This window comes from Equus przewalskii, unplaced genomic scaffold (genome assembly GCF_037783145.1).
Source record: "Equus przewalskii isolate Varuska unplaced genomic scaffold, EquPr2 ChrUn-1, whole genome shotgun sequence".
Classification (NCBI taxonomy): domain Eukaryota; kingdom Metazoa; phylum Chordata; class Mammalia; order Perissodactyla; family Equidae; genus Equus; species Equus przewalskii.
In genome coordinates this window covers 216647-270290 of record NW_027228758.1, presented here as the reverse complement: position 1 = coordinate 270290, position 53644 = coordinate 216647, and the positions used below count along the sequence as shown (strand labels likewise).

The following is a 53644-nucleotide window of genomic DNA, read 5'->3' as shown; positions in this document are numbered from 1 at the left end:
AGTCTGCATTCTTATCCTAGGAGAGTGCCTTCTTTACTTTAATGGATAAGCAGACGGACAGTGTGTGTTTGATGGGCCGTAAGTCAGGCTTGCTGGTTGAAGCCGAATCAGTTTTGAACTCGAATAGTTACCCCGTATTCCTCAATATGTGAAAATCTCTTGTCAAACACTGTTGCCGAATGTGCTGGAAATGTCCTAGAGATCCTGTGGTAGGGCTTGTTCTGGGCACAGAGCTGAGCTCTAGTGCTCGTTGACACTTGGGCCCCTCTACTTTCCAAGCAGACAGGAGGGAGGAAGTAGACATAAGTGCCTCTGGGACGCCCCCCACACCCCGGAATGGGGGTTCCTCCCCTCTTCGAGGTGCGCAGAGAGCTCCCTGGCTCTCCTTCCTGCCCCTGTCTTCTCTGAGTTGCCTCACGGCCTGGTGGAGTGGCAGGCGATGCTGTCATCTCTGAGCTCATGTGGGAGATCTGCTGGCTGGCTCCCATGATTCGGGCAGGATCGCCCACGTCCAGTGCCCCTGCTCCAGCGGGGGGCCCGCCTTCCTGATGCTGGCCCTGATATCAGTTCCCCTACATTAAACCCAGCATGTACGGGGTTAAAACCAAAGCACTCTTTCCCTGCTCACTCCCTGGCTCCCTGGCTCCAGAATCCACTATCCGCCAGGGACAGGAGCAGCCATGTCCTGATTCCTGATCTCCTCCTCCTCCCTGCAAACAGCATCCCAAGGCCAACTGCAGGCTGGTGGGAAAGCTCCGACCAGCAAGGCCACTGGCTCCCCCACCTCTCTACAAGCAGCCACACTCCGCACAAACCTTTAACACCTCCCATCTTTCAGGGAGATGAGATGAAACGAGGCACATTTGAGGGCTCACTCCTGTCTCCTGGGTGATGTCATCTGAAATAAAAACCCTTTCCTGGCCATAAGCCTGGCGTTCTAGCTTTTATTTGGCCCCTCTTGTGTGGTGGGTAAGGAACCTCTGTTTGTAGCCGATAACATACCCAGCCCCAGACCCCAAGGCCTGGTGTTTTTTGGCATTGGAGTCAGCCCTGGTTTTTTTTTTGATGGGTTTGTGCCCCTTTCTCTGCCACTTTCCCTCATCTTTCAGAGAACTGCACAGAGCCCTGGGCCCAGCCCCAGCCAAGGGACCTGTGGTGCTGATCGTCCCCAGCTCCCAGCCCCACCACGGTGCTGCTCAGGGCCTCTGCTGTTCAGGCCCCAGCCCAGCAGCCTGCCCAGCCCACCAAGCTTCCCTCTGCTCCTGCCCACTGACCTTCTCACTTCCGGGCCTGGATCCCCAGATGCAGCCGCCCAGCTGTCCAACGTGCTCCTGGCGAGGATGCAGCCTGGGTGAGTGGAGGGCTAGGACGGAAACCCTGCTGACTAGCTGTGTGCCACACAGCAAAGCCCATCACTCTTCTGAGCCTTAGCTTTTTCTTACCTGTAAAATGGAGACAGCAGCTGGGTGAAGGTGAGCATCAGCGAGACAGTGAGCATGCTCTGCCTAACCTGGCGTCTGGCACACACTGGGTGTCCATCGGTCCTAGTTCCCCATTTCCCTTTCCTCTTTCTGGCTAATCTGTGTCCTTTGAGCATCTGGTTGTGGCAGGGATGTGATAGGCCTGGGAGTCAGTCAGCACCTGGCAGCCCCCCAGCTGACTGGGGCTGCTGTCCCCTTGGCTTCATCTGTGTCACCTGAGGCCTCAGCTCTCACTTCCCATTCCCAAGGAATGATGCATCTGGATCCACACAGGCTCAGTGCTCCTAACGCACCCTGAGGCTTGGTGAGTGAGTCACAGCGAGCTGGTACCACAGAGAGGAAAGGAGCCAGCACCATGATCCTGGATGATGGTGAGCGTCACGTGCTGCTCCAGGAACCTGGGGACCCTGCCCTCGCCAGCTTGGATTCCAATACGAAGGGTCTTTGTTGATCACCCCTGTTGCTCCTGGGCTGTTCCTGTGGCACCAGAGGGAGGGTGGAGGTCTCTTGGGAAGGTCACCTTTCAGGGGAGGAGGGTTGGGACTCATGCTCCAGGAAGTGTCCTGCAGGCTCTCCGAGGTCCCAGAGCACCCCCACGCCTTGGTCACCAGACTGCTGGCTGCTTCCCAAAGGGGCTCAAAGTGGAAGAGTTCAGGGCACATCATGCTTGTCATATAGCACAATGACAACCACTTCTGTTGTCAAGCTTTGTGTGCCAAATAATGGTAAGTACCGTGTGTGCATACGTCATTAATCCTCATAACAACCCTGGGAGTGAGTAGTATCCCCATTTTACAGACAAAAAAAGTAAAGCACAAGAAAAATGACCTACCTCGTGGCAGAACTAAGGGTCAAACCCAGGTTCACCTTCATGCATCACCCACATGGGGCCTCATTCTGGGGCTGCGGTCTGAGGTGTCTTTTCTCGCTGTCTTCTCCTGCTTGGCGAGGAGAGCAGGGGCGAAGTGCGTGTGAGTAGAGAGATCTGGCCGCAGAGAGACGACTACACACCCAGGCAGGGTTAAGGGACATGGGTGAGGCAGAGTGGAATTCCATGCAGGGCTGCGGAGGAGAGCCTGTCCCTGTACCTGGAGAGGCTCTGGCTGCGGTTGGCACCTGACCAGGGCTCTGCCCTCCTAGAGGGGTGCCAAAATCGCGGCCCGCAGGAAGTGGGAACAAATGCAGACTGCACCGTCTCTCTCCTCCCACGTCTGGCCTCCGTCAGCTGACCCTGCTGGAGGTTGGAGGCCCAGGGAGCCTAGTTGGTGCAGCTGAGGAGTCAGTATTCAGGTACAAGGCACAGAGGAGGGCGGCGCAGGGGAGAGTGGGGGGGCGGCTGGAGGGGCCAGGAGGACTTTTCAGTGCAGGGTGCCTCGGGAGCTTTCTGAGAAATGGGCACTGCCTTGGGGCTCCAGGACCCGGAGAAGACGGTGGGCTGGGAAAGCAGACTGTGCCATTTTGCCTGCGTCCAGGGCAGCAGCTTCCCCCTCGTGTCCTGGGTGCATGAGGCCCAGGAGAAGGTCCCTGTTCCTCCCCTCAGGGACCCAGGGTGTCCCAGACTTGAAGAGGGGCCTACCTGGAGGTCAGAAGGCGGGCCAGGTAGAGATGGGGAGGAGTCAGGGAGAAGAGGCGCCCCTGAAGGCAGAGGAGTGGAAGAGAGGGAGCTGACAAGGCAGACCCCTCAGGAGGAGCACCTTCCTGCTCCCGACCTTCAGGAGCACACTCCCTGTCCACAGCCTATTCCTTCTACAGATATGCGTGCGTGCTAATGTCTGCAAGGCTGACTCTGCCACGCAGAAGCTCCTCCTAAGCAGGTGTCTGCGGCACTGCCTCCATGGGCTGCTCTCTGAGAGAGTGAGGCAGGGGCCATGCCGGGTCATGAGCCTCTTCCTCTATGGAGTCCTCCAGGTGCCAACCTCAGCCCAAGGCACCCTCCCGCCTCAGCTTCTGGGCCTCACACTGTGAGCATTGCTGTCTACAGCCATGGCCCCCAGAGGAAACTCCCCAGGACAGGCTACATGTTTGACTCATCGATACGACCCCCAAACTTAGGAGTGAGGGACCTCAGCTCACAGACTCTCTGTAATCCCTCCTGCTCCATGCTCACCTCCAGAAAAGAGAGACCGTTCAATCACCCAACCGATAATGCAGTCAATGTCTGTCGGCTGGGCAGGTGAGACCAGCCACGTAGGCTGCCCCCACCCGGGGATCCCTCCCCCAGTGCCCAGCGTCTTATCACAGCAGCTGCTGGCAAGAGTGGCTCCCACGACTTTCTGTTTCTTTGTTCACCCCTCACCCAGCACCTGACGGGGAGTGGGAGGAGAGTAGTAACTGCCGGCAACCGGTTGTCCTGTGTGTACATGGAAGGGATGTGGTGCAGGCCGGAGGCCTGGACAAAGGGAATGCAAGGACTGGGGAAGGGTGGGCTGAGGCCCCCCCATCACACCTATGCACTGACCCCCTGCCAGGCAGCTCACCTGGCAGGTTCAGGTCCGGGGGAGATGGGCTGCAGCGCTCATCCACCTTGGTCCCTGGGATGGAGTCCTGGTTGGACTGAATCCCAGGAGAGGTGTCTTTCCCTCTGCCAGCTCCTGGCCCCAGCGTTCCCTATGCCTGAATGAGTGAGGTTGAATGGGAGCCTGAATCTACGCCAGGAGAACCCAGGGATGGGCCCGTTTCTGGGGCATGGAGGCACAGGACTTGGCCGCTGGGTGAGCCACTCCTCAGTGCACCCCAAGAGCTTTCCAAGTCCACGGCCCTGAAGAGAGGGAAGAGGTGACTCTCTGGACCCTTGATCTTTCCCCTTCCCCTCTCAGCTGTCCCCAACCTCTCTGTGTCTTTTGTGTCACAGAACTTAGGACGTGGTTGGAGAGGCAGACGGGTGAATGGAGCCGGCTGAGAGAGGGACCCAGCTCCCTGCTGCCCCCATCAAGGCCCTGAGCATCGCTCATGTTTCTGAGTTACTTTGCTGTCATATTTCTTTCTGCTCGGCCGCATGGCCCTCAGCTGCCCTGAGCAGCTCTTGCCTCCTCATCCATCATCCTGGCTGCAGGGCACCAGAGTCCATCTCGCACAGAAACCTTCCTGCCCTAGGCGTCCACCGAGACGGGCTCAGCTGTCAGAGAGGAAGGCGGTTTCCACAGGGGTCAGAGCGCCGGGCGCTCCAGGATTGATGGGCTATGCATTATGGGTGTCACATCCCAGTCAGTGCTGGTGCTCCAGAGCCACAGAGGGCATCCTGCCTTCCTTCCCGTGTCTGCCTCCTCCCTGGCACCCCTTTAGCAAGCATTTATTACACATTAGGTGCATTCCTTATTGATGTTAGTTGCTGGTTGTTGTTTTTTTTTTAAGATTTTATTTTTTCCTTTTTCTCCCCAAAGCCGCCTGGTACATAGTTGTATATATTTTAGTTGTGGGTCCTTCCAGTTGTGGCATGTGGGATGCCGCCTCAGCATGGCCTGACGAGCAGTGCCATGTCCGCTCCCAGGATCTGAACCGGCGAAACCCTGGGCTGCCGCGGCGGAGCGCACGAACTTAACCACTCGGCCATGGGGCCGGCCCCCTTGCTGGTTGCTTTTTAATGGATGAGGATTTTGTGCACACCCCACAGCACTAGATTGGAGCTCTTTGAGCAGGAGGTCTGTGCCTCCTCCACCTGCTGGAGCCCGGCTAGAGGCTGGACTTGCTCAAAATCGAGTGGTCACTGTGGCTGATGATGGGGTGGCAGAGTGAAGAGCCGTTCACCTCCAGAAAGACCCCGAGATGAGGGAGAGGCAGGGGTGTGCCCAGACTGCTCACAATGCTGTCACTGCACGTTGAATGGCTGTTAGCAATACTCTGCTCCGAGTGAGGCGTGGCCCAGCTGCTCTCTGCTTTACTCTCTGGCCCTCCTTCCCTGCTGGGTCGCTGGGCTCTCCTGCTGCTCTCACCTCTCTGGTTTCTCTTCTGCATGCACGCTCACTCCCCGGGAGGCGTGCTTCCCAGCAGTGCTTGCTCTGTCCCCTCTGCCTTTCTCACTGCACACATGCAGATGTGCTCAGTAACCCGTCTCACACCTGCTCTGGGACTCGGCTGGAGAGCCCCACACCATGACACCGTCGCAGGCTCTTCCCTTTGCCAGCCGTGGCCGCCTCCTCTCACTTCCCCAGCCAACCACCATCTTACTCCAAGCTCAGTCTTTGTTCTCCTTCACGCGGCCCCAGCTCCCTGCTCCAGTCTCCAGGCTTGTCCCCTTCAGAAGTGCCTGTCACAGAGCTTCCAGGAGGCCAGCCTGCCACTCCTGATCCCCATGTGAGGAAAGGGCAGGGCTCCTTTCATGGCCTCTCCCAGGCGCTCTGCCCAGCCTCCCGCACACGTTCTCCTTCACGCCAGGCTCACGCGGTTGGGCCGAGCCCTGGGCCCCGCGTGCCTCTCACCGGCCCTTTGTCCCAGGGACTCCCACTGGCCTCCACCTTGCCTTCCGCAGGCCCACCTTGACCTCTGCCCCCACGGCGACTCGGCTGCCCCACCTGGGCTGGTTGTGTGCTCCATTGGTCTCTCACTGTGGGTGCCTCTCCATTTTACGCAGGCATCCGTGCATCCCACGCCCGGGGGGCTCGTAGCCCCAGCACCCGGAGTCCCTGGCACGTCAAAGCAATGAAGGACTCCGAGTTCCCGACTGAGTGAAATGAACTGAGTGAAGGGATGATTAGGAATGGGTGGGTCCGGCAGGCAAAGGCTCACAGGTGAGGGGTAAGAGGATGGGGGGCTGAGAGGCAGGTCAGAGGAGCGGTGTTTGAAGAAAATGAGAAGAGAGTGCCAGATTCAGAGGGGGGTGGGGAGTGGGGGGAGTGGGGAGTGGGGGGAGTGGGGGGTGTGTGGAGGGTGGAGCTTTGAACATACAAACACCCTTTCTGTCGCTGCTCCTGAGAGCACCTTCTCCATGAGATGGAAAGACACAGGTTTTCTTTATGATGAAGGCTGATTTGACCATAAACCCTCTCAGCCTCCCAGGAGGTGGCAGTGGCCCTGATGGGTGGGGAGGAGGCAGGAGAAGAAGATCAGTGGTGGAGGGTTGAGGTGGAGGGGAGGGGAGGGAGAGAGAGAAGGGAGGAAAGAGACAGGAGGAGACAGGAGGGGAGGAGAGGCTCTTGGAATGCGTGCTGATTACTAATGTGCTGGAAAGCTCAGCAGAATCCATGGGGAAGCATTTACTGTGCATGAGAAAGCAGGCAGCCTGTTGAAGAAGGTATCCCCAGGGTCCTGCAGCAGAGTTAGAGGGAAGGAGAGGAGGGAGAGGAAGAGAGGAAGAGAGGAGGGAGAGGAAGAGAGGAGGGAGAGGAGGGAGAGGAGGGAGAGGAAGAGAGGAGGGAGAGGAGGGAGAGGAAGAGAGGAGGGGGAGGAGGGGGAGGAGGGAGAGGAGGGAGAGGAGGGGGAGGAGGGGGAGGAGGGAGAGGAGGGAGAGGAGGGAGAGGAAGAGAGGAGGGGGAGGAGGGAGAGGAAGAGAGGAAGAGAGGAGGGAGAGGAAGAGAGGAGGGAGAGGAGGGAGAGGAAGAGAGGAGGGGGAGGAGGGAGAGGAGAGAGAGGAGAGAGAGGAGGGAGAGGAAGAGAGGAGGGAGAGGAGGGAGAGGAAGAGGGGAGGAGGGAGAGGAAGAGAGGAGAGGGGAGGAGGGGGAGGAGGGGGAGGAGGGAGAGGAAGAGAGGAGGGGGAGGAGGGAGAGGAGGGAGAGGAGGGAGAGGAGGGGAGGGAGAGGAGGGGGAGGAGGGGGAGGAGGGAGAGGAGGGAGAGGAAGAGAGGAGGGGGAGGAGGGGGAGGAGGGGGAGGAGGGGGAGGAGGGAGAGGAATGGCCAGGGTTTGGGGTAAGAAGGAGAGAGGGACTGAGATCTTAGCTCTGCCCAGGTCATCTCAGAAGGGGAGAGGGCTCCTCTGCTCTCCAGGGGCATATTTCACCCATCGAGGTCACAGACTTCTTCCTTGGGAGGGGTTTACATGGTCACTGAGTCCCTTTCTCTACCTTGCTGCATCAGCACCAAGTCCACCCCTGGCATCGAAAGATGGCAGCTTATGGAAGCTTCTGGGAGTCCCCGTCCCTGAGGGAGGGGCATTTCCTTGGAGGCGGCTGGGCCTGAGCAGTGTTGGATGTCGGGGACTGAGTGGGATGCCCCTATATCTGGCCTCCCTTGGCGATAAGCAGAGCAGAGCAGAGCAGCCTGCACGGTGGTCAGGCAACCCCTCCCTGTGATGCGGGCTTTGCAAGGTGGGGAGTCAAAAGAAAAATTTCTTGGACTCTCAAGGTCTGGTAGTAGTGCTCCTTTATTCAGAGAATAGCATGGGGACAGGAGTGGTGGGCAGTGAGAGCTGCAGGTGTGGGGACAGGACCCGTGGGCAGTGAGACCTGCAGGCATGGGGACAGGACCCGTGGGCAGTGAGACCTGCAGGCATGGGGACAGGACCTGTGGGCCTGAAGAGCTGCAATGGGTTGAGAGTAGAGCTTATTTATAAGGCATAGGCATGTGAGTTATTTCTTTACAAGACAAAGGAAAGGTCAAGTGAGAAAAGTTGTTGAAATGGTATCTGTGCAGCTGGGGTTGGTTATCGGATGGTCCTATAACTTTGGATACAAATCAGGTCGGATTAGGTCAGGACATCCTAGACTGCCTGGAGGATGACATAGATGCCATGTAGGCAGGACGCCTTGGGCTTCTCTCCCTGGGGAGTCTTGATCCTCATCACCTGGATGTCGTCTGGGGGACGCCAGTGCGCTGGCGTGCTCTGAGGATCAGCAGCTGGTTTCCAAGCCCCATCTTCTCACATCTCTGAATATCCTCCCTGTTAAGAAAACAAAAGAACATGTGGCATCTTGGAGTCCCCACCTGCACCTTGGAGATGTGGAATCCAATCCTCTCCTGGCCAGAGGCAAGGAGCAGAGAAGAGAAGGAGCTTGCTCGAGGCCGAACCAGGTGAGTGTGAGCAGCGGCCCAGCTCACCTGCTTTCCACTCTCAACGCTGCATTAAGAACAGGGGCCTCTGCTCTCCTGTAACTCAAATAAAACACAGCCCATCTGCTTCCACTGCAAGGCACACCTCAAGCTGGAGCCATATTCCTGAGAACTGCCATCAGACTCGAAAACTTTGAGACACACTGAAGCTCTTAATGCAAACTCTTCTTAAGGGGTAACCAGGGGAAATTCCACTGCATGAAGCCCAACCAAACTTAAAATACTCTGTCCTCCTCTCCTCAAAGTCCCATAGCTCCTGGGAGCTGCTCGTGTCCCTCCAGGCCTGTAGGCTGTCTTGCTTTCAACCCTCAGCCCCTGCCTGGCTCCTGCTGTCTCTCCTTCCTCCAGTCCCCGCCTCCCCCTCACTGGCCCCAGGCCTGGTGGCTGAGCACTGGCTCTGGCTACTGTCACTCTCCTGTTTGTGAATCATACCTCCTTCCCTCCTTCCTCGTGTTTTTAGCATGACTAACAAGGAGACAAGCGGGTTAGGGTATGTGAGTTCTTGGAGAAGGATCCATTGCACTTACAATAGAATCCTACCAGACCCTCACGTTCAGGCCCACTGTCTCCCGGGCCCCACCCCCCCCATCCCTGCCCTGACTGCCCATGCCGCCTCCTCACTGCTCGAACTCGCCATGCTGGTTTGGGCTCAGGGGCTTTGCTCCTGTTCCCTCTGCCTGGAAAGGGTTCCCCTCACGTTTGCACAGCCTTCTCATTATGCAGGTCGCAGCACAGCCATCACCGCCTCCGAGGGGCCTTCCTTGACTACCTTTTCTTGTGTCGCTGGCCTCCACTGGTCTGCCACATCACTTTCGTTTTGTTGTCTTCTAGCATCTGTCTAATCACATTATTTATCTGTTATTGTTTATTCCATGAGTGCCTGTCTCTCCCACTGAGAACAGGGACTTTGTCTGTCTGTCTTTATTATGACGTCCCTGGTGTGCGGCAGTTAAAGATTTGCTGTTTAAAGAAGCAGTGAAGGATTCAGGAGATGGGGAGGCTGAGGCAGGGCCTGGGGCCGTCTCTGTGCATCTCTTTGTAGATGGGGTCTTCCTCTTCTGCCCTGCTCAGAAAACTGAGGCTCAGGATGCATGCACGACTAGGGCTCTCCCCGGTCAAGACTTAAGGGTGGCCATCAGCCTCTGTGGCGGAGGAGCTGTGGCTGCTGCTCTGCTTGGGTTGGGTGAGTCCTCTTCCTTCTCTGGGGGCGGGTGGGTTGATGTGTTGACGTCTCTGCCTTGTTTGCTACTGTGTCTTGTCTTCGCAGGCTGTCCTAGGGGTCACTTGGAAAGCACCACACAGCCCCCTCCCCACCCCAGACCGCTCCCTGGGAGTGGGGTGGTAGGAACTTGTTTGGTGATGGCAGCAAACAACACATGCACTTCCCACTCATGTGCTTGTGGTCCGGGGGGGAGGGGAGGGAGCCGTCCCGGGCTCCAGAGAAGGAGAGAGGCAGTGCATTTGGTGCGTGTCCCCTGGCTCCCAAGCTGCAGTGTGCAAGAATGGGGGTGACAGGAAAGCAGGAGACCTTTTCTCCAGGAGTTCCCGTGCCCCTTAGGAAGAGACTGTAGCCCGAGAGGGGCTCACGGGGCGCCTGACCCTGGCCTGGAACACTCCCCTCGGGCTTGCTGTGATTCTGTTTACCAACAAGTGGGAAGGAGCCTATTGTAGTCGGGGTGAAGAATCGGAAAGAAATCGGTGAATAGGAGCTCAGGAGCCAAGACACTGGGCTCAGAGACAATAGATAGGAAGCGAGGGGTGTGGGAAGGGAGGTCTAGTCTGGAAAGGCTGAGGAGAAAACCAGGTGGGGGCAGAAAGGGGCCATTTCTGGTCAGATTTCTGCAGCAGGTCTGCCTCCCCCACGCATGGAGCTGCCAGGCCCGGTGTTTATGGAATGTATTCCTTGTGCACGCTCTTGTGGGGAGTGTGAGGGGGTTTAGCAGGGTGTCAGACACCCAGCACCAATCCCACAGGGCTTGTCGGGGAGGGGTGCTTTGCAGTCAGGCTGAGTTTGAATTTCCATTCTGCCTCTTGCTGTGTGGCCTTGGACAAAGAATATAACGTCTCTGAGTTCTTCTTTACAATTGGGGCAGTGCCCCCCTCATCGAGCTACTGTGGGGATTAAAGGTGATAACGTGTGCAGTGCCGAGGGCCAGCCTAAGGTCCTGCACAGTGTCCTGCAAATGGTGGCTCAGTGGTTCTCTGCAGCCTGGACCTCAGGGTCTTACTTAGAAGCAGGGGAGACCACCGTCTGCACTGGGCACAGGCCTGCCTGGACGCAGGGGCTTGGACTGAAGGATGGAGGAATCTTGGGGCCTTTGGAATACTGAATTCTGCCAGTTTCACATCTTTCTCTACCTCCCATAATCTGTGCAGGGATGATGGCCCGATCTGCTGACTTTCAGAAGGGCCCTATTTTCAGACTGACTTGTTCAAAGGGGTAGCATCTACACTGGCAAGGCAATTTTAACCCAAGCATGGAGACCATCTGGAAGACTTGGATCCCTGAAGACAACATTTTTTCCTCCTCTGCAGGGAGCTTTAGCTTGAAACATCTGTGTAACTGCTCAACACCTTCCTCCTTCGCAGAGCATTCCCAGGGTGGGGGCTGTTTGCATCTTTCTGGCCCGGCATTTTTCAGGGCTACCCAGAGCCAAGGCCCTCATGCACTGCCAGTGTCCTACCTCTCCTCTGCCCACCCCCTTCCCCACCGCCCCTCCCCCAGAGGCTCACCTGCCATTGCCTGTCCCCAAGGCTCAAACCTGCCTGTCTCCCAGGACGTGGCTCCTAGGGGATTCCTTAGATCTCTAAGAAAGGCACTGCTTCTGCTCAGGCGCTGGGCTCCAGGAGCTGGTTCCGGGACGCAGGGCCCCTGGGGAGGGGAGCGCCTCTCCTGAGATTGCATGTCACTAATCCTCTGGAGGGGTAAACGTGACTTGAGAGCTGTTGCGTCTTGTGTCAAGATGTCAGGGTAGGTGTCCCTGCCCCAGCTTCCTGGGCTCGAGAGGGAGGAGAGCTTTCTTTGTGCCGTTTCTGCAGGGACCAGAGAGGGGCCCAGGAAGGCCTGCAGCTAGGCCAGCTTTCCGGTCAGGGTGATTTGGGGTCAGAAACCTTGACTTGGGAGACTCAGGGGTTCTGTGCATCTGCACTCTCCGTCCTTGCCTCCCTTTGTCTTCTTCACCACTAGGAATCTCTGTCTCTATGTTGGTCTGTGCGGTGCGGGATAGTTGGGGAGCGTCTGGTCTTTGTTCTTAGACTAGAAATGGGAGGGGATGGGGACAGACACCACGCCTCTTGGGCTTGACATGCTTCGAGCAACAGAATTGGGCTGAGGGAGCTTCAAGGGGACACAGTAGGGTGCTGGTATATGTCACACACCAGGTCAGGACTGGGGCTCTGGACTCTCTTTCCAGTGCTCACTCCCTTGCACTGAGGTCCCTTTGCAGGTGGTCACAGCGTAAAACCCTTGCACTTCCTCCTGTGTAGGAACCGTGTGTTAGACACACACCAGATACAAGAATTCCAGAAGACAGGGCTGGACCAGTGGTGCCAGGAGAAGGCTAAAGCTGTTTGCTCTGGTGCCTGGAGTGCAGAGGGGACCTGGGGAAGGAGATAGAGGGATTGCAAAGGGGGATGGGGAGAGCAGGGGTGCGTGTTCTGTGTGCACGTGCAGGAGGGTGTGCATGTGCCTCTTCAGGGCCATGGGTTGGCCACTCTGGTTTGAAGACAAGGAGGAGGCCCGAGGTTGGGGATTTTATTGCAATGAGGCAGGAAGGAGGTGGTCCCTTGGCTACTGTGTGACTCCTGGAGGGGAAGGGAGACATGAGAGCAGTGGGGAAAGAAGCCAGCACCCGCTCCATATGGAGACCCTCACCAAAGCTGGTGACAACCATGGGAGGGAGGCGTGTGAGAAGGCGAGGTGGTGGCTGCTAGGGATTGTGAAGCTGGCCCAGCCTGAGAGATGACCTTGAGAGAGAGGAGAGGGAAAATTGAGCTGGTGTCTAGTGAGGGGGAGCGGGGAGGGGCTGGCGAGGAGGAAGGAGAAAGCTGAGAGAGATCCAGACAGCGGAGGGGGCGGGGCAGAGTGTGCCCACCTCCTGTCTGTCTGCTTCCCTCCTTCTGGCTGGAAGCAAAGGAAGCAGACACCGGAGGGGCAGGCATGCGGGTGCCTGCAGGGCGGGGGCAGAACTGGGGGGCAGAGTGTCCTTGAGTCCTGGGGCTTTCCTGAGCTGAGATCCACAGAAGCCACGGTTACCTCATTACCTTGCGCTGCCCAGGATACAGGCCCTGACTCAGGACTCAGGCCTGGAGAATTCTCCCTGCTCCCTGCTTTTTAAAGAGCTCTGGGGGCTGGACAAACGGGGAGGGGAGGGACACTAATCCAATGCTCCAGAAGCTGGGGATGGGATTTCCCATTTCTCCTGCAGGAACTCCCCCAAAATGATGGCTTTCCGTTCCTCCCCCAGGCTTGTTTTTCTATATGTTCAGTCATCTTTCTCTTGAACAGAACATTCCACCTCTCATCTCCTGTGTGTAATAGGGCTCATCATTCCTTCCTCACGGCTGTCGGGAGTGTGAATTAGACTCCAGATGTAAAAGGGCTGTGTACAGTGCAAATTCACAGCGTGAGCATCAGAGATTGTTATTCAGGGAGGAGACTAAAGGGAAAAGGAAGCAGGAAGGAAGTCCCGGCAAGGCCAGGGCAAGGAAACACCCCTGGCTGCTGAAGTGGATTCATCTCCAGGCCCTCCCAGCCGCCATTCTGCTGCCTCCTCACCCGGCCTTGCCCCTTGCCGTGGAGTTGAGGATGGGCGGGCGGAGCCAGTCACTGCAAACTCGCTCTGGCCTCTTCCCCTGCCTCCTCTCAGGACACTCACAGAACAGGTCAGGGCAGCCTGCCTGGAGCTAGACCCTCCAGAAGGAGATGGGGCTGCAGAGGGGGAGGTGCTCCTTCCTACAGGGCTGGCAAGACGGCCATCAGAGAGTCGCCCAAGAGCAAGGGCACTTGCCAAGGTCGCCAAGGTGGGGTGGGAGCCCTGCTCCTCGTGTCAAGATGTAACAGCTGGGAGCCATCTGGGACTTCTCCCGCCCGCACCGCCCTCCCCCGCCCCGCCCTCCCCTCCCCCCCCCCCCCCCGCCCCCGGATCACAGGAGGGGCCGAGGGATGACGCACTGTTTAGAATTTCTTCAGGGAGACGGCCCACGAGGGCATTCTTTCTATTTCTCGGGCTTCCCTAGCCAAAGATGGGGGCTTAGTTAGGAGACAGCTGCAGAGGCAGCAGGCCCTGGGGGAATCCTGCCCATGGCAGCAGCCGTGGCCCCAGGGAAGAAACCTTGTGGAACCTGCCTCCTCTGAGGGGGCTCAATGCAGCGCCTACACTGAAGCTGCTGGCAGAGCAGGACTTTGGCCCCATGCTCAAAGCCACCTGGGTTTGAATCCTGGCTCTGCCACTTACTGGCTGTGTGACTCTGGGCCACTTCCCTTTCCGAAGCTTGTGTCCTCACCTGCAGTATGGAGATAAGCCCCCCTGCCACCAACGGCTATGGTTGGGATTAACGAACTCATGTATATAACAGCTTCCATTACAGAGTCTGGAAATTCCAGGACTTGTCGTCTCCTTCTCCCACAACGGGGCAGGGGCCCGATGACTTTCTGTACTCAGCACGTTAACCTTGGGGCATGTGGGTGTGGTGGGGCTTCTAGCACCCAGGAGCTCCCATTCTGGAAAATCTCCCTTCTGTTTTTTTCATTGGATTATTTCCAGCCAGGGTTTCTTCAGCTGGGCATCTTGAGGCTCTCAGATGCTGTGTGCCTAGGCCTGCTGGTCATCCAGTGAAGCAGGACGTGGACAAGGATGGTCTGGGAGGGGACAGGATGGCTGGTGAGGGACAGAGAATGCTCCTGCTGTGATAAGCTCCGTGGAAGATGAGAAGAGGGAGGGAGGGGCCAGGACGTCACTGCCCTGAAATTCTACTGCACTGAGAGGCAAGGGGCTGTCGGCTCAGGGCCTTACCAGCTCTCCCTGGGGCCAGATGTGCCGGAAGTCTCAGATCTCCGGAGAGACGGGGGCACTGCTCTCACCACCTCCAAGACTCCCATCTGTGTGTGTCTAGTCTTAGTCTGAGCTGCAGCCAGCCTTGTGAGCTGGGGTAGTGCTGCGTCTTCTCTAGTTCCCCATTTCTTCATCTGAAGAACGTGACTAACAATCGCTGACCCTCCGCTCACAGGACTGTCCTGAGGATCCACGGAGCAGGGAGAGCGCTGGACAGAGGCTGGCGAGGCGGGGGAGTGGGTTCCCTTCCACGTAGCCACAGAACACACCCTCCATCCAGAATTGGGACCACCTGGAACCGTGGGTGGTTGCCTTGGCAACTGAATGCCTGGCTAACTGCTCCTCCTTCAGGTTTCAGCTTAGACATTTATTCTTCAAGGTCTCCCAGACCCTTAGACTGTGCCCCTCCTGTAAGCTCTCACAGTGTTCTGTGCATTCCTTTTATAGCATTTGTTATGAGCTAGCCTGGTCATTTACGTGACTTTTTTTATTCTTCTCCCCAAAGCCCCCTAGTACACAGTTGTGTATTCTCGTTGTGGGTCCTTCTGGCTGTGCCATGTGGGACACCGCCTCAGTGTGATCTGATGAGCAGTGCCATGTCTGCGCCCAGGATCCGAACCGGCAAAACCCTGGGCTGCTGAAGTGGAGTGCACACACTTAACCACTTGGCCACGGGGCCGGCCCCCCTGTGTGATTTTTTTAACGTGTGTCTTTTGCACCTGACTCTCAGCTCTCTGAGGAAAAGGAGTATGTGTGTTGCATACCATCTTATCGCTGCCCCTGGCAGGCAGTGAAGTCCTTGCTGAATGAGGAAATGAACTGTCTGCCTCTCACCCTTCTATGCCTCAGTCGCCATCTTGTGCCAAACACCCATCTATTACATCCCCCTGCCCAACAGCTCCTTATAAGAAGAGAAAGGGGGCCGGCGCCGTGGCACAGCGGTTAAGTTTGCACATTCTGCTTCGGCGGCCTGGGGTTCACTGGTTCAGATCCCGGGTGTGGACATGGCACCGCTCATCAAGCCATGCTGTGGCAGGCATCCCATGTATAAAATAGAGGAAGATGGGCGCGGATGTTAGCTCAGGGCCAATCTTCCTCAGAAAAAAGAGGAGGATTGGCGGCAGATGTTAGCTCAGGGCTAATCTTCCTCAAAAAAAAAGAAGAGAAGGGTGTGGGGGGGATCAGAATTGGCCACCCCAAAATGTGTCTGTTTGGCATGAGGATTATTTTGGGCTGGTTACTTTTAAAAACTGCAGACATAAGAGAAACCCTTAAAAGTAGAATTTACCCTTTGTGAGAGACATTTACATTGTAAGGGACATCTCCATCTGTAAAGGTGTCTCCCTCTCTGTACCAGGAGGAGGGGATGACCTCATCTCTAGAAACTCTCATCAATGCAGAGGGCAGGGACTTGATCTGCATAATCCGTAAATGACTCTCCCCACCCCCAACATCCTCCTTTGTCTTTAGCTGAAGATGGTATTTAAGACCAGATCCTCCACCATTTGAGTGAGTTGCTCAGTTTGCCTGAGTCTCTCCCACGTATGCATGTATAAAGCTTTGTTTGATTTTCTCTTGATATCCTGTCTCACGACAATTTAATGTGTAGCCTGGCCAGAAAGACCTAGAGGGGAGAGGAAATGCCTTCCTCCCTACGGCTGCCATCTCCCTTCCCTTTATAATTCAAGGAGCAAGTCGGCTGGACCACAGTTGCCCTTTTTCCCACCCTCCCAGCACAGCAGGCCTAGTCAGGACCCAAAAAGGTTGCAGGTGAGGAGCTGCTCTGCTGCCCTCTGGTGGTTGAACATGGAAGGGAGCCTGGGAGGATGGAACCCCTGCAGCCAGGAACGGGCAGGCGGAGCCGTGCTTGGAGGCTGCCCAGTGAGCCCGAGAGGTGAGCGCCACAGGAGGGCATCTAGGCTGGTATTTGCATCAGTTCTCCATCCTTACGAATGGCTCCTTCCACGTCCAACAAGCAGCCCTGGCCTAGGAAGAGGAGAAACCCACCCTACCCCAGTGCGGACGCCTGGGGGAGAGGGAGGGCTAGTTAAATAGATGTTCTTTTTCCTCAGTGGTGCCAGCAAATGCTTGACAACCAGCTTTCCAAAAAAAAAAGCAAAACAAAAAAAACCCCAACGTGTAGCATTTTCCAATTTCCATGGAATAACTACTCCCAACGTGGCTGATTTCAAACGACAATGTTCACTGCGAAGGGAGCTGGGAAGACAGGAGCATGTCACTGTATTTACCACACAGATCCCACGGACGTAAACACGTTCAAGAGCACGGTTAATAGGAAAATAATTGCGAAGTGATGAGTTTGAGTATTTATTTGTTTTGTTTTCAACATATTTAATTGCATGTTTATATAATTTAATTTTTAACAATGGCTGTGTTTAACTGGCTTGCAAAATTCTGGAAAATTTAATAATCGGTTCTTGCAAGTCTCGTAGAAAGAGCTGGCTCCAGCACCCCACTGCTTCTCCCCTTTCCTCCTCCTCCTCTTCCTCCTCCTCTTCCTCTTCCGTGGCTTCCCTGGCATTCTGTGTGGGTAGGAGGGATGGGGAACACGGGGAAGAGCTTTGCTGCAGGCAACACCACCCTCTGAGCCAGGAGCCACAGGTGGGAGGGAAGAGGCATGGGATGCACATTTGGCTACCGGACATTTCAGTGTGCGTTTGAGGGAGTGATTTTTGCAACTAGATCACGAGGCTGATCAGCACCTGGATGAAAGACCCCTGTTTAGAGATGGGAGACTGGACCCTACAGCCCGGAGGCCTGTGTCCTTGTGCTCCCCAAGGGCTCTGACCTGGACGGAGAGGGAGGCTGAGCTAGGCAAAGCGGCCTGTGGGGAGCCGAGGCAGGCAGAAGTAGGCACTGGGGAAGAGGCCCAGGTTGATGGGGTTGCCGTCCAGGCGGATGTCTTCCAGCCGCCTTCGGGTGTATTTATGCTCCTCTGGGTCGCAGAAGGCGTCTCTTTGCATGGTCTCTATCCTATTATTCTGGAAAGAACACTCTGACAGCTGAGCCTCTGCCGGAGAGCCAGCCTCCATCAGCTATCCCCACCAGCTCTGCTCCCCTTTTGCAGCTGGAGAAACCGAGGTACATGAGACGAAGGCCAAACAACAATGGCGAGGAGAGGAGAGGTCACGGAGGGTGGATGCGGGGCGGGCTGGGGGGGATGAACAGGGCTGAAGGGAAGAGGAGAGACAGAGGGCAAGGAGAGAAGGGACAAGCAGTTGGGTGAGCTGGGGCAAGGCCGTGGAGGGAGGGGAGGTGCTTCAAAGAGAAAGAGGGAGGAAGTCACACTGAGGCTGTGGACTACGACCTGGACGAGACCTGTGACCCGCGTCTCCAGTGAGCTCTCTGTGAGGAGACCCCGCCGCTGCCCGAGGTGCTCCTGCTCTCAGCCCTCTGCCCTCTGGGCTCTGGGCTCTGCGCGCCCCCTTGCTCTTGCGGAGGCCGCTCACCTGCAGGTGCAGCGAGCGCAGGCTCAGGGGCAGGGGCCCGGGGATGGACTCCAGCAGGTTGTCGGCCAGGTAGAGGAACCGCAGCCTCTCCAGCGCCTGGGGAGGAGAAAGAAGGCTGTCGGGCCCTGGCAGGGAGGGGTGGCTGACGTGACCCCTGAGACTCAGCTGTGGGCCAGGCTCTGTGCTGGTGCTGTGGGGGACACCCCGTCTCTCAGGAGCGCACAGGCGCTAACTGGATGCAGAAGGGAAGCTGCAGCTGGAGGTGCGGCAGCTGGGGGAGTGCGAAGGAGCCCGTCGGCTGCTGATGAGGAGTGGGCGAGGAGCGGGCTGGGCTGCAAGGGAGGACAAGGGGGCATCTCAGCCCCACCTCAACTTCTCTGCTATCAGAAGGGGTTTCCCCAAATGAGAAGCCTCCAGATGCTAAACCTGGAGCAGCTGTGCAGAGCACGTTCTGGAAACATCCAGACCAGCAGAAGGAGAGCCACAGGCACACATGAGGCTGACTGAGCCTGAGTGCCAATCTGGTCCATGCTCCATTTCTTCACTGCAATTGCCTGGGGCTCCTCCTGGCCCTGTTGAGTGGGCAGCTGCAAGGGGCATATTTGTGTCACATGTTACCCCTTCCCATGAAAACTGCCAGCCAGTGACCAGTCAGATTGTCTCTCTTGAGAATTTGCTCGTAGAAAGACAATGATCAGTTAGTTAGAGGTGGTTTTGAAAGAAAAGGGTCCAGGGAGTTAGGGCAGGAGCCGGCACCACTGCAGTCAGTCACACGTTAGTCAGAGGTTTAGGGCAGCAGATGCTGGTGTGCAGAGAGGTGAACGAGCAGGCGCACGGAAAGGAGCCAAGAGACCGTGTGCCCCAGAGCAAGACGGAGAGCAGTGGCCTGGTCGCTGACAGCCCCAGCCCCACCCCCACCCCCAGTAAGAGGCCCATGAGGCCGAGTTCCCTTCCACGGAGGTGCCTGGGATGGCACGCGGTCAAACACCTTTTCTTCAGTAAGAATCAGTTTATTGCAACAAAAAGAACCTCTAAGAAATAGACGAAGAAACAGGGTTTGATTTTCATACCCCAGACCAGGGTTGGAGCAGGGATATCCTAGGAGGGCAAGGCTTGTGTGTGTGTGTGGCCGTGGGCGTAGGTGGCAGGTGGCAGCGGTGGACTGAAGGCCCTGACTCACCTTGAAGGCTTCAGGCTGTATCCCTGAGCTCCGGAGCCGATTCAGGCGGACGTCCAGGACCTCGATCCCAGTGGGCAGCACAGGCAGAGCTGCCAGCTGGTTCTCTGGGAGGATGAGATCCTTTAGATCAGGCAGCAGGCGGAGGGCATCGTCATCGATGGAGGAGATGAAATTGCTAGATAGGTCGATCCTCTTCAGTTTTGCTAAGGGATGCAGGAGAGAACGCACACACCATCTTCCCCTGCCCCTGCCAGAGCTGCCCGGACCTGCTCTACCCTCTCAGGTAGGGAACGCTAGCCAGCGCTCCACCTGCACCAGGTCCAAACCTGAAGAGAGAACAGATACACCAGGACTCTCTGAAAAAGCCCTTGATTCTGCAGTCTTTCCCCTGGAGTTCTGTCCTGCATGGCGGCTGCCCACCTTGGATCGGTTTGGAAGAAACCTTTCCAGGGCAAGACCCAAGAGGCCCAGGAATCCCTGGTCTACCCCCCGCCCCCTTCCACCATTAGTTTACGCCAAAGGACACGGAGGCCTTGAAGGCTGTGGTTATTAGTGGCAGAACCTGGATTCGAGCCCAGGTCTCCCATGGCAGGCACGGTATAAGTCCCAAAGCAGCAAAGCAAACCAGCAAACACAGGCCATGTCAACAGCGTCAGTGCCATGGAGAGTCGAGTTAGCATGGCCTGTCCAGAGGCCAGGAGGGCACAGAGCTAGACATGCCGGAACATACTGAAAATGGAGGCTTGATCATATCTTCCCCTTCCCAGAGCTTTTAGGAGAACAAATGGGCAGAGGGCACTGCTGCCATCTGAAATCTTCAAAGGAAAGAATTAGAGTCTTGGGGCTGTTTCCCTTTGTTGGCTGGAAAGACTGAAAGCTAAGAGGGAAAGACTAACACAGGTGGGACCCCGTCCCTGGGGACTGTTCATGTGCCGGGTAGGGAAGGAGAGGACCCCGGGGGCTTCCCTCTGCCGGGCCTGCCGTCCTCTTCTGCCAGGGCATTACGTACTCAGCCCTTTGAAGTCTCCGGCCCGGATGTGGCTGATGCGGTTGAAGCGGGCGTACAGGTAGGCGGTTGTCTTGGGAAGAGGGGGGATGTTTTGCAGGTCAGCATCGTCACAGTACACGGAGGAACCAAGGCACACACAAACCAGACAGGTAGGCAGGCCTGGTCCCAGTGGAAGAGAGAACAAAGGGAGACCCCCCAGTCAGACTCCCTTCAGCTTCTGGGACCGATGGACTTTGCCCCAGGAAGTGTCTGAGCCACGGCCGTCTGTGTCCTTTTTGGTTGCCGCCCAGAACTGACTGTCACAGTGCACCAGGCAGTGCTGGTGGCTGCGCCCCGCCTGGCACTCGGCCTCAATTAGGAGAAGCGGATCCACCTCGGTGATTCCTCAGTCCCAGTCCAGGAGCACTGGCATCAGACCCTGGCTCTGTGCGGGGTCTCCTGGACCTATGGGGGTGTTTCCGGCAAGTCCTTCGGTCTCTTTTCCACAGGGCTCCTTTCTGGTCCCCAAAAATACAGTGAAGATGAAACAAAGCCACAATTAAGTTGGAATGGCCAATGGCTGCTGAGCCTGCTGGCTGCCTTGTGGGTGAGGAGTTAACACGTTCTGTGTGGCTCCAAGAAGCATAACAGAGCCAAGGTGGAGTGGCCAACGCCTGTCCAGAATCCATTTCCCCTTCTTACAGTATCAGCACCCCAGCTTTCTATTGGGAAACAGCCCTCGTCTGTTCTCGGTCCATGACTAGCGGTCACGAGACGTGGGCCAGGCCATCGAGCTCAGACTGAGTTTACAAAGCTGAGAAGATGAGAAGACTGTAGCGGCTCACAGAGCCGAACAGTGCAGGAGGTTTCCATCACCTGCCATTCCAAGGGCCAGAGATGATGGGAGACCACGGCCACTCCCACTCAAAGGGGGACTCTGTGAAGCAGTGACATTGCCCGAGGATTAAGAGGCAGCTCCTCTTTGCCAGCAGTGACCAGACAGTGTAGATGGAGCAGAGAGGGCCCCAGCGCCTTTCTTATCCCAAAGCCTTGAGTGGCAGACCAAGATGAGGCCCTTTCTGGTCTCTCTGAGCCTGGGACTCTGCCGCTCTGTGAGGTCACAGATTCCTACTGAAACGTCTTCTCTAGATGCCCCAGAGCCCTAGATGTGCCCAGGGCAAATGTCTCCAGAGGAGAACAGGGACTGAAAGCAGGCGACTCTGGGACGAACGGCACCCCTCCTCGGCCTCCGTTCTGCCGCCTCAGCAGAGGGCCAGTGCTCACGGCAAGGGAGGACGGCGTCCCAGCCTCAGGACGGGGAAGAGCTGCTAAGGAGGGAGCTGAGAGCTGGAGAGCAGTATGACTGCTCCATTTGCCCCTGTGCCATGTGACAGCCACAAAGTTATTTATTCTTCTCTGCAGGCTTTTAATTGTCTCTAATCTAATTACCATCAACCTGCTCCCCCAGTGATGCTATTAATTAAGGTAGGGTGGCTTTGCCAGGCAGAGCAGAATCCCCGCATTTCTGTCTCCTATCCAGTGTGTGCATTCGAGCAAAAGCATCTGGGACAGCCAGCCTCTCTCTTGGATTTTTTTTCTTCTGTTTTTATTGTGGCTGTTTTCCATCCTCTCCCTGCTGGTAAGGGCTAGCCCTGACCCTCTGCCCCCTGGTACCTGTGGTGCAGGGTCATGTCTGCGTAGCCTATCGCCTATGGATGTTGAGACCTGTGACTATAAACTTACCGTGGCTGGTCGGGGACCCCAGCAGGCCCAGTGTAGTGGGCCTGGTCAGTGGAGTAGGTCTGGTCATTGTCAGGTTCGAAGAGGGTGTTCTTGGAGCGAAAAGGCTCTGAGTGGAACTGACGCTGGTTGGAGGAGGCAGGCTGGTCCCTTTAACCTGGAGACATAGCACACAGGAAGCCAATTTTGCCTGAGGGGAAGTTAACTTTGGGCTCTGGGAACCTCAGTGACCAAGTTCAAACTTGCCAAGAGTCACTGTGAAGGAGGGAAGGACAGCAGAAGGAGTGAGCAAGAAAGACACCTTTTCAGAGAGCATCTGGTCTGACGTCTCATTACGTGGATGAGGAAACTGAGGCCTAGAGAGCAGACGGACTGGAGTCACGGAGCCCGCTGGTGGCCAAGCTGGTGGCTGAGCCAGAGCCCCCGGCTCCAGATTTCCTAGGCTGGAGCTCTTGCTCTCGCCCCGCACTGACCAAGCTCACACAGCACACCGGCTTGGCTTCTGATCAGCTCCCGCCAAGGCCAGCAAGGGCTGAGGAAGAACTTCGGACTGAAGACAGTCTAAGAAAAGATAGGAGGTGGTGGCATTTCTTTTTTCTAGGGAGAATATGAGGACACTGCTGATGTCCCAAAGAAATGCGGCTTATGGTCTTACTTGAAGGCGAGGCGGGGAGGGGTGATAGATGATTTCTAAGGGAAGTCCCACCAAGTTTTCTACAAACGGACAAAGAAATTGAAGTTTTGTTGTCCTCTTTCTTACTATCATCTAAGTAACAAGTTGCTATGGAGGGACAGGAATTTCCACCTCCTGGAGAAAGAGTTGCAGGCTTGAGACACCTGCATCATGGAGCAAGGGAGAGGGGCCAGGCCTCGGGCTCCCAGTTTCTTGGAGGGAATGCAGCTGGTCTGCTGTGTGCCCCTCACCTCGGGGAGCTGGTCCCTGTGGTCTGTGGGCTCATGGTGGCTCAGGTCAATGACCTCATCGTAGCTGTCCAGGCTCGGGACGTAGTTCTCCAGACGCAGAGCTGTGCGGGAACTGTGGTCCTTGTGCTTCTGGTCCTCTCTCCTCTTCCTCTCCTTCCCTGGGAGAGAAGTCGTCCCCGCTTCCTGCAGCACCAGGGCCAGCAGGCTCAGGAAAGCTGAGAGCTTCATGGGGGTCCTGGGGAGGGAAGCTTGGGGTGAGAATGGGGTGAGTCACCTGGGCCTCCAGCCCTGGGCGGTAGGCAGGAGAGGGGGCAGCCGTCTGAGGGGCAGGGGTCTCTGGAGCTTTGTGGGAGTGGCTCACACACTTGCCCACTTCCCACCCCACAAGTGCAGACTCTCACGCTCTTCCTCACACACGCAGCATCTTCATACACGTGCAGGCTCTGGAGAGCTGCGCTGTGTCTAGGGGACTCCCACCCCGACTCCGTGGAGTCCCTTTACACTGCAGGGGAGGAAGACACTTCCTCTCCCCTCTGGGTCCTTCTGGCCAGGCTACAAATTAAATTGACATGAGACAGAATAACAAGAGAAAATCAAACAAAGCGTTATAACATGTATGCATGGGAGAGACTCAGGAAAGCTGAGCTGCTCGCCAGAATGGCCACAGCTGCCACCTTAAGTATCACCTTCCGCTAAAGACAAAGGCAGACGTTGGGGTAGTGGTTTGGGGCTTCAAAGGGGAGGAAGGCGGTACATGGACATGGAAAAGCAACTGTTTGGTAGACAGAACTTTGACGAGAGTGGGCTTCGCAAGGGTCCTCCCAGACTACCACATCCAGAGATTTCCACGGTGACGGCCTGTCCTGGGCCAGGGCTTCTACCCTGAATTCTTTCAGGCAGTTGCGGGGGGGGGGGGGGGCGGTCAAAGCTTCTTTCAGAGCCTTTTGTTCTATCAAGGCAAAGAGACACATTTCGGGGTGGCTAATTTTGCTCCCCCATAACATGCTCACCACACTCAGATGTTCACTCACACAGGCAAGTGCAGCCGGCACAGACTCTACTCAGCACAGACACGCTCGTGCACGTCCCCTTGTCTGCACACCTCCCCGCTAACTAGGCACACGCTCATGCATTTATCAGGCTGTTCTCTCTGACACAATCACATACCAGAGTACAACCGTTAGTCACTACACAGGATTTAGAGACACTTCAACATCAAGGAGTCCTATAGTTTTAAAAAGATTATCCATTCATCCACGGATTTGATCAACAAACATTTACAGGGTGTCTATTATGCTCCAGGCATTGGATTTGTCTTTGGGGGTACAGAATTGAATAGGGCACGCCCAGGTCCAGGAATGCCCCAACCACTTAGGGGACATGGGCTTAAAAATGGACACACACTGTAAAAAAGAATGCTAGCTTATAAAATACATTTATAAATGCAGCTTTTTAGAAACAAATGATCACAGAAACAAAAGAGCTCTTTGGGAGTGGTTGGGGGAGTGTATACACACCCAGAAAGTTCCTTAGATATGTATGTACACCTGTGTGTGTGCACAGGAGATTATGTACACGTGTGATGCGCGTGTAAGTTCACCCACATATGCACAGATGGGTCAAGAACATGCGCGGTGTGGGTGTCAGGTATCTAGTGCATTTTTGATAATGCAGCCCTCCCCAAGCCAGCTGCACAAGTTTCTAGTAGATTCTCCCCCTTTCTTTATTTTAGCTGGGCAAGAGGTAAGCTCCTAGCAGTAGCAAGAGGTATCTCTTCATCTTACTTCCCATGCTTCACTCCAAACCAAATTAGATAATGTTAAAAAAGTCTTTGAAAAAAGTCCTAAGACAGGGGCCGGCCAGGTGGCACAGTGGTTGGATTTGCAAGCTCTGCTCCAGTGGCCTGGGGTCTGCGGGTTCGGATCCCGGGCGCAGATCTACACGTCACTTATCAACCTATGCTGTGGAGGAATCCCACATACAAAGCAGAGGAAGATGGGGACAGGTGTTAACTCAGCGACAATCTTCCTCACCAAAAAAAAGGGGGGGGGGTGCTTTGTAGCAGATATTAACTCAGAGCAAATCTTCCTCAAAAAAAAAAAGTCCTAAGACAGAGTTTGCTGCCACCCCCACCCCCCAAGCCTCCCCCAGTTTCTCTGGCCCAGAGGCCTGAAGTGTCCTCTCTCCCACCCAATCGGCACCCAGCCCACACTCTTTTCCGGCACTTGCATACCCACGGGCCTAACGCAGCCACCCTTGAACCTTACCCTGTGTACTCCTCGGGTTCCAGATGAGCCTCACAGCTTCCAGAGAGGTGGGGACTCTGAGGGAGAGGGCACAGGCAGTGGGGCTGGCAGACTGTGCCTGGGGAGGGCGGGAGCTGGCCAAGGCAAGCATGCGGCCAATCCGACTTCTCTCCTCCCTGACGTCCAGCTGTTTCCCCTCCTCTTTCCTCGCAGGGTCCCCCATCCAGTTCCCTTGCTTGATGAGAGGGAATTCTCTCTCTCTCTCTCCCTCCACACCTCCCCCCCAACTTCCTATACAGACCCCTCCCCACCTCCCCCCCATCCCTCCCTCTCTCTCTCTCTCTCTCTCTCTGCTCCCTCTCTCTCCTCCTGGCCACCCTCTTTGAGGGGGCAGGCAGTTCCCATCCCCTCAGGGGCCCCACCCCGCAGATTCTGTACTCTCAAAGAAGGGGGCAGTGGGGTATGTGGAGAGATGGGGCTTGCCTTTCTCCTGACAGAGAATGAGGATGCTCTATATGGAGCCCAAATATTAAAAAAGGCTGAGCTCGGGTACGCTGACCAGCTCCACCACCTAGAGCCCCAACAGGGGACCAGAACTGAACAGGAATCACCAGAGGGAGGGCGACTCCAAGAGAAGGTGAATGGGGGATGGGGTAGCATTTGAAAGCCAACTTCAAGGTCTCTGATGGCGACCTTGAGGAGGGTACAGGAAATTCTCTAAACCTGCTCAGTTGGGCCCTAGAAAGGACTTCCTGATCGCAAACACCAGAAGGCATTGTCTGGGGTCTCAGGGGGCAGAGAAGAATCCTCTCAGTGTACACCCCCCACCCCCTCCCCAATCTGGAGAGATGCTCCTTTCCTTGGTGCCTCAGGCTGCTGCAGGGTAAGTCCTTGCTGAAGGAGGGGGTGCGGACCCAGATGTCTCCCCAAGATCCTGCCAGCCTGCACATGCGCCCAGGCTCTTCAATGATGCTCCTTCCCCTACTGCCTCCCGCTGACCGGATGCTGAACCCTAGCTGCAAGTTCCCTAAACATCGTCTAGTCCAAACCCCTTATTGCACGGATGGGGAAACCGGGGCCCAGTGAGGGGAGGTGACTTACTTGCTCAAGGTCACACAGAGCCAGGGCCAGGTCCTGGATTTCCTGACTCTCAGACCAGGGAGCCCTCCTTTGTTCGTTCTTCACCTCATTTCCGCCCCCCTTCCGAGTTTTGGCCTCAAAACAGCTGGCCTGCGCAGAACTCATCTCTGCCAGGCACAGCAGGTGAAGGGGCACATCTAGCAACTTGGCCCAAGGGGCAATGCTTGGCCTGCAGTGTTTTTGGGCATCAGCTGATGTGAAGGGGGCTTCCCCCAGCCCAAGAACCCGGTCACAGAGCAACCCATGTTCCTGCGCCCGGGCAGCCCCCATCCGGGGAGAGACACCACAGGGCTCTGCTGGGTGGAGGGAGAGAGAGCCAGGAGCTGAGGGTGCGCAGGGAGCAGATGGCGCATTTGGCGGCTGTCCTCCCTCACTCTCTCTATAGCCTGGGCTCCGCAGCCAGAGGCCCTGCGCCCCCGCAGCCAGGGGCGCGTTTCCCCCTTCACCCCACCCCATTCATTCCCTGCCAGGACGCAGGAGAGACTGTTCATTCGTTCCCCTGCCGCCCGCCCGACTCCTTCCCCGCTTCTCGCTTCCTCGGTGACACCCGCGCCAGCCCTCCCGCTCTCCCAGCACTGCCACCGCGCCCCCTACCCTGCGATTGGCTCCCCATTCACTCTTGCAGCTTTGCGGGCCGCACGCGGAGTCAGCGCGCTACCGCGCATGCGCCCCCCGCCCCCCAGCAGCTCCTGACGGGGCTTCACGTCCTCCACCGTCTGGCAGCTGCGACCCTCGCTGCAAGAGCTCGCCGTCACACGCTGTGTCCTGTGGATTTCGGGGAGGGTCCCTGGGACGCGTGCCGGTGGCCTGTGTGGGAACCGTCTGGCCCTCCTGCTGTTGCTGCGGGGCCTCAGCCCCCGGAAAGCCTGGAAGAGGGACGGCGGGGGCGCGTTCTAATCCGAACCTCTCATTAGGAGAAGCACGAGGCGTGCTGATGGAACGGAGGTGGCAGGTGGGGGGACAGAAGTCTGGCCAGCTGACCCTGTTGCTGCCCCTTTCTTGGGCAGGGAGATGGGGGCCGTGGAAATTTCAGGAATCTCCTGCTTTTTGAACAACAGGAATATATTGCCTGCTGAGGGCTTGTAGCCACATAGCTCCATGACAGGAACACGGCCCTCGCCCCTTCTCAGACACACACACGCCCTGCAGGGCAAACTCCACGCCTTGCTGCCTTTGGGCTCATGCTGTTTCCCCTCCGGGTTATGTGCTTCCCCCACTTCTCCCACTTGGCAAAATCTGACTTAACCCTTAAGATCCAGCTCAAATGATAGGAACCTTTCTGGTTTCTCCCACACAGAGGTAGAGGCCTCTGCACCACGCTCTTTTACACAGCGTTGTTATAGATACTCAAGACATGCAATTATTAATTCATGGATTTTCCCCTTTACCAAGCTGTGAATTCCTCAAGGGCGTGGGGTATATTACCTATCCTTGCATTCTTAGCTGGCAGCATTGCACCTAGGGGGTGTCCACCGAAACCCTGCTGAATTGAACTGAAACAGGTGTTTAGGAGGGGGAGGGGGAGGGCATCATCTGGCGGCTTCTATCCTGAAGAAGATGCTGTGCGCCAGGAGGACCACAGCCCACTCTGGAATCTGAAGAGTGCTTCTGGGCACCCGGTGCTCGCTCCTCTGTGAACACCTGCATGGCCAGTAGATCACTCCAGATGACGTAGCCCTTTGTTCTCCACCTTGATACAGCTCTCTACTGTTTGTGATTCTTACACTGTCTCCTCCACTAGTGTGCAAGCTTTCCTGGGTGAGGGTTGGTGACTGTTTTGTGTCTTTCCATGTCTGGCTCGGTGCAGAGCATTTGGGTTCCCTCAGCAATTTGTATCTGTAGGTTGAAAGAATCCAGGGCTTTGGGCTTCAAATGTAGCTGTCAGAATTCTGGTCTGACTTTAGGAATTATTTTTCATGAGGGTTGTTAGTTTGGGGGAAATTCATGGACAAAAGACTTTAGGATTGTTTTCTTAGAGTTTCTTAAGAATAGCATCCTTGGAGTTTCTCAGTTTGCCTGAGCCTCTCCCATGTGTATATGTTATAAAGCTTTGTTTAATTTTCTCCTGTTATTCTGTCTCATGTGAATTTAATTTGTTGTCCAGCCAGGAGGACCCAGAACATGTAGAGGAAATGTCTTCCTCCCCTACAGTTTGGTGACTTGGATGGGATAAAATTTCACTGGTTGGACACTGCTCACTCCTGGACTGCTGCAGCCAAGAGATCCTGGACCCCTGATGAGAGGCAGCAAGAGACTAGCCCTGAGCTAACTACTGCCAATACTCCTCTTTTTGCTGAGGAAGAGTGGCCCTGAGCTAACATGCACGCCCGTCTTCCTCTACTTTATGTGTGGGGCGCCTACTACAGCATGGCTTTTGCCAAGCGGTGCCATGTCTGCACCTGCGATCCGGACCAGCGAACCCCAGGCTGCCAAGAAGCTGAACATGTGAACTTAATTGCTGTGCCACTGGGCTGGCCCTGCCTTTTGGTATTTTTGACAAGCTTCTCCCTCAAAAAATATTCAAGTCCTGAATAACGGCTTTCTTTTGACCTGGATGAAGAAAGAGAATTTCTCTAGGGATTTTCAGAGGGCCCCTGGGACTTCTCAGAGAAATTTGCTCTCTCTTCCTATAAGGAGAAAGATTCTAAACTAATTAGGTTTATTTGGTCTGTTAAATTACATGGGAAGCATTGTCAGATAAGTAATGATAAAGTTTCTTAGGTGGTATTATGTGTGTAAATGTTATTGATATAAATGTTTTGAAATTTATAATATTCCTAAAATTCTGATTAGTCCTCGTTGTCAGCCATAATTCTAGTTATTATTTTAAGGTGTTGTATACCACAGAAATAACCAAATTTCCTTGTGAATTGTCATTAAATCTTTTGTCATTTACAGACAGTTATTGTTTTCCTTTGATGCTTTTGCTTTTGTAAATATGTCTTGTCTTCTGAGAGATTCATGGAAAGAACTCTGACACTCACTCTGGAATGCAGGTTTCTGATATGCTTTCTGATTATAAAACTGAACTGGCTACAAAATTAGAGAAGTCTAATGGAGAAACTGATGACCCCGTAAAACTGCTAAAGAAGATTAAGACCAAAAAGAATCGATTACACAGGACCATACGAACTGATGACAACTTGGTGAAATTATACCTTTGTGAGCAGAACTGAAACATTTATATTTTTCTCCCTACCTGATCCCTCCAGAATTTGGAAACACTTTGCTTTGACTGGACTATCACATTGGAGAGAAACACACAGGCTCAGATATGACAAGACAGCTTTTCAGGAACAAAGATTGGACTTTGTGGAATAAAGCCACTTGGAAATATTGACCTGGTACCTTGTTTACAGAGATTCCAGCAATCTCACCTGAATCATTGAGAACTGAACCTGACCTTTTTCCTGAAGACTTGCAAACTGAAGCTTAACAACTTGATACAAACTTAAGAGAGATTCATGTGTGAGGCTGTGTAAGCTGTAAGCCACTCTGAAAGATACCCGAATGCCTGATGACATCATCAGAGACATCTTAAGCTGCAAAAGATGCTTCAACTCTGACATCTAGAGATCTTCTTGACTGGCTACCCCCTGGGCTCAGTAGCTCGTTTATAATTTGCTCCACCCATTAACCTTGTTTTTATTTTTATTTTCATAGAAATACTTCTTATTAAACACCTGATTGTTTGCTTCCACAATATAGGCCTCACTTTGGGAGCCAACCTGCATCACTGCCTTCTAAAATGAATTTAACTGGACTGATCTATTATCAGGACTAAGAAATGTGTTCAGTGGGATGCAACAATCTGCCACTCAGCTTCTGGACTATGAAATTTCTTAAAGTTTCAAAGAACTGTGAAACTTAAAAGTTTCAAAGGCAGGACTGTGGGGGACTGGAATTGGCCACCCCAAGATAAGATATGTCTCTTTGGCATGAGGATTATTTTGGGCTGGTTACTTAAAAAAAAACTGCAGACAGGAGAGAAACTCTGAGAAGCGGAAGTTACCCTTCGTTAAGAGACATTTACATTTGTAAAGGAAATCTCCTTCTGTAAATGTTTCTCCCTCTGTACTAGGAAAAAGGGGGATGACCTCATCTCTTGAAACTCTTAATGCAGAAGGCAAGGACTTAAATCTGCATGATAGCCTTACTCTTGTTTACTGTGCTTTTCTGGTGATCTTCCACAACTGACTCCCCCACGCTCAACATCCTCCTTTGTCTTTAGCTGAGGGTGGTATTTAAGGGGTGAAATTCTGCCATTTTGGTGAGTTTCTCAGTTTGCCTGGGCCTCTCCCATGTATACATGTTATAAAGCTTTAATTTTCTCCTGTTAAAAAAAAAAAAAAAAAAAGAATAGCATCCTTTCTCCACTCATCTTCTCAGAGCAAGTAAGAGGTGGGAGGCAGGGGAAGAGGAGTGGCGAGATGGCTTTAAGGTATTGTTGACCTGTTCCCATTGTCAAGTTCAAGCAGGATATTTTTCATATTACTTTATTTCCTCTGCTGTGAAGCCTGTTGGAATGTGAAAGATGTTTCACAAAGTTAACATGGTCTTCAAGAAAGAATAGATCTATGTACAGAGTACACAAAACAGCACTGAGAGCATGAAGTTGTGTACGGAGGAGGGGGCTTCCGTAAACCCGAGGGAAATCAGCACATTGTGGGGGATGTTTCTGTAAAGCCAATTTAACTTGACGCCTTTCCAGCTTGTAGCCGCAGGAGCAGTGCAGGGAGCGGACACGTTTTAGACGGGGCCACAAGATGGGGGTGACTGTGTTGCTCCTGAAACAAAGCAGTTCAGGTTTGCAGGGGAATGACCCCCCCGGGAACCACAGGAGCTGTGCTCCACTCAGGGCCTCATCAAGGGGCTGAGGTTGCAAGGTGTGAATAAGGCGCAGTAGGGGGCTTATCCAGGCCAGAGCACCGGGTTGCCTACAGCCACGATAATATATTGACTTTAAGCAGGAGCCTTGGAGAAACCAGCTACGGCTGGGAAGAATGAGGCAGTTGTATGGGAGCATAGGGAGGGGGGCTGTGGTGAAATCGGTCCGTTTTCTATAAATTAGCAAAGGAGAAAGGTGAGAAAGACTATAGTGGGAATTTCTTGAACTTAGAGACCTAGCTTAATCCAATTTCTTAAAAATCTCTGGAGCTTTTCTCAACCTAACTTGAGGGTGGGCACTGCATCCTACTCATTTCTAGAACATCCTCCCTCAGCCTCACCAACGTAGACACTCAGGGGCTGAGGGGGGGCAGCATCCCCTGGAGACAGTTGAGGGGGTGGGGAAGATGAGTCAGCCCTGTGGGGCCCAGGCTCCACCTGGAGGCCTGCCAAATGGCTCACCTGGGCTGGGGCGGGAGTTGGGAGGGTAGTCTGTACAGGGAATAAATTCCTGCAAGGGAAGGGGTAATATTTAGGACTTGTCCTGCATTAGAGCATAGTCTAAAGGGTGGGGCCTTGGACTGGGACGTGAGCGCTGGAGGGGCCTCGGAGGGGCCTTTTACCCCTTCCTCAGTGCACAGATGTGGGAGCGAGAGCAGGAGGGACTGGCAAGGTCACAGCAAATGGGAACAAACTGCACTGTCATCTGGGTTCCCGAAGGTTCCCCCCGGTGCTCACTCAGGGTGGGAGTCAGCCCCCGCCTCAGGGTCTCTGTGCTCTGTGCCCTTTAGACTCCAGAGGAGAGAGACCACGCACGTCACCCACGGCTCTTCAAGTTGGAGCCCAGGCCACACCAGAGAGGTGACGACAGGAGCCAGCTGTGACCTGCACCAGCCACCAGGTGTCGCTGATGTGTCTGTCGGAGAGGGGAGGCCAATTTGCACACATGGAAGAGGCTTCTGGGAGATTTCCAGGGGCTCCGCCCCTTCTCCAGCAGTTTCTCAGGAAGCACTCCTGGGGGGTGGAAAGGATTGGGCCATCCACACTGACAGAGAAGTAGATGGTGGGGCGGGGCTGGTGGCTCTGTACCCTCCACTGCAGACACTGTTCCCCAGGGCATCAGGCCTCTTGTCCTGAGTGGCCAAGGGGGCTGCAGGACCCGTCTGTACCCATGCGGGCCTCCTGGGCTCTGACTCCTGCTCCTCTCCCACAGGTCGACTCCTGGCTCCTCGAGCCTTCCTCTCCTTGACTGCCCTTCCCTGCCCTCTCTCTTGGGATAGGGAGGCCCAGCCCGGAGGGCGGGTGCTGTGTTCGCCCTGGAGAAGGAGGGCCCCAGCTCATCCCTGTGAAGAGGTGGCCAAATGCAGGCCCTTGCAGGAACCCCGACCCTCCACCCTCCCGGGGCCGTTCCCTGGTACTTCCTCTCTGGAGAACACGGGCTGGCAGAGAGCCATCAAGCAGCAGTTTTCAAAGGTGGGATCCTTGGCCAAGGGGCCCTGGGTTTCTCGGCCTTTTAGGGCCAGAGCTGCCCATGATGGCGGACCCTCCAGCAGGCGTTTCCAAACCTCACCTCTGGCTGCCCCTGACCATCTCTGCTTGCTTCAGCCAGGACCAAGATCCAGATGTCAGTCCATGGCCCAGACCTACCCAGGTGTGGTGGGGGAAGGAGGAGAGAAAATGGGATATGACATCTTTAGGCACGCATCTGTGCTTCTGGGGCCAGAAGTTTGGTTGTGCAGTGGGTGTCTTTAAGCTGAGTGGACCAAGTCAAGGCCTTGGAAGTCTGGCTCTAGAAACTGCAGGTGCAGCAGAGTATGTGGCTTGTTTCTGCCTCAGGAAGGTGGGGTAAAGCAAGGGTTAGCTGGGAGCAAGAACGGGAGAGAGAGAAAACGAATGGTGGGCACAGACGCCTGGGCCACCAGCATTCCAGTGCAGTCCGAGGCGCTCCAGGGGCAGACAGGCCTAGATGACCACGGACTGCAGCAGGCGGAAGCACATCATGAGGTCCAGCGGGATGGGCGGCTTCAGGTAGTTCCCGTCCAGCCGCAGGTAGCGGAGGTGTGGCACGTTCTCCAGGTCCGAGGAGAAGTCGTGGAAAGCGACTAGGTTGTTGGGGCAGATCTGGGTCCCGTTGATTTCTATGGGGAAAGAAGGGGAGAAGTCAGCAGGGTAGGTGGGGTGGGGGAGTCAGGACGGACAGGGCTGGAGGCAAAGACAGGAAAGAGAAGGGGTGGACGACTGAGAGTCAGGACTTGCGTTCTCCTCTCTGGAACTGGCTGACTCTGGGAATGTGTGGCCGTGGATGAGTCGACTTTAACTTCCGGGCTCGCTTTACTTGTTTGTAAAATGAATTAAGTCGGAACTGATCAACAATGGTTATTGGAAATTCACTCTGAAGAGTCGTGGAGGAAGTGAACTTTGAGCTGGACCTTCAAAGATAGGTAGGAGTATAACAGGTGGCACCGTGGAGGCTGGTGTTCTGGTAGAGGGACCGTTTGAATGAAGTTATGGAGGCCATAAAGCTCATGGCGGAATCTGGGAGTAGTAAATAGTGAAGTGTGATGTGCTAGGGAGCATAAACTGGAAAGGTAAGTTGTAGCCAAAAATTATGGTAGGCTTTCAAATATTCCACTAGGGACCGGGGCTTTGCTCTCCACTCTGAGGAATGGCATTGAGCAGGACTGCATTATGAGAGGGATGGTAGGATGTATGAACCATGACGTCCTGGGGTGTTAAATCTGGAAGGGTCCTATGATCAGGTTTATGCTGTAGAAAGATGAATCTGGCTATGGAGTGGAGAAACAATGGGGTGAAGCCAGCAGGTGGATGTGAGAATTATTCTGGAGGTTTTCCTGTGACCTGGATGTGAAGCATGAGAGTGGACAGAAGCTGGTTACCTGGGCTGCAATAGGGATGACAGGAAGAAGAAGTGGGGCCTGGGGACAGCTCGGGGGTCTGGTGGCTGACGAGCCTCTTGATTCTGAAGTGATTACTGATTCTAGGGAGAGGAAGCCGGAAAGGTAGGTTGTGGACAAGTTGTGGCAGGTTTCAAATGGGAAATGAGACTCAGGGGCCAGCCCTCTGGCCGAGGGGTTTAGTTCGTGTGCTCCGCTTTGGTGGACCAGGGTTTCACTGGTTTGGATCCTGGGCGCGGACACGGCACTGCTCGTCGGGCCACGCTGAGGCAGCACCCCACATGCCACAACTGGAAGGATCCACAACTGAAAATATACAACTATGTGCTGGGTGGTGGGGGGGCTTGGGGAGAAGAAGAAGAGAAAAAAGAAAAAAAGAAGATTGGCAACAGATGTTAGCTCAGGTGTTAACCTTAAAAAAAAAAAAAGAAAGTGAGATTCCATTTTCTCCCTCACCTCTTGTTGGATGGCGTGGGTATGTCATCTTCTAAGTGGATGTTTTGCTCTCCCTAACCTTTGCTCTCTGGCTGTCCGTGGGCTTGGCCTGGCTGTTGTTCTTATTTGTCTTCTTCTCTCTTCATCACTGGTGCGGCAGAAAGAGCCCTGCCATAGGTGGATTTTCTTCTTATGGCCTCTGTGACTTTCGACTGTCCCCTTACCACCCTGATGCTCAGTTCCCAAATCTGGGAAATGGTGAGCTTGGCACCTCGTCATCAGATGAGAGAATGTTGGTGAGGGCATTTTGCAAATGTAAGGACAGCATGGGTGGCAGCATCACGACCACTGCTAAGAACAGCATCGTGGCACTGACTGTGGACCCACTCAGCCCTGCTGTCTGTCAGGCCCACGGGAGGGCTGGCTGGGGTGGGCCCGTGTGCACAGGCTGTGATGTTCTGTCTTCAACCTCAGAAGGCTGCATGTCCCGCAGCCGATTCTTCCACAAATCCTGAGAGACCTGTCAGCCACTTATTAATCAAGGTACCATTTCTGCCTCTATTTTCGGCCTATCCAGCTTCCTGGGGGTAATGTGTTCCATCAGTTTACTATCTGCAGGGTAAAGTTAGGCAGTTTTCCCTTTTCCTGAATTTGTTTCCTGTAAGATTTAGAAAGACCCTCCCCAGCTTTGTGTAATTATCCCAGATGACTGAACAAGCTTCTGCCATCCATTTGTTTCGAGATTGTAGAAATTCGACAGTCTCCCTCATCCTTTGGCTTGGAAGCTAAGGGTTCCTACTATGACTTTAGGGTTGCTTCTCTTCCCGCTTGGCTGCCTCATCCTACACTGCTGCTTTCCGTGTGTATCAGGATGTAGCCTCATTTTGCTCACAGAGCAGATAATAGTCTCTCGTTTTTCAAACTTTCTGCTGGTGCTCTGCTCAGACCTGACATTTTTGATTGAAGGAAAACTGCAATTTGCAGCTTCTTTTTCTGGATTGCAATTTATACCCCAAGCCTAGGACCTTGTAAACGTGGCTTAGGCAAATTCTGCCTTAAATATACTGTCTTGTGTGGCTAAATATTCCAGCCTTCCAGATAGACTCAGAAAGCACTGGTATACAGACGTGTTTTTCTGGCTGCCCCATTTTTACCAGTTGCTCACCCTGAGCACATGGCTGTCTCTCTGTGCGTACCTTTCCCAGACACTTCAAAACCTAGGCTCAGCCTGGGGAAGAAGCTTCCTCTCACAGCTGCCAGCTTCTGCAGCGGGCAGGCCCAGGACATCTCAGAGCTGTATTTACATGTCACTGTTCTGCTTTGAGGAGAATGTCCAGGACTCTGTCCCGTGTCTACCCTCCCCATAGATCTGGAAGGCAAAGATGCTGGGACTCATGAGAAGGGATGGAAGAAGAAACCCTATTACCCTCCAAGCGTGGGATTCTGGGCATTTTATCCATATCAAACAATTAAATCCTCATATCAACTTTGCCACGGAAGGTATTACTACCATTCTCATTTTACAGATGAGGAAACATCAAATATCTGTTCAAGGTCACACAGGTAGTAAGTGGAAGGCCGAGACTTGAAGTCCACTGCCAAGTTGGGTCTTTGGGGCACCACCCTGCCCTGAGGCCCCTGAGAAAGCACTGAGGCAGCGGCGGTCTCCCGCCTCCCTCCCTGCGGCCCGCCCGCCCCACCCCCACTCACTTTCAATGCTGTTGTTGTTGAGGTAAAGGTGCTCCAGTCTGTTGCTGATGGCCGGCACGTTGCTGATCCTGTTGTGGGACAGGTGGAGCACCAGCAGGTTGGAGATGTTAAAGGAGTTCTTGGGGAGTCCCTTGTCTGACAGCTTGTTGTAGTTAAGGCGAATGAAGGCAAGGTTGGGGAAGCCCTTGAAGTATCCATTAGGGATGGTCTCGATGTTGTTGCTGTCCAGGTAGAGCTGGTGAATGGCTGTGGGGACCTTGGGTGGCATCTTTCTCAGGATGTTGTGGGCCAGGTTGAGCTGCATGAGGTTCTTGAGGCCCTGGAAGGTGTCAGGCTTGAAGACCCCATCACTCAGCTTGTTGTGTTGGAGATCCAAGAGCAGCAAGTTCTCCAGCTTGCTGAAGACGCCCGGTGGGATCCTGGAGATCCTGTTCTGGCTCAGCCTCAGCTGTTCCAGGTTCCGCGGCAGCGCCGAGGGCACCTCTTCGAGCTGGTTCTTCTCCATGTAGAGGAACACCAGGCTGGGTAGTTTCTCCAGCACCTTCTGGTCTATCTTGCGAATTCGGTTGTTGTCCAGATTGACCCACCTGAGGCCTGAGGCGTTCTTGAAGGCCTCTACTGGGAGCTCAGTTATAAAGTTGTTCTGGAGATAGAGGTAATGGATTCGAGACGGGATGACAGGGACCTTTCGAAGGTTGCGGCTATCACAGTAGAGGGCAGATGGGAAATCAGCAGGGCAATAGCACTCCCGGGGACAGTCAGGAAAGACTGATGGAGGGCCCGGTGGGAGGGGAGGAGGCAGGTCTGTAGGCTCCAACGGCTCATGGGGCAGAGGAAAGCTGGGTGTGGGCCGGGGTCTGGGCCTGGGCCTGGGCCTGGGCCTTGGTCGTCTTGTTGGCTGGCCTTGGGCCACAGAGGCCAGGAGGAGGAGAAGTGGGAGGAGCCAGCAGAGGGACGGCCTCATGGTCCAGGTGCCGCACCTGCAAGGAGGAGACCCAGGAGGTGATTAGCCTGCTGGGCCTCAGTGATCGAGGCCCTGTCTCTGCAGCTAGAGTGGGTCCGGATGGGCTCTGGGGAGTGTGGGAGGGCCTGGGGAAGCACCACCTTGTTTGCCTGCATCCAGCAGGTGAGAAAGTAACAAGGGCTTGAGGGTCTGGATCTCCTGCCCAGAGGCCTAACCTCAGTGAGTGGAGCCTGCTCTGGAGAGGGCGAGCCATCCTGGCAGAAAGCATGTTGGGCTGTGGACCAGGAGTCCTAGGGCTTGCTAGAGAAGAGCATTCACGTCTCTGGCCCCCAGTCTGCCCATTTGTAGCATGAGAAAATCATCCACTGCTTATAAGAGGGATGTCAGGACATATGAACCACAGAGTCCTGGGGGGCACGTCTGGGAGAGTCCTTAGAGATCCCATAACCGAATGGTTTCAAACTGTGCCCCCACTTCTCTGGAGCCCCCTTGGGGGACGGAGACCGAAGGGATGACCCTGGGGCACCCCCAACCCACTCCTGTGCCAACCTGAGCAGCTCTGTGTTTTTTTAATCTGTTATACATATTGAGGTTTAGCCAAAGCATTCATTTGAAAAGAAAGTTGCATTGCTAAAAATGGTTTGAAATTCACCAATCAGATCCAGACTCTACTGTTTATAAAAATTGAGGCGTGGAGGGAAGCAGTGGCTGCCAAGGCCAGGAAGTGATTTAGCTGCAGCCGCAAGACAAAAACCCAGGCCTCCTGCCTTCCAGAGTAGGGCTTGTGGAGATCCGTGGAGGGAAGGAGAGAGCTGCAGACCCCTGCACGCACCCCTGCTCACCCCCACCCCTGTGCTCAGCTCAGAGAATGCCGGTCTTTGCCAAAAGGAGACACACCAAGAATTTCTCCCCAGATGTGGAGGCTCAAGGAAAAATAAACAGCGAAGGGGTGGAAAGCTGTGGGGAAACCACACATTCTTCTGACTTGGTATTGTGCTCCCCACGGCCACTGGTGTTGGTGGTGTCGAGGTGGGATGTTGAGAGCTTCCTGCCAGCCTTGGTGACACCGCAGAGCGGGTTGCTGAAGGATGTTTTGGGAGTCCCCTTCCCACTGGCCCTGATGCCCCCTCAGATAGGGCCATGTGGCTTGAGTTGAATTAAGTTGGGGGAACAGCAATAGACCAGGGCTGTAGACAGCAAGTGGCAGCTCTCACAGTCTTCCTTCCCCGGCCTGCCTGGAGAGGGTCCAGGGACGGGGTTTCCTGTGCCTTCCCCTCCCCAGGGCCTGCATCGCTATGACACCCCTCTGGTCTCCTGCCAGTGTGCCTGTTCCCACCTTGCTCCCGCCGGCCTTGCTCGTTGCTGCTTCACATTTATGGTGGCCCACCTCTCCCCCTCCTGGGGTCTGGGACACATCGGGGATGCAGGTTTGTTGGGGTTCTCTGAGGTAGACCGGGCTGGAGTGTGTCCCCAGCTGCATCTGGACCCTGCCATCACCACCTCTGTTCTGGGCCTCCTGCTCTTTTTCCTTTGAGCCTGATTCAGCTTAGACCCCCTCCCTTGTGTGACCCAGTGCTGACTCCTTGCTGGCTTTGATCAAAGGAAGACGAGCGAAGCCCCCCCATCAGTTGCTTTGCCCTGGGTCAGATGCTCGGGAGGAGCCGAGTGTGACAAGAAACAGGACAGAGGGCAGAGCCGAGCCCCAGAGAGGCGGAGGGCGCCTCCCCAAGCCTTTCACGCACACCCTTGACACCCAGCCTGCGTACTCTGGCACATACCCCACTCCTCTCCTGGTGTCATACACGTGAGCAAACTCATGTCCACAGGTCCTGTGTGCACGCGTGTGCCCTTATATAGGACATGAGGGAGGGAGGGGGCCAGGCGGGAGTGCAGTCGAGGAGGAGGCCGGAGGAGAGTGTCCTGCAGCCTTTGCTGTTCTCCACCTCCCTCTGAGGTGGTCTCGCCAGGCAGCCTCTCCAGGGCCCCACCCTGGCCTCCTGTCACGCAGGACCTTGTGGTTAGACTCCGGGCTCTATCTCGGGTTGAGGGTAGAACAGTCTTGGGGAGGCACCTGAAGGGCTGAACAGAGATGACGCTCATTGTGAGACCAAACTGGAGTCCTGTGCGGGCCCACACCACTTGTCACTGGTGAACTAGGAATTAATACAAGTCCTCTAACGTGCTATTGCACAGTCATGTTGCACAGTCATTTTAAGGGGGCATTTAAAGCGTTAGTATGCTAAAAACAAACATTTTTAAAAGCCCCAATTTTTGTGACCCTGAATTTTTTTGTTTTGGCATTTCTTTGCTTTCTGATCACCCATAAGCCTGAAAATCAGCAAGGAATGTCTCCTGCTGTGAGAAGCCCTTCCCCAGGGAGGCACCCCAGCACTGGCTGGGGCTCCCTATTTCCCTTCATTGCTTTCGTCGCCAAAAGCACCTACCAGGTGCTGGGCCTCGAGTTAAGCAAGTAAAGCTTGTCCAGAGCTTCCATCAAAAGCTGGCTCCATAAGGCACAGTGACTCAGGCAGCTGGCCTTCGCTCCAGGGCATTTCTTGGTGGCTCCAGGCCTGGGCAACCCTGGTCCCCGCCGTCAGAAGTGACAGATTTGCAGGTCAGTCGCAGCTCCACCTGCAGGCCAGCCTCCTGCTCCTTCCATCCCCCGTGAACACAGGCCTTCCTCAGCCCATCTCCTGCACCAGACCCTTTGGGAAGGTCTCTTCTCTTCCCACCAGTCCTTCTGACCCTTTCACATTCCACACCCCTGGGGGCTGGCCAAGCTCCTCTCAGAGCCAATAGGAGGTTCCTGGGGAAAAGCTCCCTGGGCCTGTTCCATGGAGAAATTGGATCTGCTCAATGCCCCGCTCCTAGCCCTGCAGCTGAACCATTCTTTGTGTGTGCTTGCTTGTGCCCATGCTTCTTTCTTGAGGAAACGGCGTTCATTTCTAAGTCTTTCTCATCGGGCAACGCCCCTTCCTGCTGGAGCTTGACTGTGTGGAGGGGAAGTCCTGCCTGGGCAGCCATTACTCTGGCAGTGTGCCCTGATGTCCTAAGTGTCTGAAACCAGAGTCTGTGTGACTCCAGGGGGAGTCATAGTACCCCCCATCAAAGATCAAAGTCACATTTTGTTATGCTCTTACCTTCCAGAACCTTCTATCCAGTCATAAGCTCCCTTGGGGTGGATCATAAGTGTGTGTGATTTTTGAATTTCTTATGCCTTTGCAAGCATCTCCCCAACTCCCAGCTGTCTGCTGGGCTGTGCTCACTGCTCAGTCAATGACCACCACCCACCACCAACCTCCTGCAGCCCTGCTCACCAGCACTGCCTCTCGAAAAGCTGCTGCTCGTGGAGGAAAACACAACTGCTTTGCTCAACCCAAATTCTCTCTCTCCGTTTAATAACATTTCCTGAGAGAGTTTGAAGTTCAGATTTCAGTTCCAAGTGTTAGAGATCTAAGCTTGAATCCTGGCTCTGACCCCTCTCCAGGCCTCAGGCTCCTTGTCTGTGTGAGGACCAGGTGAGATCACACACGTGAAGTCATGTTATAAGCATAAAGTCTCCACAAATGACAGGGGTTTCGTTTATTCATTTACTTGCTTATACAAGAGCAGATTTTCCAGAGAGATTGTGCTTTTTAAGGTGAGATAGCCCTTGTCCCCATCTAGCTCAAGAATTCATTTATTTAAGATCTGAACACCCAGGACTGATGCATCGTTTAGGCTCAGGGCAGGGCTGGGTTGAGGTCCACATGGGTTTGTCAAGCCATTAGGGCGAGTTTAGGGGTAACTGGCTTTGTATGCAGAGTCTGCGATTGGGGTGGGGCTGGGAGTGAGTTTGGGTGTGTCTCCCTGAGTTGAAGGGTTACTCCACACTCCCTACTGACATTCTTCTTTCTTATTGGATTTCCTGTCTAGTTGTCACCTCTAAGCCTTCATGGCGCAACCCAGCCTGTGACCCTGCTGTGGAGAATGGGGACATTGGGATGACCTTCTTTCTTTGTTCCCTCCTTTCTGTTCTAAACTCAGACTTGGAGGGGCTGGCTGGTGGTGTAGTGGTTATGTTCATGTGCTCCGTTTTCATGGCCTGGGGTTCGTGGGTTTGGATCCTGGGTGTGGACCTACACAGTGCTCATCAAGCCATGCTGTGGTAGCATCCCACATACAAAATAGAGGCAGATTGGCACAGATAGTAGCTCAGGGCCAATCTTCCTCACCAAAAAAATAAAATAAACGTAGACTTCTGAAAGACATCCTACTCCCTTTCTCTCCTCCTGAAGCCCAGAGGGAGTGGAAGCCAGGAGAGTCAGGTGGTCTCTACTCAGTTGTTAGCAGAGGAGCAGGCCAGCCCACCCAGGCTGCCCGAGACTCTTTCAAAGCCCCCAAGTAGGGCTTGTCTGGTCCTGAGGCAACGGAAGAGCTGAGATAGGGGCGTGGTGCATTCAGCCCCGGTCCTGGGGGTGAAGTCAGTGTGAGGGTGAGCCTGGCTGGGGCGCTGGGGGAGAACATCATGGCGCCTACCAGACGGGGGCCAGAGCTCTGAGCCCAGCCACTACGACCTAGTGACATGACCCTTTTCTCAGCCTTGTTTCCTTACCTGTAAAATGGGGCTAACAAAAGCTTCTCTAGCCCGACATCCTCGCCCTGCTGTTGGCAGAAGAAAGTGTGCTAAGCGGCTTTAGAATGCGATGCAAATCAAAGAGTGCTAAAAATAAATAGAACACCATCACGGAGGGCCATCTGTCTCTCCAGCATCTACCACAAGGCGAAGCGTAAACAGAATGAAGTTTTTTGGCCTCAGGCCGCTAGTCCAGGAGAGCAAGTTTTCCATCCCGAGGGACTGGGGAAGAAACGAGGATGAGATGGCTCTGCTCCTCGGACAGCCTGCTGCCTCGCCGTCGCCTTCCTTCTGCCTCCTCCCCCAGCATCTCCACCTCCTGAAGGAAGCCCAGAAGAGTCTGTCTGATGCTTTGGGTGCTTGTAGACCTGGGTCCCCACCTGCAAATCCTCTGCTGCTTAGCTGGGTGCTTTTTTTTGCAAATCTCTTACCTCCACTGAGCTTTGGTTTCCTCATCTGTAAAATGGGCATGCTAACACCTTCTTATCAGATTGTTTTTCTTTTCCTTTTTTTTTTTTTTGAGGAAGATTAGCCCTGAGCTAACATCTGCCACCAATCCTCCTCTTTTTGCTGAGGAAGACTGGCCCTGAGCTAACATCTATGCCCATCTTCCTCTACTTTCTATGTGGGACGCCTACCACAGCATGGCTTGCCAAACAGTGTGTAGGTCCACATCCGGGATCTGAACCAGCGAACCCCAGGCTGCCGAAGCAGAATATGTCAACTTAACTGCTTCATCACTGGGCTGGCCCCTTATCAGATTGTTTTGAGGATTAAATGAGTAAATGTGTATAAAGTGAGTGCTCAGTGGATGTTAAGGTATTGTTGACATTCTCTCAAAGCAGTGGGGTGCCTTTCCCTTCAGCTTGACCCGAGGGCAGGGTCCTCATTCTGGGTACAAGCTCCAGTCAGTGACCCGCTGTAATTTTCCCCTCCCTGACTGATTAAGGGGACTCCTTGCCAACCTGGGATAATTTCAAAATGGCCTTAGAGAGAAATATTTTCTGACTGCCTGCAGAAAAAATAAGTGAATGGCCCCCATAGCTGTGAATTAGGATCTCCTTGGAAGCTGGGTTGCTTTCTTCTTTCTTTTCAAAGGCCAAGTGGTTTGGATCAATGAGAAATTCAAGCTACTGAGAAGATACTATGCGGATTGGAAAGCCACTTTTTCCTCCCTCCTACCCAATTAAGTTCTAAAGAATTAAGAAATCCTCCAGTCCCTGCCTTCGTCCGTCTCCTCCCTACTTGGCCTGGACCCGGGACACATGGCTTTCTTTTGGCTCTGCCATCGCAGGGGGAAGACGCACTTTCTCTTTGCTCTCACAGCTGCGGAGGCGTGAGAGAAGACGCAGTGTGTGTGTATGTGTGTGTGTGTCTGCTGGTATCCGGTCACTGTGTGCTGTAGCTCTGCATGTCAGATGCAGTCAGAGAGTGGAGGCGAATAGACCGGATGCCTTCATATTGTGTATTTGTGTGTGTGTGTAGTGAAAGTGCAGCCTCTGTGGGACGTGTGTGTGTGCCTGTGACAGTGTGTGACAGTGTGTGAAAGGTGCAGAGAAATGGGTTGTGGAGTCCAGTCTCTATGGGAACAGCTGATCTGGAGAGACACCGTGGTAGTGTAATGTCTGTGCTACAGCAGACTTCTGCACCGAGAAGGTTTCACTCCGCAGCAAGCAGATGCGTGGGGACAGGGTGACGAAGAGAGGGAAGGAAGGGGTTGTGGAAGGAGCGCGGAAGGCTGGTTTGAGCTCCTTGGGAAGCAGAAAAAGGTGGAAGGAAGGAAGGAGAAGATAGAGACCAGATCGGAAACCTAGGGTGAACGGAGCAGGAAACTTGCTGGAGCAAAGAGTCTTCCCGCCCATCTCCCGACGGGGCTTACCTGCACACACCTGCCTCTCCTCTCAGCTCGGGTTAGACGGCAAGGCTCCCTGCTTTTCCTTCCACGCCTTCGTGGAGCTGTGGCAGCAGAGAGCCAGCCAGAAGTTCTGAGCTCCCAGTGGTGCTTGCGTGATTGTGTTTGCCTGACTTTTCTGGGGTGGGGAGGTTAGGTTAGAGGGAGGGACGGGCAGATTGTAGGGAGGGAGGGAAGGGAGGGGGGGGGGAGTTGGGAAAGGAGGCATGACAACAATGAAGTCTTTATTTGGCAGCCAGACCTCTCTAGACTCCATGTGCACACCGTGCCCACTAGTGGACTCACTTTAATAACGTTTCCTTCTGTTGCTGCTGCTGCTGCTTCTGGGGAGGGGGGGATTGTTTGAAAAACAAGCTAAATTAACAGGGAAAAAAGCATGAAAAGCAGCCTCTGTGCAGGCCAGAGCTGGATGGCCATTCTGTTCCTCCCCTTAATGATGACCTTGCTTCTGATGCCCGTCACAGTCGGGTGTCAGATTCCCAAACCTGGGAGGGTGTGGGATGTTCCTCTGAGCAGTGACAACCCTTCCCTAAGCCTAGGAGGTTGCCGAGGGAGTGGAGTCTCACTGTGCAGTGAACTGACACAGGAGATAGCCTTGGTTTGGCTGCTGGACAGATGTTCTGAGGGCCAGAGAGGGAAAAGTCTGGCCTGGGGTCACACAGCAAAAGGAAGGTAGGATTAAGATTTGGTGTAAGACCTGAAGTCACTGTCCCAGCTCCCGTGTACAATGTCAGTGTCTTCTTTCCGCTTCTCCATACTTGTCACACTTAGGAGAGATTTGGGGATCATCACACAGAGTACACGAGGAAATCCACATGTCCCCTGTCCCCTTCATGCAGAAGACCCATGGAAGACTATCACCTCCGACAATTTTCCTCGATTACAAAACCGCAGCACGCTTGCAGTGAGGTGGCCGCCTACAGAAGCTCCTGCCACCCCAGCTGACTGCTTAGGAAACTCGGCAACAGTTACCTTTTCTGTCATCGTGGCCGTGGAGAGCTGAGAGCCCAGTGATGGAAGCTCCCTCCCTTATCCCCAAGTCCGCAGTGGAGGAAAGAACGCCAAAGTGGGTCGGCAGCCGCAGGCTTGGCCCCGTGCGAGCTGTGTGATCTCGGGCAGGTTACCTGACCATGTGCACTTCAGTTTCCTTATCTGTGAACTGGAGGTAATGCCCAGCTCACGGGGCTGGGAAGACTGCACGCATCATTTTATAAACTGGGAAGACGTTAGGGTTTAGAAGAGGGTTATGGTGAGTGGTAGTCAGCCTAAGAGACAGCGAAGAAAAAGGAAAAGCCGCACCTTCTTTCCTCACCCCTGTGCGCCCAAAACTTATGCCTTGCACACCCTGCCGGTGAGGTCTTGCTGGGAGTCAGCCACCTTCTAGATTCGTGTTAACCCTGGATGTGCCAGGCCACTCACGCATTTTATTTGTCACCCAGATGGAATATGTCCCCTTCTACAGACTGAGAGCATCGGACCGAGGTTTGCTTGTTTCCCTGGGTGTGGCGGGTGGTGAGCAGAGCTCAAGAAAGGCGAGCAAGGTACGACGAGGCGCAGGGAGGACAGGCAGGGAGTGGGGGTGGGAGGGGCTGGACACGGTGCAGGAGGTGGGACTTGCATCCACTTTTAGGGGATCCATCCAAATCCCAGCGTCTGTGCTCTTGGGCACCGAGGATGCAGCTCCAAGCCCTTCGTGAGCTGCTCTGCCTGTTCCCCTCCCTGGCCTCCCCCGCGGCCTGGGCTGTGCTAGGGGATGGTCAGGAGTGCCGAGAGTAGAGTTTTCTACTTGGTGGCCTGTGGATTTAACATGACTTGAGGACCCAATATGTTTTCTGATAGCACATTAATAAAAAAACCTTTTCACTGCGGAAAATTTAAAACGTACACATTTACTCAGAATAGTATTAGTAACCTCATGTACCCAACATCCAACTTCAACAGTTACCAGCTCACGGCCAATCTTGTTCATCCGTGCCCCCCACTCCCACAAACTCCATTGATAGATTTTAAAGCATTAATTTTTTTAAAAATTGATCTGAAGGCTTTAGGCAGAGAAGGCACTTCCCAGTTCAATATGATCGTCATCCTCTCTGCCATCTTGTCCTAGAGTCGAGGGCCTAGATCACCTCACTCAGTTACGTACCCACCTGTCCTTGAAGACATCTGAAGTCACAACACTCATCTAGGGGCGACAGCTGAGAAATGAAGTGAGGTGGGACAAATTGGGGACGCTAATAAGGAAGAGGTGTCAGGTCATCTCAGCCAACCTGCCTTTCTTATCCATGTGACACAGGCCACAAGGGCTGCGGGAGTGGGGGATGGGGGCTGGGTTCTTGAGACCTGCCTTTGCCTCTTGCATGCTGTGTGACCTTGGAGCTGGCCCTCTCCCTCTCTGGCCTCAGTCCATCATTTGGAAATGCCAGATTGTACTAAGTGGCCTCTGAGCTCCCTCCCAGCGAGAGTGTGAAGAGAGCCTGAATTTGGAGTCAAGACCCCTGGCTTCCAGTCTCAGCTCTGCTCCCCTCCAGCCGCCTGGAAAGCAGGTCCCAAGCAATCTTCTGTCTTGGTTTCCTCATTGGTACTTGGAAGGTGACAACTCTGCCCCTTCTCCTGCCCTGGGTACACCCAGGGTCACACGAGGAGCGGTGGAAGCGCTGGCTGGGAGAGCATTTTGTGACTCACTGGTTTCATACAGCCAGACCCTGGACTCCTCCAGAGAGAGCTCCTCCTCTGAGACTCTTAGGGGCACTATGGGTGTCGCTTCACCCCAAGGCGAGCTGTTTGTCCCTTCCTGATCTGTGCAGAGGACACTCGTAGGGTCAGGATAACATGAGCGAAGCTGGGACAGTGGTGGGAAGGCCGCTGCCGGGAGTGCTGCGGCTGCGCCTGTGGGAGCTGGGGGCTGGCGCGGGATGGGGAGGGGCAGGGTGTGGGGCGGAAGCGTGCAGGGAGGGCAGCCGGGCTGGGGGCTGGCGCGGGATGGGGAGGGGCAGGGTGTGGGGCGGAAGCGTGCAGGGAGGGCAGCCGGGCAGGGGGCGGCCCTCCAGTGTGGTGGACCGCAGCCAGGGGTCCAGAGTCTGTACCTGCGCACACTTCCCACCCAGGTTGAAATCCGTCTTGGGGGCTCCCTGCTTATTTGACCCACCCATTAGCGCTGCTTAGTTACACGCAGTGAGTGCTTCAGGCAAGAGAAGAAAGGGGGTGATTGTGCAGGGTCCTCTCCACAGAAGGAGAGCAGCGAGGCGACCTGTCCTGACTCCACTCTGCCAGACAGCAGAGCAGTTTAGGCTCAGCCTGCCCTGTGGCCATCTGAGGCCCACAGGGGCTGGCCCTAGACAGGCCCTCCCCATCACCAGTCGAGGCTCACAGCCCAGGGCAGCTGGAGAAGCTGCGGGAGTCCTGTGGTCGCTTATCCCACTGCCCAGCCTGGGAGGCCTGGATGGCCTGGGGTGAGTGGGCTCCTAGTGGGTGGAGGCGGTGTCCTGTCCATCGTGTGGAGCCCACAGCACCCCCAGGGGCCTGGCACACCCTGGGTGCTCAGTAGGAGTCTGTTTTACCACATTTAAGAAGGTTGAACAAGGAGATTCTTTGTCACTCTATTTTTAAAAAAATATTATTTTTTTAATACGAGTAGGTAATACATTCTCTTGATTCCACATCCAAAATGTACAAAGGATTGCACGGGGAACAGTGTTCTTCCCCTGTCTGTCTCCCCATCTCCCAGTGTCCCCCAGGAGACAGTCAGCGTACCACTTGCTTCTGTCCCGCGCCGCACACACTGCTGACCGTGCCGCAGCTGTGCGCTCGGATGTGAGCAGTGTGTGGGGACGACCACTCCGTGGTGCTCCGGGAGGCTCTCTGTCCTTCTCCGCCCCCTTTACTGGACCAGGCCTCCCTGACGTTCGCCCCCACCCCACCATTGTTGAGGTGGGCAGTTCTGGGCTTGGATTCTCCCCGACGTGGGTCCAGTTCCACCTCTGCCTCCTGTCCGTGCTGCCTTGGTGGCCTTGGGCTACTTGTTTGCCCGTGCTGGTCATCAGTTTTCTTATCTGTGTGTGGCAGGCACCAACTGCAGTCCATCAACTCAGTCCATCTCTGCAACTTAAAATCTGAGTCTGAGCACTCATTTCACTGGGGCAGTGGAAAACTCCATCTCCCTCCTTCTTGGTGTCCCTCCTTTGGGGTTGTATAGCAGCTGAGGCGGTGCCGGGGCCTGGCTGGGGAGAGGGTCTGTGGGGTGGGCAGCACACACTCCCAGTTAACGTTCCATCTGGGTGCTGCAGGGTTCACCTTCCGTCCCGTGGGGCCCCTCTGGCCAAGCAGCTCTCTAACACTTCCCAGGCTGTGTGCAGGGGACAAAAACTTTCTGCAGCATGGTCATGTCCCCTCTGGAGACGTGCCGGCTGCCTGACACTCTGCCAGAAGCACCGGCCCCCAGAACCCTGCACTCTTCCCTGACCTGGCCCAGCTAGGGGCTGTTTCTTCTCTGGGGGAGGAAGCAACCTTGTCTTCTTGCTTCCGGCCGGAACACTGTGTCTATGCCCAGAAACCCCTAAGAACTCAGCCTTGTGGGAAGTGAAGCCAGAGATCTTGTAGGCTGCTCCCATTTCCTGCCTGCCCTGCGGTGGGGAGTGTGCAACTGGTCTGCTCCTGCCGACCAGAGGAAGGCCACACTAGCCTGGGGCTGCTCGTCAGCATGGCGTGTGGAGCTCCTCAGGTGCTGCAGAAGCCAGGCTCAGGTGAGTGGTGACGGCAGTCTGCCTTCCCAGATGCGCTCCTCCTAGGTTCTGGGGTGCCTCCTCAGCCCTCCAATCACATCATCCTAGGACTCCAGTCTAACTTAATTGTATGTTGTAAAAATAGCCTTTTGCAAGTCACAGCACCTGGATCTAATATCCAGGCTCTAGGTATAATTCGGAATGAGCCACCGATGTCACCCTGCTCCGTGCAGCAGACTGTTGGGTCATGGCGCTGCCTCACATAGTCACAGCCACGCTGCAGCCATGTGATGATGACGTGTGGACATGTGTGATCAGTTATGCCCCATGAAGCAAGGTCTAGGAGGGCAGGGCAAGGCAGCCCTGCCAGGGACCACCACACATGACCTTGGGGGTCCTCACATCCACATGTGCACCAAGCATAGCCTTTAAACTGAATAAGGGTAAGAGTAATGGCCTAAGCTTATCGAGGCTTCCTATGTGGCAAGTATTCTTCTAAGCTGTCTACTCGGACGACTCTTTAGCCCTCATGCAACTGCACGAGGCAGGCCTGCTATAAGACCCATTTTACAGGTGAGAGACTGTGGCCCAAGGTCACACAGCTAGTAATGGCAGAGATAAGATTTGAACCCCGGTCATTCTGCCTCCAATGCTCTTGTTTGTGTAAATTTACGCTGTAGTGACGAATAAAATGCAAATTCTTTACAGTCCTCTTTAGCTCGGTGTCATGAGGTACTTTCTGTTCATGCAAATTTAACAATCATCTCATTTTTTCTTTTGATGTTGAAAAGAAATCCTCACACGTGAAAACAATGAGAACCACTGACCTGGGCCTCAGTTTCTCCTCCCTAAAATAGTTACTCTCAACTCCTCTTCCATCCCCCAGATGGACTCCCCATGTTCTGTCAGCTGTTTCCTTAATGGCTTTTGTGGCTTCCTCCCTCTTTCCTGCCAGGCACTGAAACACTACTGTAGCTTTTTCATGGGTCTCCCTGCCTCGCCCCTCCCACTTCCCTCCACCCTCTACCTGCCTCCTTCTAAGATGTGGATCTGACCAGGTCACCTTTCAGGGGCTGCCTGTCCCCACGACCGTGGTTCTTAGCACGTGGTGCAGGTGACATTTAAGAGCTGAGAGCTCTTAAAAATGCCTGAGAGCCCACCCTTAGAGATGCTGATTCAAGTAGATCTGTATTTTTAAGCCTGTCACTGTGCACTGTGAGCAATTTGCATCCACACCTTCAGCTGAGAATTATAAGCCTACAGAATGTAGGCCAAGCTCTGTGCTCTGACCCCTGCTTACCTCTCCAGCACCCTTTCTCAAACTCTAAACCCCCACCATGGAACTGACTCACAGCAACCAGAATCCTCCAAGCTACTGCACATCTCCACGTCTTCGCTCACTGCTCCTTCTCTCTAGAAGGCGCTCCTTCCCCAGGGTTACATCCTCTAGGATGCTCCCTGTCAGTGCTCTCCTCTTCAGCGCCTGGGTAGCCATGATCACTCTGTCCAGGCGCTCTAGCCATCCCACAGTGTGTGTCCAACCCAGGACCTGAGCCACTTCCCTGCCCTCTGCTGTTCTGCTCTCTGCCTGGTCTACTAGGTTCTTGGGGCCTGTCCTGGAGCCCCGGGGCCCCACACAGCAATGCCGCCCGGTGTTCAGCCTCCCGCGCCCTGGCCTTGGTGCACTCTGACTGCAGACCCAGAAGCACCAGAAGAGTTTCTCCTCTGCTGTGTTTGCCCGTCATCGCAAAGTCCTCCTCTGTGTGTGTGTGATTCTGCAGCCTTCTTACTTTCTAATCTATTTTCCATGACCCACTAAGTGCATTATTTCCCAAGATACAAACTTGATCGTCTAACTCCCTTGCTTATAATACCACAATGTCTCTCAGTTGTTTACAGAACAAAATTCAAATGCCTTAGCGGGACACTCAAGGCCCTGCCACCTGACCCACTTTCCTGCCGTTGTCACTTCCTTCCGTGTTCCTATAGAAAAGATTCCTGAGATCATATTTTCCTGTCTCTCGGCTTCTGCCCAATCCAGGTTCAGACGCCCTTCTTCTGTTAGTCTCCATCTGGGGCACACTCTTCACCCAGCGAGGCCACAGTCGAACGTGCGTGACCTCCTGGGTGAAGCTCTCCCTCATTCCACAGGCAGAGTGCGCTTGCTCGGGCCTCTGCCCCCAGGCCACAGCTCGGAACTGCTCAGTCCCCATCTACCTCCTCTGCCTGATGGAGGGTCTCCCAAGCAGAGCCCAGATCCTGGCAAAGGACTTGGCAGATAAGTAATACGGATCAGAATGGCTAACGCTCCCTGAGCGCTCACGAGGTGCCGTGTGTGTACTCTGCATTAGCTCATTTAATTCCTCCTAACGCCCCAGGAGTAGGTGCTGGTCTTACCATCCCCACTTTACAGAGTATTGTACAGTCACTACTGTTGCGGCTAGGATGTGATCCAGGTTCCACGCTGCCCACGCTGTACTCATATTGCTTGCAGAGTGAACGGTGACCCACACTGAGTGTGTATGTGTGTGTGTGTGTGTGGGGGGGTGTTAGTTAATAAAACATGATGTGACCTGGTTCCTGTGCACGCGACTCCTGGTATCAGGCTGAGTCAGATGCTGGTCTCCTGAGGCCTGGTCTATGGCTTTTTACTGAAATGACAGAGCTGTCTTCTCTCTTCCCAGTGGGTGACACTGATGCTTGCCCACTCCTCTCATGCCCCCATAAGCCTTAGCCTGCGTTTTAAACGTCTCCTTTATTCTGCTCTGCTTGCCCAGTCTAGAAAAATGACTGGCTGGCCTGCAGCTCGGGGAGTGGTGCCCCATCTCCCTCTCTGCCTCCTGGGCCCCTCCTTCTACCTCCCTTGCACAGCTCTGGCCTTCCTCATAGCCAGATCACAGGGCTCAGGGGCTGAGCCACGTGCCTGCCCACTCCCAGCTCCCCTCTGAGTCTGTGAGCCTCCTGACTCCGCCCACCAAAGGGAAAAGACCAGCCAGAGGCAAAGACTGAAGCCATGAATGTTCCTGGCCCCCAGTTTTCTCCTTTCTCAGCCTGCCAGATTCAGAGGTGCTGCTCTGAGATGTCATAAGCAATGTGCACATGAACTCCCACTCGCTACCCAGGGCTGGTGACACAGGGAAGTAGGCTGAATCAGGGAGAGGGAGAGAGAGACACCCTTTTATAACTGTCACGCCCAGCCCCATCCCCGCCCAGGCCTGCTTCTCCAGAGAAGGGAGCCACCATCCTGCCCTGGACATTGTGTCAAAGCACTGCTTCCCCGGGAAGGCGGCCCACCTGAGCCAGCCCTGGAGGCCTCGCTCCTACCCGCCCCCGCCTTCTGCTCACATCCACTTGCCTACAGCTTGTTCTTGGGTCTGCAACATCCACCCTTCATACGCTGTGGCTCTGTCCTTAGTCTACCAGGTGGAATGTCTCCTCACACAGAGGCTGTGTCTCCCCACCAAGATGGCATTTCTTAAGGGCAGTATGAAAAGGGACTCTCCCGGCTGATGGTGTGGGGAAGAGGGGCCGGGCTGGGCTTCCTCCCAGTTCTGCCTCCCCAGTCAGTGCCCAGGGAGGGTGCAGGGGCCTGGGGCCTAATCGAAGTGCTCCATGGAACAAGCAAAGGGACTTGTCTTCTCCTCTGAGACCTGACACACAGTCTAAAACAGGCAATATACACATAGATAGGACAATCCAGGCACCAAGACCCATAACAACTGTCTGTTTGACCCCAAGGATATGCGGTAAAGGATAAATACTTTTTATGGTTGTGGCTCATGAAACAGCGTTGTGGAAGGATCCACAGCATTGCTGTGAAGTGTCCTCGCCAGGAGACACTGTGTTTCCTTCGTAGTGTTTCTGCTGGCCTTGGTGTCCAGCAACAGAGGATTTGGCCAAGCGAGCTCTGGGCTGAGGGCTGCGAGCTGGGGAGTAATTTCCTGGGCACAAATGCTGCCCCTTTGACCCAGGCCCCTCTCTGCAGTGAGCTCATGTGGCCACCCCAGCAGGGTCCTGAAGGCCATCTGGACGTCCTGTGTTGGGAGGCACGCTGGGGGTGGGCCCAGGAGCTGTGCAGCAAGACCCCGGATGCTCCACTACAGCCTCTTGCTGCCCCTCTCCCATGCGGCCCTGGAAGCTGCCCCTTGCTAGCTTTAGGGCCTCAGGGCCTGCTGTCCCATCCCATGAGCTGCGCTGAGGACAGAGCAAGGCTTTCAGGCTGGAAACAGTGATGCTAGCGACGGAGTGTCCCATTTTGGCCCACCCCAGGTGTGGGGAATTTTCAGGCCTGGTTGAGCCAAGCCACAGAATGAAGGCAAAAAGGCAAAACATGTTTTGGAAGGTGGCTGGCAGTCCTGTCTGTCTGGTCCGTGGGCCAGGACTGGAGGGGAGGCTGTGGAGTTAGCACAGTGGTGTGGGGAGTCGGGGGAAGGCAGCCCAGGGCAGTGGGGGCTCTGCTTGCACTAGAGACCCCAGAAAGGAAGGCTCCATCCCACCTTTCCCCTGATCTTCATTAGCCTAGCCCTTTAGGCCGAAATGACCTTGTTGGGAAGTTCTTCCTGCAGTCTACCTTGCCTCTCTCATGCTGGAATTCGAGCTCCTTTCTTATATTCCGATCCTTTCTGGAGGAGAGAAGCCCCCTCTGCCTTCAGTGGCGTTTGGGTTTGTGGATAGCTCTGGGCCCCTTGGAGACAGGTGCTGGGTAGATGGCGTGTTGTTGTTAGCGCTGTTGTGTGTTAGCATTACTCATCAGTCCTGGACGCAGCAGCTCTGGGCAGGCAGCCACCCTCCCTCCTGTGTGCTCTGCAGAGAGGAAGAGAGGGGGATGAGGAAGAGCGGGCAGAAGGAGGAAGGGAAGGACGGGGCAGGGGGGTCCCTCCAGAGCCCCGTTTGTGCCCGGCCCCCTCCCGCTGAGGAGCAGGCTGGGTGATTTGGTCCGCGAGGCTGTCACATGGATTCTTGCTGACGGGAGACCCTTTTCTGCCCTCCCACCCCAACCTTCCCCTTTTCCTACCTTCCCTCCCTCCCTCTCGCCCACTCTTCATCCTCTCTCCCTCCCTCTCCCTCCCTGCTCCGTCCTCTCCCTCTCTCCTCCAGCCTCTGGGGAGGGGGTGTGAAATCACCAGCCGACACATTGCCTCCGGATGAAGTCATCCTGGCCGCCTCTCTCCATCAGGCCCTCACATGGCTACAGGCGCCTCCGCCCTGCAGTCGGCCAGGACTCCTGGGCCTGCAGTCCAGCTGCCTGGGCGTCCCGACTCCACGCAGTCCCTGTGGCTCAGAGCTGG

The 53644-nt window shown here is 54.8% G+C and overlaps 2 protein-coding genes and 1 long non-coding RNA gene across 10 annotated transcripts; 1 reads left to right on the top strand and 2 right to left on the bottom strand.

The window, feature by feature from the left end:
• Positions 1-16827: 16827 nt before the first annotated feature.
• OPTC (opticin) lies at positions 16828-26970 on the bottom strand. 6 transcript variants are annotated; one of them, XM_070608783.1, is made up of 9 exons: positions 26795-26928; positions 25082-25137; positions 22815-23049; positions 21894-22047; positions 20172-20330; positions 19163-19365; positions 17983-18078; positions 17322-17514; positions 16828-17235 (listed from the first exon to the last, which is right to left on the bottom strand). In XM_070608783.1, exons 3-8 carry the CDS (start codon positions 23040-23042, stop codon positions 17344-17346), a joined length of 1011 nt encoding a protein of 336 aa, XP_070464884.1. In that variant the 5' UTR covers positions 23043-23049; positions 25082-25137; positions 26795-26928; the 3' UTR covers positions 16828-17235; positions 17322-17343. The 6 variants fall into 6 exon arrangements, with proteins under 6 accessions (XP_070464884.1, XP_070464882.1, XP_070464883.1 ...); XM_070608781.1 differs by having other exon boundaries at positions 26162-26848; XM_070608779.1 differs by lacking the exon at positions 26795-26928 and adding an exon at positions 26162-26685 and having other exon boundaries at positions 16864-17055.
• LOC139081774 (uncharacterized) lies at positions 26875-29097 on the top strand. Its single transcript, XR_011537065.1, has 2 exons — positions 26875-27152; positions 28305-29097. It is a non-coding gene; the product is annotated as an uncharacterized lncRNA (long non-coding RNA).
• A 1583-nt stretch (positions 29098-30680) lies between these two features.
• Positions 30681-43802, bottom strand: PRELP (proline and arginine rich end leucine rich repeat protein). Of its 3 annotated transcripts, none has more exons than XR_011537064.1 (3): positions 43606-43763; positions 34459-37127; positions 30681-33225 (listed from the first exon to the last, which is right to left on the bottom strand). XR_011537064.1 is itself a non-coding variant. In XM_008539334.2 (3 exons), the coding sequence occupies exons 2-3, from the start codon at positions 37109-37111 to the stop codon at positions 33050-33052; spliced, it is 1140 nt and encodes a 379-aa protein (XP_008537556.1). In that variant the 5' UTR covers positions 37112-37127; positions 43606-43802; the 3' UTR covers positions 30681-33049. The 3 variants fall into 3 exon arrangements, 2 of the variants coding, with proteins under 2 accessions (XP_008537556.1, XP_008537557.1); XM_008539334.2 differs by having other exon boundaries at positions 36148-37127; positions 43606-43802; XM_008539335.2 differs by having other exon boundaries at positions 36148-37127; positions 43616-43763.
• Between the last annotated feature and the right edge of the window lie 9842 nt (positions 43803-53644).

Bases quoted from the DNA above. Each gene is read 5' to 3' on its own strand.
- OPTC (XM_070608778.1), bottom strand. From the start codon at position 26,656: ATGGGGTGGGGTGAAGGGGGAAACGCGCCCCTGGCTGCGGGGGCGCAG. The intron at 20,331-21,893 runs GTAAGTTTATAG...CACTGGGACCAG, and splicing joins GGGGTCCCCGACCAGCCACG to GCCTGCCTACCTGTCTGGTT. The intron at 19,366-20,171 runs GTACGTAATGCC...TGCATCCCTTAG, and splicing joins CGGAGACTTCAAAGGGCTGA to CAAAACTGAAGAGGATCGAC.
- PRELP (XM_008539334.2), bottom strand. From the start codon at position 37,111: ATGAGGCCGTCCCTCTGCTGGCTCCTCCCACTTCTCCTCCTCCTGGCC. The intron at 33,226-36,147 runs GTGAGTGGGGGT...CTTTCCCCATAG, and splicing joins CAACAACAACAGCATTGAAA to AAATCAACGGGACCCAGATC.